This window comes from Zingiber officinale, chromosome 4B (assembly GCF_018446385.1).
Source record: "Zingiber officinale cultivar Zhangliang chromosome 4B, Zo_v1.1, whole genome shotgun sequence".
Taxonomy (NCBI): domain Eukaryota; kingdom Viridiplantae; phylum Streptophyta; class Magnoliopsida; order Zingiberales; family Zingiberaceae; genus Zingiber; species Zingiber officinale.
Window position 1 is genome coordinate 92,625,660 of NC_055993.1, and position 72,089 is coordinate 92,697,748.

The 72,089-nt window shown below is 43.0% G+C and overlaps 1 protein-coding gene and 2 non-coding genes across 4 annotated transcripts; 2 read left to right on the forward strand and 1 right to left on the reverse strand.

Annotated features, from left to right (window-relative positions):
- Positions 1-10,200: 10,200 nt before the first annotated feature.
- On the reverse strand, positions 10,201-12,997 carry LOC121975541 (E3 ubiquitin-protein ligase ATL41-like). Of its 2 annotated transcripts, none has more exons than XM_042527253.1 (2): positions 12,099-12,997; positions 10,201-10,371 (listed from the first exon to the last, which is right to left on the reverse strand). In XM_042527253.1, exon 1 carries the CDS (start codon positions 12,994-12,996, stop codon positions 12,139-12,141), a length of 858 nt encoding a protein of 285 aa, XP_042383187.1. In that variant the 5' UTR covers position 12,997; the 3' UTR covers positions 10,201-10,371; positions 12,099-12,138. The 2 variants fall into 2 exon arrangements, with proteins under 2 accessions (XP_042383187.1, XP_042383186.1); XM_042527252.1 differs by lacking the exon at positions 10,201-10,371 and adding an exon at positions 10,404-10,683.
- Positions 12,998-13,069: 72 nt separating this feature from the next.
- On the forward strand, positions 13,070-13,151 carry TRNAS-GCU. The gene has a single exon. It is a non-coding gene; the product is annotated as a tRNA-Ser (tRNA).
- An 86-nt stretch (positions 13,152-13,237) lies between these two features.
- On the forward strand, positions 13,238-13,319 carry TRNAS-GCU. The gene has a single exon. It is a non-coding gene; the product is annotated as a tRNA-Ser (tRNA).
- The last annotated feature ends 58,770 nt before the right edge of the window (positions 13,320-72,089 follow it).

The following is a 72,089-nucleotide window of genomic DNA, read 5'->3' on the forward strand; positions in this document are numbered from 1 at the left end:
ATGTTGAGCAATATATAGACTTGTTGTATGTCCTTCCAGATGAGAATGCCCCCCTAAATAGAATTTTACAATACGTGTCGATTACATCCCCTCTTGTCAACATCTCTCCATTCACACCAGATAACAGAGAATACACATCTAAACAAAAAGGTGGTTCCTCCCAAACTATATCATTTGTAAACCTACAAAGTTAACAAATCAATGATTATTTTTACAAATTTAAATATGAGAACCATAGATCAACTATGTAATTAGAGAAGCATATCATTGTCTTGACTGATCAGCTATGTATTCCACATACTTTAGTTTCTCCAACGCTTTTAACAAGTACGCCACCTCTTCGTCTTGTTTTTTTTTTCTTGGAAGTCTTAAATTACTTCTTCACATACTATGCACATAAACATAAAAGGCATTTAGATAATCTATTAAATCAAACAAATTACAATGAAATTTGTAAATATCTGCTGGATTGTGAATTTCGATAGAGGAGGGGGGTGAATATTGATCTAAAATTTCGAACGAGTACGCAACGGAAAGTACGAAAAAGAGACAAAGCTAACACAAACCAATTTTACTTGGTTCGGAGCCTTTGGCGAATCCTACTCCAAGGCCTGCACACAATGGTGCTTTCGTTGGGCAATCCACTAGCAATTCGAAGAATGTTACAATAATGAATTACAGGAATGCTAATAAGAAAATAAATACCCACAAAATGAAAAGAAATAAACTGAAGACAGCGCTTTATCGGAGTAGCCTCGCGACGTCGCAAGAGCACAAGAGAGCAGTTTGAGAGTTCTGAGTTGTGTTTTGTGCTCCGCCTTTGACCCTCCTTATATAGGAGGCTCGGGGCGCCTGGAACCTTCAGGGCGCCTCGACCATGACGTAGCCGACCCAACCAGGAGCCTCCACGTGTCGACGCCGCGATCAGGATAAAATTTGCCTCCGGGCGCCCAGACCTCCGAGCGCCTGGATCCCCTCCGGGCGCCCGGACCACCTTTCTCCAGAGAACATCTTCTCCTGCAAGACAAGGTTAGTCCGAGGTAAATATATAATGTATATCCTGCAAAACAGAGTATTAGCACAGTTTATAATTTGACAGAAAAGAGTATGACTTAGATTCCGTCTTTCCGAGATCGAAATCTAGTCACGATCTCGACTTAGAGTTCCGAAATGGTTCTAAGTCGGATCGGCGCCTAAGTTCCCTTCCTGAGAACGCGTCCTCACGATCACTCCCTTCCAGTGACTTACCTTTACTTACCTGCCAGACGTCCGATCAACCCTTCGACCCGTCTGGACTTCGTGCCAGCTATCCGGTCAGCCCGTCGACCTAGCTGGACTTCGTGCCAAATGTCCGGTCAGCCCTTCGACCCATTTGGACTTCGTGCCAACTATCCGGTCGTCCCGTCGACCTAGCTGGGCTTCGTGCCAGACATCCGGTCAGCCCGTCGACCTGTTTGGACTTCGACTGCACACTCGATCAGAGTATTAGACAACGACAAAACCTAACTTAACCTAATTTGTCATTCATCAAAACCAGAGTTAGACCGTTAGTGCTAACCGCACCAATAATCTCCCCCTTTTTGACGGAATGACAACCTGGTTAAGTTAGTGAAAAAATACAAGTAAAACAAGCATTTATAGGATTTAAGTTAGATTTTAAATTTGATATTTTTGTTGCACTAACTTAACCACCTATCCCTCCCCCTTCGGCATTCATCAAACATGAACATAGAGAGAACATGCAGAATAAAAGAATACAGTTAATGTAAACATTGCAAGAAATGATGTCAAGTTAACTTGGGGGAGTTTAAGCTTTTGAAAATTTGTTTAAAGTATTAGCATTTAGCCTTTAGAAAATAGCTGAGTTTTGAAAAGTAGCTTAAGTGTTGCAAGATAACTTAGTAATGAGTTATTACTTTTTGAGTCATTTTTAAAGATAATTTTTGTAAAATTAATTTAATTTTCAAAATGAATTTGCAAACTCAAAAAGACTTCTTTTTTTTTAAAAAAAAAACTAATTTTCACGACAGCCTAATTTTCAAATTTAAGTCTAATTTTCAAGATCACGTTTTAAATTTTCAAAATAAGTTTCAACTTTGAAGCACTTTTCAAACATAAGTTTTCAAAACCGAAATTTCAAAACTAAGTTTGAAAAAAAAATTTTAAAATAAGTTTCAACTTTGAAACACTTTTTAAACATGAGTTTTCAAAACCAAAATTTCAAAACTAAGTTTGAAAAATAATTTTAAAATAAGTTTCAACTTTGAAACACTTTGCAAACATGAGTTTTCAAAACCAAAATTTCAAAACTAAGTTTGAAAAATCTACTTTTCAAAATTGATTAAAATTTATTTTTCAATACTAAATTTGTAAAGGATTCAATTTTCAAAACCTTAGTTTATAAAATCCAATTTAAAAACTTAGTTTATAAAAGCTAGTTTGCAAAAGTAGATTTAGATTTCCAAAAATCAGATTTAAAAAAATATTAAGAAGAGACATTATTTTTAAAGCGGAGAAAATAATTTTGGTGCTAAGTATGAAAATAAGTTGAATTAATCCTCCCCCTAAACATGACATTATTAAAATAGAGCTTTTGAACATATTTGCTAAGAATATTTAATATAAGATTTTCAAAGTAATTTTTTTTAAAATAAATTGAGGTAGAATTTTCTAAAGAAATTTTAAAGAAAATTAAAAAAATAACACTTAAGGAGATAATTAAAAAAATAAACCTCCCCCTGAATTTGATACTCCTTTAATTTATTACTCTCCTTCAATTTATTAATCCTCCTTATTTTATTACTCTCCCTTAATATAATGCTAAGGTTTGGGTGTATTAAATTTAAATCCCTAACACATTTTTCTACCTAAGTGTTCTAGGGGATTTAGTAACACTTATATTATTTACATAATTATCTCTGTATCCTTGGTATAATTATTTATTTGAGGTTGATTAATCAATAATTAATTTTAGATTCAGGTGCTTAAGTTTTAGTTTAAGGTTAAATAATATAAGATTTTATTAATTCAATAACAATTAATCATTATCAATAATTTATCGATTAACTTTTACTTGATTTAATGATTTAATACTTATTAAAATAATTTAAATTTCGTATTAATTGATTGAATTGATTAATGAAAGTATTAGTTATAATTTAACTTTTTATTTCCTTCCTTTTAAGTGGGATTAACTTAGTTTAAAGTTAGCATTAATTCGAAGTTAAATTTATTAAAGTTATTAAACATAGTTAAGATTCAATTTGAATCCATCGTTAATAATGATAAATTATGATATAATTATAGTGAAAGTGGGATTAACTTAGTTTAAAGTTAGCATTAATTCGAAGTTAAATTTATTAAAGTTATTAAACATAGTTAAGGTTCAATTTGAATCAATCGTTAATAATGATAAATTATGATTTAATTATAGTGAAAGTGGGATTAACTTAGTTTAGCATTAATTCGAAGTTAAATTTATTAAAGTTATTAAACATAGTTAAGGTTCAATTTGAATCAATCGTTAATAATGATAAATTATGATTTAATTATAGTGAAATTAAGATTTTGATTAACGTTAAAATTAAGATTTATTGAGTTAAATTAAGGTTAAGAATTAATTAACTATTTAGTAAACGTTAAAGTTAATTTTTTGAAGTTCGTACTTCAATTATTCACTTATTAAGTATTTAATTAAGTTTATAATCTTAAAATGATTTTTAAAAGTTTTTTTTAAAAAAAATAATTTTTAAAAGAATTTTTAAAATGATTTTTAAAAGTTTTTAAAAGAATTTTTTAAAAGTTTTTAAAAGAATTTTTAAAATGTTTTTTTTAAGTTTTTTAAAATAATTTTTAAAATGATTATTAAAAGTTTTTAAAAGAATTTTTAAACTGATTTTTTTTAAAAAAAGTTTTTTAAAATAATTTTTAAAAGAATTTTTAAAATGATTTTTAAAAGTTTTTAAAATAATTTTTAAGAGTTTTTAGTTAAAATAATTTTTAAGTTAAAAATAATTTTTAAGATATTTATTAAGTTTAAAGTTAATTAATTTTTAAGTTTAAAGTTAAAAATAATTTTTAAGTTTAAAATAAATTTTTAAAGTTAATTTTAAAAATAAAATTTTAAGATTAAAATAAATTTTTAAATTTCGAGATTTAATTTTAATTTTAATTTAGTTTTAATTTAAGTTTTAATCTTAAATTCAAAATTTAATTTTGATCCTTAGTCATCTCACCTGATCTAAATTTTCAATCAGGGAATCCTATATTTTTGTGAGATGAATTAGATTCAATTTTAGGGTTTGGTTTTAACTTGTGTTAGATTCGGGTTTAGCTTTGGGTTCAATAGATAGACATTCTCTGGATAAACTTCTGGGCTATGGTGAGTCACTTGGACATCATTAGAGTAACCATGCCTTCGAGATTTTCCAAATACTCATATCCACTAGACTTAGTACAAAACTTTGGTCTAACTGGTTAGGATCCATAAAGGGTAGCTTCGGTCAGTTCCACTTAGCCAAATGCACTAGGTCGAAGCCATATCTTCCTAGACATGCATAAACTAAGCTTCCCTAACGTACTATCATCCAAAATTTCATCAGTACCATTTTTCAAGCTAAACTTGTGTCCCCTTTTCTAATTAATCCTAAGTACCCTGCCGGTAGATTAGTTTGAGTTACCCTTCCGGGTACGTTAGTTTTGAAGGTGTCAGCTATTCTGGAGCCTCCCCTTGAATTATTGACCTTTAATTTAATTTTTCACTTTGGTTTTATGTCTATTTCTTTTATAATTATAATTTACTTGATGATAGGTCGAGTTTTGGTGAGTTTTAAAATATTTGAATTTTGAATTTTTTGGTTTAGATTTGTATTTTGGTTTTTGATTTGGTTTATTTGAATTTATATAATATATTTTTTCTTTAGGTATATAGTATTGGTTAAGTCCTACTTGCGTGATCAAACACGCTTTCGGAACCCAGGCTTTACTCGTTGGTTTGTGTTGGGTTATTAATGATTTAAAAGTTTTATTTGAGTTTGACTTATATCCAAGTCCGGTTTTGTTATAGCATGCCTTTTGATTATTTAAAATTAGATCTAAATTTTTTGATCTTGTTATAAATTTTTCTAACATTTCTTTTAAATTATTAACTTCTGATTTTAGTGATAGATTCTCCTCCTCAAGTGTTAGATCTTGAGTTGGATTATTATTTATAATTTGTTCTTTGAGGTTTTGATTCTCCTCAAGGAGTGATTTATTTTCACTTTCTAATTTATCTAATTTACTATTTAAGCAAGAAATAATTTTAAAAAACTTTCGATTTAAAGTTAGGTATACCTCTTCGGAACCTTCAGAAATGAGTACGGACTCGTGGTTCGATTCGGGTTCAGACCCGTCTTCCGATTCGTCTTCTGACTCAGCTTCATAGGCCATTAGCGCAAGATGACTCTGGTGCTTCAGATCTTCGACCTCCGATTCGTCCGAGGAGGAGTCGTCCCACGTCGCTTTGAGGGTCTTCTTTTTGGTAAGCTTCGTTTTGTCGATCTTCAATTTCGAACACTCATTCTTGTAGTGCCCCTTCTTGTTGCATCCGTAGCATGTCACGTTCCTAGGTTCGGTTGGAGAACTAATCTTTTGTAGATCCTTCTTGCTGAAGCTTTTCTTTCTCCTGGTGAACATTTTTCTTACCAAGTTCACCAGGTACTCTTCGTTTTCAAAGTCTTAGTCAGAGTCTTCTTCAAGTTCAGGCTTGATCTTCTTTTCTTTGGAGGAACCTGCAAATAAAGCAAAACCTTTCTCGGCTCCAGCGTTAGTCTGCTCATATAACTCTAATTCGTAGAATAATTCATCTAATTTAAGTTTAGAGAGGTTCTTAGAAATTTTGTAGACATCCACGATAGATGCCCACAAATTGTTGCGTGGAAACGCGTTTAATGCATACCTGATTAGGTCTCTGTTGTCCATTTGGTGGCCTATCGCATGGAGCCCGTTGAGGATGTCTTTGATCCTCATGTGGAGCTGACTTGCTGTTTCTCCTTCCTACATTTTTATATTAAAAATTTTATTTAACAACAGATCCCTTTTTGTTACCTTAGCATCGCTAGTTCCTTCATGCAGTTCTATCAATTTATCCCATAGCTCTTTCGCGTTCTGATGCGGTCCGACCCAGTTCAGCTCTTCCCTTGTCAATCCGCATTGTAGCGTGTTGATCGCCTTGTTCTTCGTTGATGCCTTCTTCTTTATGTCTGACCTCCATTGTTCAGGATCCAGTAGATTCCCGGAGCTGTCAACTGGTGCTTTGTAGGCTTTTGTGACGCTGAGCCAGTGGTCGAAATTCGTCTTGAGATACACCTCCATCCGCTTCTTCCAGTACGGGAAATCATTCCCTTTGAACAGGGGAGGTCGCACTGTGCTGAAGCCTTCGATCTGAGACATCCTGCACACAAGAGAGTAGCGACAAAAAAAAATCCCAAGACTTGGTCTTGGATTTAGTAGTGCGGGAAGAAATAGATTTAATAAAGAAAACTAAATTGGTGTTGCACCAATTTAGATTAACTGCAACGAAAAAAAATTCCAAAAAGGTAATAATACCAGTTTGGAATTATACGAAAAACTGAAAGCCGAAAGAAGAGAAAAAAGATTTTAAAACAGATCACCCCCTTGTCTGATTGGTGGTTGCATCAAATCAGAGCGGTACCTGCTCTGATACCACTTGTTGGATCGTGAATTTCGATAGAGGGGGGGGGGAGTGAATATCGATCTAAAATTTCGAACGAGTACGCAGCGGAAAGTACAAAAAAGAGACAAAGCTAACATAAACCATTTTTACTTGGTTCGGAGCCTTTGGCGACTCCTACTCCAAGGCCCGCACACAAGGGTGCTTTCGTTGGGCAATCCACTAGCAATTCGAAGAATGTTACAATAATGAATTACAGGAATGCTAATAGGAAAATAAATACCGACAAAATGAAAAGAAATAAACTAAAGACGGCGCTTTATCGGAGTAGCCTCGCGGCGTCGCAAGAGCACAAGAGAGCAGTCTGAGAGTTCTGAGTTGTGTTTTGTGCTCCGCCTTTGACCCTCCTTATATAGGAGGTTCGGGGCGCCTAGAACCTTCAGGGCGCCTCGACCATGACGTAGCCGACCCAACCAGGAGCCTCCACGTGTCGACGCCGCGATCAAGATAAAATTTGCCTCCGGGCGCTCGGACCTGTTCTGGGCGCCCGGACCTATTCTGGGCGCCCGGACCTCCGAGCGCCCGGATCCCCTCCGGGCGCCCGGACCACCTTTCTCCAGAGAACATCTTCTCCTGCAAGACAAGGTTAGTCCGAGGTAAATATATAATGTATATCCTACAAAACAGAGTATTAGCACAGTTTATAATTTGACAGAAAAGAGTATGACTTAGATTCCGTCTTTCCGAGACCGGAATCTAGTCACGATCTTGACTTAGAGTTCCGAAATGGTTCTAAGTCGGATCAGCGCCTAAGTTCCCTTCCCGGGAACGCGTCCTCACAGTCACTCCCTTCCAGTGACTTACCTTTACTTACCTGCCAGACGTCCGGTCAGCCCTTCGACCCGTCTGGACTTCGTGCCAGCTATCCGGTCAGTCCGTCGACCTAGCTGGACTTCGTGCCAAATGTCCGGTCAGCCCTTCGACCCATTTGAACTTCGTGCCAGCTATCCGGTCGGCCCGTCGACCTAGCTGAGCTTCGTGCCAGACATCCGGTCAGCCCGTCGACCTGTCTGGACTTCGCCTGCACACTCGATCAGAGTGTTAGACAACGACAAAACCTAACTTAACCTAATTTGTCATTCATCAAAACCTATGTTAGACCGTTAGTGCTAACCGGACCAACAATATCGTCTTATAGCAATGGCTTGTTTCCTCATTTTGTCATATTTGCCAAACATATCTGCATTCTTCTCTGCCTCTTCATCAGATTTATCTTCCATCAATTCTACAATATCTCTTTCTTCTTCCATTTCATCCACAACAATTTTTCTTTCCCCTTCCCCACAACATCAGGTTCTTTTACAACTTTTTTTCCATCTCCTGGACTTGAAACTTTCTCCGCAGGCTCACTTATATGTATATTTCTACGTTGCCTCTTAGGTAAAGTTTTGAGCCACAATAGACTATCAATTGGAGTATCCCTGTAATCATAGCGACTTCTGTCACGTCCTCTCCTACTTCTTGTTGTAACACCTACAGGTTCAAATTGAGGATCGTCTACAGACTCGCTATATTGAGATTCCATACCTTTATTTTCAACTATTTTAAGTAATTCTTTCACCCTCTCATTCAATTGCATGTTCTCTATTGTTAGCTCTTTAATTCTGTTTGCTTGAATAATGCAATTACAACACTCATTAATTTGGCTTCCTCCTTCAGTGACTTCAATTTGTGATGTCTCCATTGCATGTGGACTGTCATCAAAGCCAACAAGGTTCTCAAACAATGAATTTTCATATTGGGTAGGGATTAGGTCAATCAAAACCTGTAACAATACTAAAACACATGTTAAAATAAGAATTTTTAACCAAACTATAGTCAAAGTATTCAAAATTTACCTCTTCAGAGGAGATTTGATCAAACAATTACCTCACCTTACTAATATGTGAAGGAATATTCCTCCACTTATTTATTCTTGCTCCTTTTATTTTGTATGGTTTTTGGATTGGAGCATGCTCCAAAAACCATGCCTGATTCATCATCACAAGGGTTATCTATTCATAAATGTCCGCAAAATATTAATAAATTCACATAAATTATAAACTTACTGCCAAAAAGACCAGCAAATCCCTTTAGGTAAGGGAGGTTGGTGTTAGATTATTTTGTCCCAGTTAATGAAAATATGTCCCTAATCTTAGGTAATTGTGGAGCCATAAATTCATGGATGGCTTCAACCCAGTTGAATCTAGCAAGATTCTCAAAATCATCTACTATATCTATAAGACATAAAGAGACTTTATATGTACTAGAAGAAAATAAGACACAAACAAATATATACAAAATATAGAATTTGTAAAATAATAAAACATTATCTTCTTCTTCAAAACGATTGCCATAAAATTTAAGCAACTCCTCAATTCTTGATCTAGTAACTTCTTTTTTATTTGAGAAGTATGTTAGAAAGAGATCACCGGATGCTTTAGTTGAATTCATCGGAATTGAAGCTCCTCGGTCTGCAATACCAAGCAATAATGAAACATCTCTTCTTGTGAAGCCAACCGGAACACCTGACCAAGTTAAATGATTATTAGACTTCTACCAACAAATACAAAAGTATCAGGCCCAACTTGGATCTGATACGCTGTCATATGAAGCACACGTTAGGCCTGCTATTGTATCGTATCATGTTCACGTTGGGCTTGATATGGCATCGTATCAGACCCACGTTGGGCCTGATATGGCATCGTATCAGACCCACTATGGCTCTGATGTCATATCATATCAGGCCCACGTTTAGCCAAAGATTTAATTTTGCCATACAACTACTTTGTGATTAAAATACGAAATTATATATTGTACCTGAGAATCTAAAAGTTTGACTACTTGAATTTGAAATATATTGACCAAAATCCCACGGATGTGCTGCATATCTTGTATGTCCAAAAAAATACTAAAGGGGAACTGTTTGATCAGCGCTATGTGTCGGTCATGTAAAATAACAAACCCTTGATGCGTTCCTTTCTTCGTGGATGCTTCAAAAAAACTTTTAAAGTGATCTAGGACACTGTTCCAATGCAGTTTTTTTCCAACGTCAACTGAACCCTACACTTTATAAAAATTAAAACATTATAATCATACTAGTTGAGCTTCTCAAAATCATAGAGTTTGTAAAATGATACCTTTACAGCTAATTGATGTTGAGAGGATGATGATACACCCGATCGACTTCTTTGGGTCATTATGAGACGAGATGATTGACGTAAACCCTAGAACCCTTCACTGGCGCCTCGCGATCAGTCCTGGTTTTTGCCACCGAAATGCTTGATGTCGCTTGAAAAACACTCGAGGTCACTAAACTAGGGTTTCACAAGAGAGAAGATTTCTCCACCGAATTGGATCTGCACTCGCATGTTACGAAGTAGGGAGGTAGACAATTGATCGAAGTTATCTTTTTTAAATCAAAGTTATTCAAAAAATGGTTCGGATGTCTCGGTACTTGACTACTGAACAGAGAAAATTGGCGGGAGGGTTATATTGGGTATTACATATCACTTATCTGTGCCTTTTGATATATACAAAATGATGATGCACCTTTTGGTAAATATATTATATCATGTATGTCTTCTTTTGATAAATTGCCCAAAGGACTTAGACTTCAATTGACTCGCAGGCAAACACATAATCCGTAGGGTATAAATCTGTAAAAGATGAAAAAAAATATATCAAAAACTAATTTCTGAAACTCGAATCTTCTCAATTTCTCTTTTCACTGACAACAACAGTGCACCAAATATACAATGAAGTCATTACAACCATCTAAAGTTTCAAATAAGTGAGAATGCATCAGCATTACATACAATTCACCAGTTTATCTGAAATTATTGTCGAATGACTCGCACCATGAAGATAATATACAATTGATTAGACCACTAATTAGTGACAGACATTGAAGTGTGCTAGCCAGAACCAGCAAATTGCACAGCTCATTGAAGTCGACTTCATGAGACTGGCTGCATTTTACATAAGCCGAAAAGAATTAGATAAACATTAAGTTAAAGTTTTGTATGGTGCAAATAACTAATTCTTCTGATGAATGAGAACTTTATAATAAATTATTAGGTCTCAGCAGGTGAGGAGGGCAATTGAATAGCCAGAGCAAAATTATTTAAATAATAATAATAATGATATACACTAAGGGATTTAGTTGATAAGTCATAGCCATGAAATCTTAGGCCTAGAGGGGAAGGGGAATAAGAGAGGAAATCTATAGTTCTAATAATGAATTCACGTTCATTGTTTATGGCAAATAAAACATAGATGTAATTTATTTAGTAAGACAGCTAATAAAAAAACATAAGGAACATAGGATTTACTTTTGATTCTATCAACTTGAAAACAACTTTTGGCCATCATCAAATATTAGTATCCGGGGGCACTTGGGTGTAGCTCTAATAGATTATCAAATGAAAGGAAATAAACAAAGATGGAATAGATACGTGCAAAGGTGAACAATAGACTCTACAGTTTAAAGGTTGAATCCTAACATGGTTAACCACTGCAATCAGATCAACCTAGCATGATTAACCACTGCAATCAGATTATGTTTTCTGAGACGGTCAATGCTTCTGTTCTAGACTGCTACCAAAAAATTATTTAGATAAGCCTACATTATAGAGCATACAAAATTAAGTCTAGTATACAAATTGATTATCATAGTTATTCACTATAAAATTCAAATTTCCAACATTACGTTCAGGCCTTATTAAAACAAAATATGGGTCCATAATGAAATCATTTTCAAGATGATAACAATTTCATTCACAAAATCAACTAACTTACAAGAAGCACAAAATGCAGTTATCAAATAACTGCAAATTCAAGATAAGAACTGATCAGACAACTCAAAATTCCTGGTGATCCAACAAGCCAAAGCCCTTAGAAACAGCACAACTAAACAATTTAGAATTTTGATTACCAGATAGATAATGTACGTGGTCTACAAGATCTTCAAATAAGCTTTGTAGAAGAATATCATTGAATGTAGTTCATGAATCCTAGCACATCCAAGTTTAGTACTGAGAGATAGCATGGCAAAAGGATGCTTAATGTGTTGACTTTTTTTTTGTAGGGGATACATTTCAGTGCCAAAAACGATTTTCTGGCATTACCAAAAGTCCATATTTGATTTGTTATTTGATTATATCAATAAAGGGTGCTAGTCATAGTATTTCATTTTTAATCATATGAAGAGAAAAAACAACGAACTTTGAAATTCATCTTCAAGAACGACAACATTAACCAACACTATTAGAAGAAATCAATGATTAATGGTGACCTTGTTAGTTCAAATGGGCACTGGAAAGATATTAGCAACTGTCAACAGAACTTTAATCATGGTAATGAGCATGTACAAGATCAATCATACCTCGTCTTTACACAGCGAGAATCGCCAACAGGGATTCGTGCTAAGCAAAATTCTCACTGATCTCATGTATCATGGTGGTGTCATCACTGCCATTCCTAGTTCCCATGGCTTCTCCATGCCTTTCCAATGGGCACTCTGATAAGAGCGTCTCCCCACTATCAGCCAGCTCTTCGTAAACCCGTTCCATCTCAAAAAGAGCCGCGTTCATGGCCTCTGATGTCGGAGGGCGAAAGAGACGGTACCTTCTCACTCGCCACAGGGCAGCCGTCAGCACTGTGGCTCCATCATTGGCCGCATTGGGCGCCAGCAAAAACGCTTCATCGTCTCCAACACCCTCCGCAGAGACAACCTGGCGGCGGACCGGTCCTCCGGCGCCACCATAAGATTCATCAGAGCATGGGAGTGGCGAGCGGCAGATGGGGCAGGAGTTGTGAAGGGAAAGCCAAGGTACGATGCAATCAGAGTGGTAGAGGTGGGAGCAAGGCAGGCGGCGAACGCAAGAGTGGAGGGAGAATTCATCCTTACAAACAGCGCATGAGGGGAGGGATCTATCGTCAGTGTCGCAGATGAGAACGGAGGGGAGGGCGTCGATGGAAGCGGCTGAGGCGGGATAGAGGCCGGAGCGATCTGGGTCGGGTGGAGGGAGGAGTGGGATCGATTCATCTCCGCCGCCGTCATCGGATTCGGGTAGGAGGAGGGGAAGGGACTGGGGAGAGTTGAATTCCATTTCTCGAAGGAGATCGGAGCGGGAGCAGCCGGGACAGATAAGAGGGGATTGAGAGAGGAGGAGAGTGATGCTCATGTCGCACTCATGGCACCAGTAGGTGAGGGGAAGGGAAGCGGCGGCAGCGGAAGTCATGGACTTTGTCTCTGCTCCTTTAGTCTCATCTATGACCATTCTCGCCTTCTTTCTCATACGTGTCATCTCAATAATAGCTCTAATAAAAAAACAAAACACGACTTCATATACCGTCGCTTTGGCCGAGTGGTTAAGGCGTGTGCCTGCTAAGTACATGGGGTTTCCCCGCGAGAGTTCGAATCTCTCAGGCGACGTACATTTTTTATTTTTGGAAGACCACTAAAAATTAAATCCCTACTTCATTTTATATCATTTCTAAATTTCTTATTTTTTCATAACCGTCGCTTTGGCCGAGTGGTTAAGGCGTGTGCCTGCTAAGTACATGGGGTTTCCCCGCGAGAGTTCGAATCTCTCAGGCGACGTGCAATTTATTTTTGAAAAGACCACGAACCAGCTAAAAATCAAATTCCCACTTCATTTTCTGTCATTTCTTATTTCTTTCAATCTACCATTGTATAATGGATAAATTCACCTGCAGTCCTCAATCATAAATTTATACCGTCTCTATTGATCAAAATTTTTATTTCCACTTTTTAGTCAAATATAATAGATACTAATTTACCTAATTATTCTTGATATTTCAAATATAAAAACTTCAAAAATGGGTATAATTTTTCTTAAATTCAGCACATTAAATTAGAATTCAGTATATTTTCTATCAAATTGAGAACGACTCTTTTTCCACTTCAATTAGATGAAAAATATACTAGATTTTTTTTAAATGATATTCAATTGAATAGAAAATATACTAGATTTTCTTTGAATTGTGTTGAATTTAGAAAAAATTATATTAAGTACGAAAAAAGTCATGTTCAATTTGATAGAAAATATACTGAAATCTAATTTAAAGTCTCAAATTTAAAAGGAATTATACTTGTTTTTAGAATTTTTTTATACCTAAAAAAATATGAGGGGTCAATTTTGATAGAAATATACTGGATTCTAGTTTAAAATACTGAATTTTGATAGAAATACACTGGATTCTAATTTAAAGTGCTGAATTTAAGAGAAATTATATTCATTTTTGAACTTTTGGTACTTAAAAAATCTGAAGGGCAATTAGGTAATGATATTTGCATGGGGAAGTTGAAGTAAATGAAACTTTACTTGTAGAAAGTACATGCAAAGATAAAATTGTGATTAGAGATTTTTCTCTAATTTACTCTTGTATAATCTCTTTAAAAATTCTTCAGTTTTTTTTTTATTTTATTATTATTATTATTATTATTATTATTATTAAACTCTATGTTTTTTAATATATTTTTTTACTTTTTCTTTTTTCACATTTATTTATATATATTTTTAAATGTTTTTTTTTCTTTTTTTACATTTTTTTATTTATTTTTATTAATTTTTTTTACGTTTTTAATTTTTTTCCATTTTTCTTTTTTTTTTCTAAATTTTATTACGTTTTTTTTATGTTTTTTTATTTTTTATTTTTTATGTTTTTTTATTGTTTATTTTTATATGTTTTTTCTATTGTTTTATTTTTTTTATTTTTTAACGTTTCTTTATTTTTTAACACTTTTCTTTTTTTTTATTTTTTAATGTTTTTTTACATTTTTTATTATTTTTTTTACATTTTTCTATTTTTATTTTTATTTTTTCACATTTTTCTCTTATTGGAGAATATTTTTAGTAAAAAAAATCGTTAACCTCAGAATCAAGAAAAACCTCAGTTTCCCGAGATTTTCTGATTCCGGATTGCATGCCCCTTTTGCTGACATATCAGGCATGGAACATTATTCGGGAATCATCGCTTACCTAAATCCAGCAGAGTTTTCGTTGATAACCTTGAATGAATAACCAAGGTTATCAAGTGATCCGGTGGTAAGGACGGGGGACCCTCGTTGGCGGAAGGTCAACGACACGTGGAGGTCAAAGGTCAAGAGATTCAACCCTGAGACCCGACCGACCGGACTGAGAGGGCCGACCGGTCACCCGACCGACCGGAATGAGATGGACGACCGGCCAAGAATCCTCCGAGCCAAATAAAAGACAACCCGACTAGGGGTTGGGTTTTCGAGGCTCAAGGTAAAAAGGTTCAGGGCCGAGCGGGCTACCCGTTCGGCCGGGGCACAAGGCAACGAAGACAGGCATGAGCAATCTCATCCGAGCATACGCCCGAGACAGAAGTGATATGCCCGCCGAGCGGCCGAACCGCTCGGCCCTGGAACAGACAGGAAGCACAAGAGGACAAAGGAGACAGGGGATAACATCATCCTCGAGACGTTTGCCGCCAACAGGCAGCAGAGTTGGCGGCCGAGCCGTACACAGGATCATACGGTGGAAGCTTCCACCGTCACATCCGGGATATGCTCGGACGATTGCGGAATGGCGCCAGAGGTAATTTTCTGACAGGGGCTTGTTAAGGTATGTTTGAGGAAGCGTGCACGCATAGAGAAGCGTGCTCGCGCCTCCCCGGGGTCCTATATAAGGACCCCCAGACGTCGACGAAGGTATGCGCAATTCTCACGGTAGCCACAGTTACGTTGCCTCTCTCATTTCTCGTTGCCTGACTTGAGCGTCGGAGGGCCGTCGCCGGGAAACCCCTCTCGGCTCGGCTTCTTTGCAGGTTCGCCGGAGATCTACACCACCAGCCGGAGACAGCGGAGCGTGCCACGTCCCCAGCGTCCGTCGACTCAGCGCTCGGAAAGGATCAAATTGGCGTCGTCTGTGGGAACGCACCTGAATCCGAGCCTAGAAGATGGAAGAAGCTGGATGTCAACTTCTGGTAACGCTCTCTCCTGAGGAGCTTGAAGCGCTCATCCAAGCGCGAGCAGCTAAAATCGTGGAGCAGCAGCAGAAAGCTCAGGCCAAGCGGGCAGCGCAGCAGGCGACATCAGCATCGGGGGGCCGAGCGCCACCCGAATAGCGGTCGGAGCAGCTCTCAATATGGGGGCAAAATAAGGGATCGACCGGCACCCAGATGGGGGCGTCGCCCGCCCCGATACCTTTTCATAGGGCTCTGTTCCATACGCCCTTGGAGGTCGCGCAAGCTAATCAGGACAAAGGATCTTCATCGGACGAAGCACCCATCCGGGACTAAAGAAAAGGAAAAGCGCTCCGAACGGACGCGTCACCCGAGCGGATCAATCGACAATTCTGAGATGCCATCCTGCGTGATCCACTGCCAAAGCATTATGTGCCCCCTGCGATCGGGGAATACAACGGGACAACCGACCCAGACGACCATCTGGGTAAGTTCGACAGCACTGCCACTCTGCATCAATACACAGATGGTGTGAAGTGCCGAGTGTTCCTCACCACCCTCTCGGGATCGGCGCATCGGTGGTTCCGGAGGCTGCCGGACGGATCTATCACTAGTTTCAAAAAATTCTGAACGGCGTTCTTCCATCATTTTGCGAGCAGCAGGCGCCACCAGAAGACCAGCGTAAATCTGTTCACCATCAAGCAGGGCTCGAGGGAGTCGCTCCAAGCCTACATCCAACGCTTCAACCAGGTGGCCATGGACATTCCAACGGTCACCTCAGAAACAATGATGAACGTGTTCACGCAAGGGCTCGTGGACGGTGATTTCTTCCGCTCGCTCATCCGGAAGCCGCATCGGGACTACGACCACATGCTACATAAGGACAACGAGTACATCAACGTGGAGGAAGCCCAGGCGGCTAGAAGAAAGGAAGCCCTGAATGACCAACCAGCTTCCGCCGAGCGGAAGCAGCCGGTCAGTCACCAGCCCCCCAGAGGACCGCGATCCGAAGCCGCCCGTCCTCATCAGCACACTTGGCCGTACGCCGTCCAGCAAGTAGCGGCTGATCGGCCCAAGCCCAAGGGGAAGGTATGGACCCCGATGTTTTGTTCACTCCATCAGTCAGCTACTCACAACACCCGTGACTGTCGGAGCCTCCCCCCCCATCACTCATCCTGCGCCAAGGAGCTACCGCCGTCGATCACCTTCACCAGATCGGCGACATCGACAACGGAGCCCCGTTCAAAGAATAGAAAGGAGATCCCCCGAGCGATAGCATCGTCAGCAGCCCGGGGCCCACCATCGGGCGTCGCATGAGCGACCTCGACCATCCGCTCGAGAGGAGGAGAATAGGGGCAACGCATCTCGAGGCGAGATCAACATCATCGCCGGAGGCCCGACCGGAGGAGACTCCAATAGAGCCAGAAAGGCACACGCAAGGCAGCTGAGGATACACGCGGTCGGCTGCAGCCAGGAGCTTCAGGCCTAGGGACCTCGAAGGAGTCGAAGTCCCGCACGATGATGCCCTGATCATTCGATCGGTAATAGCTAACTATACTATTCACCGCATTTTCATTGACACAGGCAGCTCGGTCAACATAATATTCAAGAAGGCATTCGACCAACTGCAAATCGATCGAGCCGAACTACTGCCAATGACAACCCCCCTCTACGGGTTCACTGGCAACGAAGTCTTGCCAGTCGGCCAGGTCCGACTGGCTATCTCGTTGGGAGAGGAGCCACTCAGAAGGACAAGGACCACCAGCTTCATCGTGGTTGATGCTCCTTCGGCATACAACGTTATCTTGGGGCGATCGGCTCTCAACTAGTTCCGGACGGTCGTCTCTACCTTATGCCATAAAATCAAGTTCTCGGTGGAAGATCAAGTAGGGGAGGTGCGGGGAGATCAGCTGGCAGCTCGAAGATGATATGTGGAGATGGTCCGAGCCGAAGCCAAGTCCGCTCGGAAAGTGTCGCGAGTCGAGGTAAATGCTATAACCGAAAAACCACCTTCTTTGGTTTACAAAGAAAAGGAAGAGGTGCAGATTGACTCTTCCCGACCGGAGGCCACCACCTTCATAGCATCCGACCTGGAGGAGAACTAGAAGGAAAAGCTGATCAAATACCTCTAGCGAAACCGCGACGTCTTCGCTTGGTCGACCCATGAGCTGCCAGGGGTCTCGCCAAGCATAGCGCAGCACGAGCTTCACGTCCGACCAGACGCTTGGCCGGTGAAGCAAAGGAAGAGGGACTTTAGCGCCGAGCAGAATGTAATTATTCGAGCGGAGGTAGAAAAGCTTCTGGAGGCCGGCCACATAAGGGAAGTGCAATTCCCGAGTTGGCTTGCCAATGTGGTGTTGGTCTCCAATCCGGGCAACAAGTGGAGAGTCTGCATCGATTTTCGGGACTTGAACAAGGCATGCCCGAAGGACTTCTACCCCTTGCCCCGGATCGATCAACTGGTAGACTCCACGGCCGGGTGCGAGCTGATATGCATGCTGGATGCATACCAAGGCTACCATCAAGTGCCGCTCGCCCGAGAAGACCAGGAGAAGGTCAGCTTCGTCACGGCGGACGGCACCTACTGCTACAATGTAATGTCGTTCGGGCTGAAGAATGCAGGAGCTACCTACCAGCGTCTGATGAACAAGGTTTTCAGGGAGCAGATCAGACGCAACTTGGAAGTGTACGTGGATGACATACTTATCAAGTCCTTCCGGGCGGTAGATCTCTATGCGGATATGGAGGAGACTTTCCATACATTAATAAAATACGGAGTCAAGCTTAACCCTCAGAAGTGCCTGTTCGGAGCAAAAGGCAGGCGCTTCCTGGGTTACATCGTGACCGAGCGGGGCATAGAGGCGAACCCCAGCAAGATAAAGGCATTGCAAGACATGCCGCCTCCCAGAAATCTTCGAGAGGTACAACGTCTTAATGGTCGGATAACGGCGCTATCAAGGTTCATCTCAAAGACCGCCGACCGGAGCCTGCCGTTCTTCAAGATTCTGCGTAAAGCTACCAAGTTTCAATGGGACGAGAAGTGCGATCGGGCATTCGAGGAACTGAAGACTTACCTGAATTCCTTACCCGTGTTGGCGAAACCAGTCGTAGGCGAGCCACTCCGCATTTATTTATCCTTGACCGAGCATGCTGTGGGCTCGGCATTAGTAAGGCCGAACGGCGAGGAACAACCTGTGTACTTCTTAAGCCATATCTTAAAGGATGCCGAGTCTCGCTACACTGGTCTCGAGAAGTTGGCTTTCGCCTTGGTCCTTGCCGCTCGGAGGTTGCACCCTTACTTTTTCACGCACACCATTATTGTGATAACGAACAACCCGTTGGGAAGGGTACTCTTCAACCCTGAAGCATCCGGACGGCTCATCAAGTGGACGACGGAGTTAAGCGAATTTGACATCCAATACCAACCCGGCCAGGCGATCAAGGCACAGTCCTTGGCAGATTTCATGATAGAGGTACAAAAGCCCGAGCCCGAAGCTACATGGAAGGTATATGTGGACGGATCGTCCACTCGGCTCGGAAGTGGAATTGGGATCCTGATACTTTCGACGCACGAAGAGCGGATGCATTTGTTCGTCCGGCTGGACTATCGGGCAACAAATAATGAGGCAGAGTATGAAGCACTCATAGCTGGATTGCAGGCCGCACGGTATGTTGGAGCCAGCCGGGTGGTGCTCCACTCGGACTCCTAGCTAGCTGCTCAACAACTCTCGGGCGCCTTTGAGATAAACAGCGCAAGACTCAGGCTGTACGCTGAGATCTTTGAAAAACTCAAGACCAGCTTCACCGAGGTGGTGGTCCAGAAGATACCCCGGACGGAGAACCAGGCGGCAGATGAGTTAGCCAAGCTCGCAAGCTCGATATCGCCGATCATCATCCAGCAACCAATCGAGCAAGTATCCTTGGTAGCGCACGTGGACCGGATGGAAGGCCTCACATTCCCGAGCGATTGGAGAACAACCATCATGGAGTTTCTGGGCTCGGGGGCCATGCCGTCCGATCGGGAGGAAGCCCAGCTACTGAGGAGGAGAGTCGGACGGTTCACGCTCATCGGAGATCAGCTTTACAAAAAGGCGTTCTCTCGACCTTTGCTGAAATGTGTCAGTTCGGAAGACGCCGAGTACATTCTCCAGGAGGTACACCAAGGATCTTGCGGAGGTCATCCGGGCGGCCGGTCTTTGGCTAGGAAGATCCTGCTGGCCGGATACTTCTGGCCAACTCTACACAAGGACGCCGCTCGGACTGTCGCAACATGCCTTTCTTGTCAGAAGTACCACAATTTCTCTCATAAGCCGACGGAGGAAATGAAAGCGTCTACAGTGTCCTGCCCGTTCGACCAATTGGGCATGGACATCGTAGGGCCTTTCCCTATGGCGACCGGACAATGGAGGTTCCTATTGGTGGCAGTCGATTACTTCTCCAAGTGGGTGGAGGCTGAGCCACTGGCCAAGATAACCGAGCAGATGGTCAAGAAATTCATCTGGCAACACATCATTTGTCGGTTCGGCATTCCGCGTCGGCTCATGTCGGACAACGGGCGACAGTTCATCAGAAAGCGGCTCGAGGAATGGTGCGAGGGATATGGCATTGAGCAACACTTCACGTCTGTGGCGTATCCCCAAAGTAACGGTCAAGCTGAAGTAGCCAACCAGGAGATCCTCCGAATTCTTCGGGCTCGACTTGACCACATGGGAGGAAGCTGGGTGGACGAGTTGTCGAGAGTCCTATGGGCCATCCGCACGACCCCTAAGGAAGGAACGGAGGTAACACCGTTCCACCTGGTGTATGGAGGCGAGGCGGTCGTCCCAGTCGAAGTCGGCGTAGAGTCCGTCTGGGTCCAGAACTACGACGAGGATAATTCTGAGCGGAGGCAGCTAGAATTGGACTTGATCGACGAGGAGCGAGCTAAAGCTTCCGTCCGGCTGATGGCCTACAGGCAGAGAATGAAGCAGAACTACAACCGCCGCGTGATTCCCCGAGCATTCCAGGTGGGTGACTTGGTCTGGAAGAAGGTGAAGCCAGTCGGGGACGTAGGCAAGCTGGAGGCCTCCTAGGCAGGACCCTTCAAAGTTGTTGAGAAGCTCCGATCGGGAGCCTACTACTTAGAGGATGAGGATGGGCGGCGACTGGAGAGACCATGGAGTGCAAACCACCTCCAGCCCTATCGGGCCGGATGAAAGGTGCGCCGATGTAATATATTTCATGAATATTCCGTTTAGCTGTAGCCTTTGGTTGCAGGAATGAAAATTATAAGAACGAAGCAAAGGCATGAGCATTGTGCGCCAAGCGGGTAACTGCATGAAGGCGTGATGGAGACCCTGTGTCGTTCGGCCGGGCATATATTATCCGAGCCACAGGCTCGATGTCGAAGACCCCGTGCCATTCGGCCGGGTGTATATTATCCGAGCCACAGGCTCGATGTCGAAGACCCCATGTCATTCGGCCGGGTGTATATTATCCGAGCCACAGGCTCGATGTCGAAGACCCCGTGTCGTTCGGCCAGGTGTATATTATCCGAGCCACGGGCTCAATGTTGAAGACTGTCGAGCAGCGACGTTAAATCTTAGAGTCGAACCGGTGACTATAAACCCTCCGGCCTGAAGACCGTCGAGCAGCAATGTTTAACCTTAGAGTCAGACCGGCGACTATAAACCCTCCGGCTTGAAGACCGTCGAGTAGCGACGTTAAATCTTAGAGTCGAACCGGCGACTATAAACCCTCCGGCCTGAAGACCGTCGAGTAGCGACGTTAAATCTTAGAGTCGAATCGGCGACTATAAACCCTCCGGCCTGAAGACCGTCGAGCAGCGACGTTAAATCTTAGAGTTGAACCGGCAACTATAAACCCTCCGGTTGGAAAACCGTCGAGCAGCGACGTTAAATCTTAGAGTCGAACCGGCGACTATAAACCCTCCGGCTTGAAGACCGTCGAGCAGCGACGTTAAATCTTAGAGTCTAACCGGCGACTATAAACCCTCTGGCCGGAAGACCGTCAAGCAGCGACGTTAAATCTTAGAGTTGAACTGGCGACTATAAACCCTCTGGCCGGAAGACAATCGAGCAGCGACGTTAAATCTTAGAGTCGAATCGGTGACTATAAACCCTCCGGCCGGAAGACCGTCGAGCGGCGACGTTAAACTCTAGAGTCGGACTAGCGACTATAAACCCACCAGATGAGGCAGCGTCGCGTTGAGGCACTTCAGCGAGACACTAGCAGAAAGTCCATGAAAGATGGAAAGTCGTTTGACCGATCGACATAGTGAAGAAAAACACTAAGCAAAAAGCTCATAGAAATCCCAGGGAGATTGGAAGGTCGTTTGACCGATCGGCGAAATTTAAAAATTCCCTGCGGGAAAAAGGGTCAAGCGACCGGTCGACACAGTTAAAAGAAACTCGAAATGAAAGGTTAACACAGCAAGAGCGGGCATTCATTTAAAGATAGCATTTAAAAGTTACAGATGTCACATGAAAATGAAAGTCTAGCCGATCGGTAAAATTACAGAAGATACTTCATTCAAGGTAGTCAAAAATATGCTTTGGGATGGTGGTGAGAACCACCGCATGCTCTGTAGCGGGGATGACCACGGAGTCGGGGAGCTGGCCCTTGGACTTCAAATAGTCCGCCGTGGTGGTGATGGCCAACTCGAAGGCGATCACCAGCCGGTCACACACCTTCTCCACAAATTCCGCTGAGCGGATGTAGTTTTGCCTCAAGGCAGCAACGCGGCCTAGCTTCGCCTCTTGGTACTCCTTGAAGGCAGCACGGGAAGCATCAAGAGCCCCCTGCAGGTCCTTCAAATCGTCCTTGAGCTTAGTCACCTACTCCGAGCGGCCTTTCTGCTCGCCTTCTAGCAGCTCGGCTAGCTCATTCACACGCTGCTCCAGAGCTTGGGATTCTACATTCTTTTTTTCCAGATCAGTGATGGCGGTGTTCTTCCGAGTGGTGGCCAGCTCAATCTTGCGGTCATAGGATTTGACCTTTTTGTTTAGTTGGTCCAACATGTAAGCCTGGTCGACCGTCTTCTTCCTCTCGGCCTCTAACAGATCCTTGGTTTTGTCGAGCTCCTTCTGCAACTCGGCATAAGAAGGGCCTCGGGAAGACGACGGGCCGCCCTGACTCTTTAGCCTCTTCAGCTCGTCCTCCACCATTGCCAAGCGGTTGGAGATAGCAATCTCTTCCACCCATCGCTGATGAACACGGAAAGGTTAAAAGGCCGATCGGGAAAACTACATAAAGGAGAAATAAACCTTACCCCTGTGGATTGCTGCATGGAGATGTCAGCTAGCTTGTCGAGCGGTATCATGGCCACACGGGCCCAGCGTCCGCCCACATCTTCGCAAGGGGCCCCTTCATAGTGATCATATGCTCGGGGGTCGTCGGCCGATCGGACTCGGCCATGAACGCCTCGGTAGGGAAGTGCAGAGTGGCCCTAACAGTGAGGCGCCGGCCTGGAGTCGTCTGAGCGGACACCAAAGGGTCAGAGGCCGGGCTGGACATGGTGGATAGAATTCTCGAGCGGAGGACTCGGCGGGGTACCGGAGGAAGGGAGCTGACCGGAACTGCCTCGATTGGCGCCGCGGGCGCATCCAGCTGAGAGGGAGTCTGGTCGAAGGAGAGCGCCTCCACCGATGGTACTTTGTCGCGTTGAGAGGCGGTGGCTATCTGCTCATACGCTTGCACCGCGGAGGTTGCCGAACGGAGAGGCTTCTCAACTCGCCGTCTTTTCCTGTCGAGCGGGAGCTCATCCTCCGGTTTGGAATCTTCCTCCCGAACGGATGGTTCCTTGCTAGGAGTTGCAGCGCCAGCCGCATCCATAGGCGAAGCCTGAGCGGCCGACTCCCCTGCTTACGCTTCACTCTCATCCTCGTGAGAGCCGACCGGAGCAATGCCCAGTTGCTCCATTTCCTTGGCCGTTGCCGCTTCAAGCGCGGCAACTTTCTTCTTCAAAATTTCGAACAGCGCGGACTCCATTACGATATTCGCTGTAAAGAAAAGAGAAGGAAATCAGTTAGAACTCAAGGCAAACGTACAAGTGAAGTTCTTACCAATGCTGCTCGGAAGGGGGGTCCGGCTCGGACTCAAGCCAAATATGTACATCACTCCTTCAGGTAGGAGCTTGTTGATGTCAAGCTCCAGACCGGCTAGCAGATTCGCTGCTTGAAGATAGTCCGGTCAGGTCTTAAATTTCTTCAGCTCGGGAGAGACGGGCGGTCCGACTTGCCATTTCGTACGGAAGGGGAGCCACCCGGGAACACGAAGGTAGAAAAAATTCTCTTTCCAATGTTTGTTGGAAGAGGGCAGCTTATCAAAAAAGACTAAGCCGGGCCGAGCTTGAAACAGATAAGTGCCCGGCTCGGATTGCTTAGGATAATAAAAATAATATAAGACCTCCGGGCGGAGGGGAATGTTGTGTATCTTAAATAAGACCACGACTCCGCACAGGAGGCGAAAAGTGTTGGGAACCAATTGGGCGAGCGGAATGCCGAAAAATTTACAAACTTCAACAATGAAGGGGTGGAGGGGAAACCGTAGACTGGCTATGAATTGGTCGTGGAAAAGACAAAAGGTGCCGCTCGGTGGTTTGTGCGGCCGAGCGGAAGGTGAAGGTAAAATCAGTTCAAAATCGGAAGGGATATCAAAAGCGTTAAACAGGCTCTCGGCATCGCGCCGATCGAACCGCGACTCCATGGTGGTATACCATGGGTCGAGAGCCGGGTCCGCAGGCTGAGAGGAACTTGTCATCGCCAGAGCAATGGAGGAAGTAGAAATTGAAAGGGAAAGCAAATGAGCAAGCAAGGAGAGGAGCAAAGCAGTAACCAAAAGACGAAACGCGGCCAAGAGCGCGAAGAACACACAGGGATCAAAGGAAGAAAGGCGGGAGAACCTTACAAAGAAGCGGAGGATCAAAGGAAGGAGGCGGGGAATCGTCGGAGCAAGGGGACTCGGAATCGCCGAAACGCTGAAGCACCGAGGAAGGTTGGGGGACACGCGAAGGCAAAAGTGCGGCGAAGGAAGAAGGTGAAGGCTTTATAAGGTCGGGCCCGATCAGCCTCGACCATCGGATGCAGGTCACAGGAATCGAGGCCCCCATCGGGCCGTTCATTTCAAACTGTTGATGTCCCATCGGACACATCGCTGAGACGTACGATGACGCCAACGGAGGCGCCACGTGGCACCATGTCATAGGGGCGCATTTAATGAGCGTCATTACGGCGCACAGCGCGCGTGCGCGATCTTAATGGAGAGGATTTGCACGAATCCCGAGGAGATCTGAAGGGCGTCAGCATTGACCGTCGACACGGCAGCAAAGCCAGCGCTCGGAAGAGGCCGAGCGGCCGTGAGGAGGAACATTCCAGAGTGGCAGGGCGGTGTCACTCAGGCCGACCGGCAGTCCAGCCAGTCGTACTTAGCGCCTCCTTCGAGTAGACTTGAGGGGGAGGCATGTGATCCAGTGGTAAGAACGGGGGACCCTCATTGGCGGAAGGTCAACGACATGTGGAGGTCAAAGGTCAAGAGATTCAACCCTGAGACCCGACCGACCGGACTGAGAGGGCCGACCGGTCACCCGACCGACAGGAATGAGATGGACGATTGACCGGGAATCCCCCGAGCCGAATAAAAGACAACCCGACTAGGGGTCGGGTTTCCGAGGCTCAAGGTAAAATGGTTTCAGGGCTGAGCGGGCTACCTGTTCGGCCGGGGCACAAGGCAACGAAGACAGGCAGGAGCAATCTCATCCGAGCATACGACCGAGGCAGAAGTGATATGCCCGCCGAGCGGCCGAACCGCTCGGCCCTGAAACAGACAGGAAGCGCAAGAGGACAAAGGAGACAGGGGATAACATCATCCTCGAGACGTCTGCCGCCGACAGGCAGCAGAGTTGGCGGCCGAGCAGTACACAGGATCATACGGTGGAAGCTTCCACCGTCACATCCGGGATATGCTCGGACGATTGCGGAATGACGCCAGAGGTACTTTTCTGACAGGGACTTGTTAAGGTATGTTTGGGGAAGCGTGCATGCATAGAGAAGCGTGCCCGCGCCTCCCCGGGGTCCTATATAAGGACCCCCAGACGTCGATGAAGGTATGCACAATTCTCACGGTAGCCACAGTTACGTTGCCTCTCTCATTTCTCGTTGCCTGACTTGAGCGTTGGAGGGCCGTCGCCGGGAAACCCCTCCCTGCTCGGCTTCTTTGCAGGTTTGCCGGAGATCTACACCACCAGCCGGAGACAGCGGAGCGTGCCACGCCCCCAGCATCCGTCGAATCAGTGCTCGGACAAGATCATCAAGGATAACCCCCAACCAAACCTACCCTATAAGACTGTAATAGAGTCTAGTTCTTCGAGTGAATCTGTTGGGTTGTAAGGTTAAAGTCCCACATTGAACAAAGGAAAGTAAACAAGGAGAAAAGCGTTAAGAATGATAGCCGAAGGTTCCCGGCGTAGCCACTCCGATACTCAAGTTAGAGAATGAAGAAGAAGAACAATAGTAATATTAGGGTTTAGGTGTATATCTGTGCATGTACCTTGGACATCGGAAGAGGCTATGTCCCAATCTTCACGTTATCGTTATTTAATTCCTTAAATAATTCAAGACTTATTTGTGTCATTGTCGTTTTACTAAAATAATCTTAGATTTACACGATTATTATCCTATTTCTGAAATAATTTGAGATCTATATGATTACTGTCTTTTTTCCTGAAATAATCTAAAATTCTATGTAAGTATCAAGAAGACAATTGTCTAAAAATATGGAGTTCCAAGGAGTCGAGGCATCCTAGAAGCTGGGATGCCAAGGAGTTGGGGTCGTCCCATAAGTTGTGGTGCCAAGGACTCAAGGTGTCCAAGTAGTCTGGGTGCCCACGAAGTCGGGGCGTCAAAGAAGTCAGGGGAGGCCAAGAAGATGGGGTGCCAAAGAAGATGAGGTTGGCTCGGTTTTTCCCTTTGCTTAAACCACCATCTCAACAGGATTACCCACCTCATTTGTTTGTTAGAATGGATACTAAAAGCCTAACTTTTTGTATAAACATTTATTTTGAAATGAGAATCACATTTGTCAAATGTCTGCATTTAGTTAAATCCAGTTGTCCATTTAATTTATATTGTAGATAACATAGTGTGTGGTGTCACACAGAAGATCATGTTATCAGTTCCTTATAAATTATAAATAGTAACTCACAACCAAGATGGATTGGGACAAACCATTAGAATGGTTGTAGTGTAATTTGGTATTAGTTTATCTTGACTATAAAATTACACTAGTACACTATGTGTGTATTGAGCAGGACCATTTGAGATTGTTTCTTTTTATACTGACTACATAAAATAACAGAACCTATGTTATTATGGATGTGCGTACTCTTAATCCCGATATAATAACAAACACATGTACTTAGTATTTATTTCTTTAATTTATCAAAGGGTGAGATTTATTCGTTAAATCAATAGACTCGATAAGTTGGGAAATAATATTATTTATATGGTGTGTTGTTGATTATAGAAGGAAACTGTGCCCTATTTATTAGGATGATGATAGCCCCTTGAGGAGCTCATAAGGATTGTCATGTAAACCCTGCAGGTGGACTTAGTTCCGACATGACAATAAAGTTGAGTGGTACTACTCTTGGAGCTAGATGTTAATTAAGTGAGTTGTCAGTAACTCATTTAATTAATGAGCATTCAATATCTTAAACACAGGAAGATAAACACATGGAGATTAACACATTCATGGTAAGAAGGAGCTCATAATGTAATATGGGATTGGTGCGGTAGTTCAATAATAACTCTTTAATGATATGAGTTATTATTGATGAACTTGAGTTGGGTGTTCGGGTTAAACACAGGAAGCTCAAGCTCATCAGGAGGCCAAAGTCAATTCCTCCTCTAGGTCCCTATTGTAGCCTCTATGTATAAAGCCTCGTATCCAACCAAGTCCACTTCTTACCTAAGTAATGGGTCGGCCACATCCTTGCTTGGTGCCCAAGCAAGGGCCGACCAAGCTTTGCTTGGAGCCCAAGAGGTGGCCAGCCAAGCCTTGCTTGGTGCCCAAGCAAGGGGTCGGCCACAAGGGAATTAAAAGGGAGTTTTATTTTTTAAAAATATTTCCTTTTATAGTCATCATTCAAGGGATTTAAAAGAGATATTTTAATTTTAAAATCTTTCCTTTTATAGTCATCCTCCAAGGATTTAAAAGTGAGATTTTAATTTTAAAACTTTCCTTTTATAGCCATCCACAAAGGGATTTAAAAGAGATATTTTAATTTTAAAATCTTTCTTTTTTTTGTAGCCATCCACAATGGTTTAAAAGAGAGATTTAAACCTCTCGTATGTTGTTGCAATTTGCATTAATAATCCAACTCATATTTTAATGAATGACAAGGGGTCTAAAGTTAGAGTGTTTTGTTGTCTAACCTTTCTACTAAGTGTGCAGGAGTTGATTGGTCTGAAAGACCTGACACTAGGCTGAAATCCAGCTAGGTCCGCGAGACCCGATAATTGGTATGAAGTTCAGATAGGTCTGCGGGGCCTGATATCTAGGAAGTCTAGTTGGATCCGCGGGACCTGACAACCGACCGAAGTCCAGTTGGGTCTGTGGACCTAACAACTGGCGGGAAGACCTGGTGGGTTAGAGACAAGTCAAGTGACTGCAAGTAGTAAGTGAAGGTAAGCAACTGGAGGAGAGATCCAGTGATGACACATTTCCCGTTGAGGGAACTATAGGCGTCAGTCCAGCTTAGGTCAATTTGGAAAACCTAAGCTGAAATCTTGACTAAATCCTGGTCTCATGGAGACATGATCTAATTAATATTCATATTTTATTATGTTGTGTTAACTCTGTTTTGCAGGGTAAAATATATTTTTCGATTTCTTGAACTAACCTTTTCTTGTAGGAGGAGAAGCTGAAGAAAAGCAGTCCGGGCGCTCGGACTAGGCTCGCCCAGAAGGGGTCGCAAGCGCCCAGGCAGTCTAGGAGCCTGGACTCGGTCCAGGTGCTCGGACCCGAAGAATTATCTACAAGCTGACATGGAGCGCGTCAATTGGCTGAGCCACGTGGTCCAAGTACACGGAGGGGTTCTAGGTGTCTGAAATAGACCTATTTAAAGGCCTTCGCCCCGGAGCTTTAGGACAACAATTGCTACGACTTTCTCTTCTACTCGGTGCTCTGAAAAGGTTCCTGCAACGTTGAAAAGCTCCTTCGACAACCGACGATCAAGATTCTTTTCTTTTGTTGTCGGTAACACCATTTTATAGTTCTTGTACTTAAAATCTATAACATTTTCGAACTATTGTGAATTGCCCAACGAAAGCACTCGGTGAGTGCAGGCCTTAGAGTAGGAGTCGTTGAAGGTTCCGAACCAAGTAAAAATAACTTGTGTTAGCATTGGTTTTCTTGCTTCTATTTTTCGCTGCGTAACTTTTAAATCAAATTTTCGACGATCGTAATTCACCCCCCCCCCCCTCCTAGCGTCTTTCCGATCCAACATCATATATGCCCAACTTCCATTAACTTGTCGATCTCCACCTCAATCACTTGGTCCTGCTTTAGTGAGAATTTTCACTTTTTGTCAAACGGGCAGAACTCTTAGCAGTGTGTTTAGCCGGTGAACCATTACAGCTGGGGAAATGTTATAACATTTTTCGATGACCAAACAAAGACATTATGATTGCGTGAGAGACATATAATTAATTATTGTTTGAGCCTCGAAGAGAGGTTGATAGATACTCGAGTGACGCCGTCTAGTCGGTCAGAATGAACTTGCACACTTTCATAATTTTCCTCTGGTCTCGATATCGACACCTCTTAGACGGCTTGGATAGTAGTATCTTGAGTTGACGGGTCTTGGGTGAGTCGACCCGGATTATATCCACCTAGCATTTCCTCTCCACCAATTGATTACCTTTTACCTCCCCGACTCAGCTTCCAACCAAAAATTTAATTTTTTGATGAAAAGTATAGACTACCGCTTGAAAGGTACTATTGTCGACCTTCTAGTATAACATTATAAGAAGAGGCAGTGTTTACGATAATAAAGGACGTTTGTCCGCATTAGTGTCTCCTCCCCTAAGGAAAGGGAGAGGTTAATTTGGCCAAAAGGTTATACTTTGTGCTCTGTGAAACCATACAAGGTGTATGTATAAAATAAAGTTCCTTCCCATCTAGCTACGTTTGATCGAAAGCTATTTTGAAAATAAATTTGACAGAACTGCCAATATCAATAAACACTATCTTTACTCGATAATTAGCAATGAAAGCCTCGCTTGATTACTAAAGCATCATCATGGAAGCCTCAATTCCTGCAAAATATTTGAGTCCAAAATTTATGGAAGGACCTTTTTATCTTCCATGACTGGTGTTGACTTCAGAGATCATGTTCACAGTGTTGAAGCAATCTAGGTGCCCTAGGTTTTGATGTTTGGGCAAAGGTTTAAGTTAGGTTTATTGTTGTATTTGATATGCATTATGAGTGTGCAGGATACAGGTACAACAAGGAAAGTCCAAGTGTGATCTTGGCAAATGAGGAAAGTCCAAGAATGAGTCTTGGCGGTGTAAGTCCAAGCATGTAGTCTTGGCAACGTAAGTCCAAGTGTGACTTGGCAATGGATGAAGTCCCGGAGGTGAGGAGCCTCTTGGCAAAGGAAGACCCGACAATATGGACAAGGCCGAAGGAAGCTCCAGAAGGCAAGACGTGAAGGATGGGGAGACATCCAAGAGATGCGAGGTTGATGGAGGAGGCTAGAAGGCTAGGTCTAGGTTGGTCGGGGCGAGGATGAGTGCTGAGTGATTGTACTCAGGGAAAAATGCTATGTGTTTTTAGGATTTACTGTAGCAGTACTGTTATGACGCTGTAGCAATCAACTGGTTACTGTAGCAGTCGACTGGTACACTGTAGCAGTCGACTGGTAGCCGAACGTTGGGTAACAGTCGGCTTCACTTAAAGGACCAGTCAACTGGTGCATACACTAGTAGACTAGTAGCGGGAAAACAGCTTAGTGTTTTCCTCTCGAGCTCTATTTAATAGAGCTTGAGGTGCTTGGGCATGATTGACGAAATAGATTTGGTTAAAGCATATTAGATTCTCCCAAGCCTTCGTGTGATTGGTGTGCTTGTATTCAAGTGTTTGTGGTGAGGTTTCTCCACCAACAAAGAGATTGAGCTAGCCGGAGGTTTTCCGGGGAATCATCCACCGACGGATCGGGATCGTCCACCTTATGGACAGCCGTGGAGTAGGAGCTTTATCTCCGAACCACGTTAAATCAACGTGTTAGGTTTGCTTTCTCTTGTTAGTATTTGTTTTTGTATTTTCGCTGTGAACTAACATTATAGGAAGCGATCGATTTGGGTGAGACGCTATTCACCCCCCCTCTAGCGGACGTCAAGGTCCCAACAATAGGTATCAGAGCGAAGTAGCTCTTCTACGGACTAACCGCCAAGAGAGCAAGAAGCTAGAGGAAGAAGAAGATGGAGTCTGGAGGATCGCTCGGATGAAATATCCAAATTCCACCTCCGTACGACAAAAAAGACTTCAATTATTGGAGGAAGCAGTTAGAAACATGGTTCCAAATGGATTGGAACCAATGGGTTGTCTTGAGTGACCCATTTGAGCCTCCAAAGGACAAAAAGGGGAAGTGCCTCCGACCTCGATATTGGACCGAGGAACAAAGGGAACAAGCAGAGGCGGATAAGAAGGTAACAAAAATTTTGTTAAATCTATTACCCTCTAACATAATTTTGAGTGTATGTGAGTACGAGAATGCAAACGACCTTTAGAAAAAGGTAATTGCTCTTCATGATAGTCCTACACAAATCCAAGAAGAGGAGGAACCCAAGGAGAAGGACTCATTGGTCCAAGAAGAGAATGACCAATTGAATGTTGACACGAGTTCAACATCTGAGGAGGAGAAGGAAGATGAGGAGGTATCATCCACATTTTCAAGGGAGGAAGAAGTGGAATCATCCACATCTTCAAGTGAAGAGGAAGAAGAGAAATCCAAGGAAGAGGAGATCTTGGAAGCTCAACCCTCCACCTCAACTACCAAGAAGAGCACAAAAGACCACATCAAATGTTTTGAGTGTGGTAAGATGGGGCACTACAAGAGTAGGTGTCCTTCGCTCAAGAAGGTAAAGGAGGTAAACCCTAAACTCACTAAAGTTAATTTAGAAACTAATGTGAGTTGTAGGAAGAGGAAGAAGGAGAAGAAGCACATTAGGTGCTTTACATGTGGTGAGTGGGGTCACTACCACACAAAGTGCCCAAGGAGAGGAGAGCTCAAGAAATTGGTGCACTTGAAGAAGTGGGAGAAGAAGTGAGCTTCCAAGGTAAAAACCAAGGTATCATTTAATGAATCCATTCCATTGACACATGATAAAAAGCATGCTAGAAATAACTCTTATCATCTTAATGCTATTTATCATGAGAATATGAGGCATGATAACCTTAAGGACAAATATATTCCTCCTCATGCTAGATTTACCACACCTAAGGTTAGGAAGGTAAATAACAACTTAGGCAATAACACTAAGGATTTTAGATATATGACTAAAAATAGAAATGCTCAAGGATTCCAAAATCTAGGGATTTATGGAGTGAAAATCAAGTCTTGAGGACAAGACTTGATAATTTAGAAAGGACCTTAGCAAGAATTGGAAAGCATGCTTAGGGGTCAAAATGAGCATAATCTAGGAAAAGCTAGACAAGAGCCATCCAATGGCGATAGGGGTTTGGGATACAAACCTAATCCAAGGAGGATGTGACTTCGTCCTTTCATAGGGTTCTATATAACTATGGGGCCAACCCTAGGTGTAGAGGTCAAGTCAAAGATACTAGGGAAGGAATCCCTAAGAGTACTTTTGACAAGACAAATGTGACTAAGACTTCTAAGAAGTCTAACAAAGTCACAAAGAAGGTCGCAAGGGAGGTCATCCCTAAAGTTGATCTAGTAAAGGTGACTAAGGCTCCAAAAAGGCCTAATAAAGTTACAAAGAAGGTTACAAGGGAAGTTATTCCTAGAAGTGACCTAGTAGAGGTGACCAAGGCTTCTAAGAAGCCTAGAAAGGTCCTTAGGAAGGTATATAGGGAAGTCATCCCTAGTGAGTACCTAGAGCATCCAAGGAGCACCAATAGGTTGTAGGTTCCTAGGAGCATATTCTCTACACCCTAGATAGGTTTAGAGAGTGTCAACTCCAATTTGAAGGGTAGTTAACCCAAACTTGTTAAAGTTGACACTTGAGAGCATTTTCAAGGTTATTGTTAACCTTTGAAAATGAAAAGGATTGTAGGGTTACTCTTTGAAAGAGTATATGTGACAAAATTTGAAGAGTTAAATTTAATCTAACTTGGCACACTTAAGAAAAGTATAAGAAAAATCAAGTTAGAATTTTGATACTTTCTTAAGGAATTAAGAGAAAACTCATGCTTTAATCAAATGTGATTAAAGTCTTGAAGAGCAAAATGTGTCAAAATTTGAGGAGTTAAATCTAATTTAAATTGACACACTAGAGAGAAGGAAAAGTAATGGCAAATTTGGAATCCGGCATTTTCTTATGGAATTAAGGGAAATGTAAACCTTAATCCAAATTGTCACTCTTGGAAAGAGTAACATGTGCCAAATCTTAAGTAATTATGTTTGAATTAAATTGGCACAATGTGGAAAAACATTAGAAATACCAAATTAGGGTTTTGGTATCTTCTTAGGGTAATTAAAGAAAAATCTAGGTCATAATGTAAGATGTTTACTCTTTGGAAGAGTAAAATATGTCAAACTTTGAGGTTTTGAACTTAATTTAAATTGACACATTTAGAAAAGGATAAGAAATGTCAAGTTGGGGTTTTGACATTTTCTTAGAAGGTTAAAGGCAAATCTAAGTCTTAATTTGATTTCATTTACTCTTGGAAAGAGTAAAATGTGTCATACTTTGAGGAATTTGTTTAATTTAAAATGACACAAATTTAGAAAGAAATTAAAAAAATGTCAAGTTGGGGTTTGACATTTTCTTGATGAAATTGGGCAATCTAGGGTTAAATTTTGAGTTAGCTAGGGTTAAGAATACTTAGATAGGTAATCTAGGTAAATTTTATTTATGCTAACTTGCCATGATTGTTTGCCCATCATATGCCATGACATCATATTTAGCATTCACATTTTATTATGAAAAATATAAAAATGCCATGTCATGTCATACATACATCATGTAGCTATAGCATGCTTTACTTTTGAAAATTACTTATTTTGATGTATGCCATTATTCATCATGCAATATGTCAATTTCCTTGTAATTAAGGACAAAAGACATTTATTATGTATGGAAGTGCCTCAACAAGAGGGATCATATCAAGTGACATCCTAGATGGATGATCATGATTTTTGCAATGCCTAGATAGAGATGCATGATCCCTTAGTTTAGGGGCAAGACCAAATATACATCTCACAAAAAATATAAGGTGACTTGTATGTGTTTTAATACACGTTAGATACAAGTGAGATATTAAGATGGTGAACAAAACTCAAGATGTTGATTTAGTGCATTTTGTTGAGTTTTAGGTTCATCAAAACACATAGTTATGTGTCTTCCAATCATTGGGAAAGCTAATATACAAGTCATGTGCATTGAGCCCAAAGAACGTGGTTGGATATTGGTTTTGAAAATGATTTCAAAATGTTTTTGAAAAACCTTGGTGAAGATTATCTTTTGATAGTAATCATCATTGAAAAGTTAGACACAAATTAGGAGAAAACATTGAAGTTTTCAAGAGTTTTCAAATTTGTGTCAATCTTTTAAAATAGGAAGTATTTTCATAGAAAATTATTTTTCCCTAATAAAGTGTTCCCTAAATAATGTCTACATGAGTTTTCATAATGAAAACAAGTATGAATTGGTTAAGAAAAATCAAAGTGAAGTTTCGGTTGAGGTTTAGTTTCATTATTGAATTTTGAACCTCAAAACTTCGAGTTTTAGTTTTCCTAATTATTTAGAAACTCCAAGTCATTGTTGGTGCAATGATAGAAGTTTGACCATGTTTTTAGGGGGAGTTACTCTTTGAAAACATAAAAATATTTTCCAAGACCAAAAGGAGGTCAAGTGTTAAGGTAGCACATGACATTGGTATGGGAGGTGTTACCAAGGACAAGGGAGAGTCATTCAAGGCCAATAAGAAGGAATATGCTAGGGTAGCATATAATTATAGCAAGGATGAGGTGTCCAAGATTAAGGAAAAGAAGAAATTAATCAAAGACAAGGTGTCTAAGATTAAGAAGGTGAGTTTAGTAGGGCAAGTGTCACCCGAGGTGCACCGAAGTGGCCTAGCCATAGTGGATGAGTCACCAAGGGAGGTGACTAAGGTTAAGATTCCTAAGGTTCTTAACCTAAGGTTAGGAAGAGCCTTTGGGACCCATGATAGATGGATTATCAAATATGCCAAGTGGTTAGGAGACGGACTTAAGTCTCTAACCTAGTGGGTTAGCACAATTGGAATGTGTTTCATGCATGAAAATATGACATTGGGGGGGCATATTGTATAAAAATTAGTTTTTGATGTATGGATGTCATATAAACCCATGCTAGGGAAGTATTGTGCTTTAGTATGGGAAGATACATCAAGAGGAAGCCAAAACTAGGACTTTAGGTCAATGTTCAATTGAACTATTTAGCTAGTTTTGAATTTTGTGTCAATCTTGGGATAGGTGATAAATATATTTTTTATATATATTTTTTTCAAGTAGACATGGATAAAATAGACCTCTCCACAAAATTTGAAATTTTTTTGAGGTCTGTGGAATTTTTGGCGCATTTCTGAAAGTAAGTAAAAAAGGTTGATTTTTGCCCAAAAAGAGTACCAGTCGACTGGTGCAGTTACCAGTCGACTGGTAACAATATTTTTGAGCACAAAATGTCTCTGTAAGCTCATTTTGATGAGGCCAGTCGACTGGTTCCGATACCAGTCGACTGGTAAAAGTGTATTTCGAACACAGAAGGTTCTGTGAGTGGAAATCAAAGGGGGCAGTTGACTGGTACCTAGTTCAGTCGACTGATATCAGCCTAAAAGTGTTTTTCAACGTTGTTCTTGACCGTGTCAACTCGTTTAAATGTATGAGATCCATGGGAGATAAATACATGAGTTTAGAGTCAATTTGGATGACATGTTTTCAACAATTAGGATATTGATGGAGCTCTTTTTGATGTATGGCAAAGAGGGAGAAGTTTAGGTTTAAGTGGAAAACCTATAAACCTTTGCAAGAAATCCTAGCTCGAGGGGGAGCTTAGGTGAAGGGGGAGCGATTGTTTAGGCAAAGGGGGAGAAGTTTACCTTTGCGGGAAATCCTAGCTCAAGGGAGAGCTTAGGTGAAGGGGGAGCCTAGGGATTTAGGTTCCATTATTTATGCATGAGTTGATTTGCATATTTATTTGCATATGTATTGCATTTATGTTTCTCTAACTTAAACAGGTTGCCAAACATCAAAAAAGGGGAGATTGTTGGAGCAATCTAGGTGCCCTAGGTTTTGATGTTTGGGCAAAGGTTTAAGTTAGGTTTATTGTTGTATTTGATATGCATTGTGAGTGTGCAGGATACAGGTACAACAAGGAAAGTCCAAGTGTGATCTTGGCAAATGAGGAAAGTCCAAGAATGAGTCTTGGTGGTGTAAGTCCAAGCATGTAGTCTTGGCAACATAAGTCAAGTGTGACTTGGCAATGGATGAAGTCCCGGAGGTGAGGAGCCTCTTGGCAAAGGAAGACCCAACAATATGGACAAGGCCGAAGGAAGCTCCAGAAGGCAAGACGTGAAGGATGGGGAGACATCCAAGAGATGCGAGGTTGATGGAGGAGGCTAGAAGGCTAGGTCTAGGTTGGTCGGGGCGAGGACGAGTGCTGAGTGATTGTACTCAGGGCAAAATTCTATGTGTTTTAGGATTTACTGTAGCAGCAATGTAATGACACTGTAGTAGGACTGTAGCAGTCAACTGGTTACTGTAGCAGTCAACTGGTACACTGTAGCAGTCGACTGGTACACTGTAGCAGTCGACTGGTAGCCGAACGTTGGGTAACGGTCGTCTTCACTTAAAGGACCAGTCAACTGGTGTATACACCAGTCGACTGGTAGCGGGAAAACAGCTTAGTGTTTTCCTCTCGAGCTCTATTTAATAGAGCTTGAGGTGCTTGGGCATGGTTGACGAAATAGACTTGGTTAAAGCCTATTAGAGTCTCCCAAGCCTTCGTGTGATTGGTGTGCTTATATTCAAGTGTTTGTGGCGAGGTTTCTCCACCGACAAGGAGCTTGAGCTAGTTGGAGGTTTTCCGGGGAATCATCTACCGACGGATCGGGATCGTCCACCTTACGGACAGCCGTGGAGTAGGAGCTTTATTTCCGAACCACGTTAAATCAACGTGTTAGGCTTGCTTTTTCTTGTTAGTATTTGTTTTTGTATTTCCGCTGTGAACTAACATTATAGGAAGCGATCGATTTGGGTGAGACGCTATTCACCCCCCCCCTCTAGCGGACGTCAAGGTCCCAACACACAGTCCCTCAAGCATTGATCTTATTCTTGCCTATGTTTTTTCCCTTTGTCTTCTGGCTCTGGACATGACCGGGAGGAACCTCGAGCTTCCTTTGAGGGAGAACGAGACCGTCACCTTATGGGTTGATCGATATCAGCATCATGTTGGTGATGATGTTTGTAAGGTTCAAGAAATTTTCTTTTGTTGGGCCAACTCTGATTGGCGTTTTGCTGATCAACTACTCATTTCAATTTCCTTGTATATTGTTGGCAATCCCAAATGGAGTAAGTACTTGATTGATGGTAGAGATAATATTGAGTTACTTTGGGGGGCCTTTGATCATTCTCGACAGCAAGAGTCGAGGATACTTCCATTACTTGTATCACCTTTTTCCCCCCTCTGATTCATCAACTCTAGATTTTGCAAGGGCGGAGGAGGGGCTCTATGATTTGGATTAGTGGGGACGGGAGCAAGAGTCGGAGTTTCCTTTCTCTTTGCGGACTGTGTTTCCTCTACTTGAATATTCTTAAGTGTCCGGACTTGTAATTCTTCGAAGTTGGTTTAGGGTTTTTTACCTAAGACCTAAAAAAATCTTCATTGATCAAGTCTTGTGAGAAAACACTGACTTGTACTTCTAAGGTAACAAGGGAACATTCATGACTATTCGGTTAAACTGTTTCGAATATTCTTTTGGGAGTTCTTTGAGTTTCTGCCTAAGGGCGAATAAATCATGCGGTGTTTTTTGGTATCTTTGGCTAGTTGTGAAGTGCTCCATGAAGATAGCTTTTAACTCTTCAAAAGTTCGAATAAAAGAGGCAGTGAGTCAACTAAATCATCTCTATGCTGAGTCCGAAAGTGTAGTTAAGAAAACTTGACACTTGACATCATCCATATGATATAACAAAGAAATATTTTTAAACTTGCAGATATGATCTTCGGGATATGTAGTATTGTTATATATCTCAATCTACAACACCCGAAAGTGCTAGCTTGACAATTTATCTTGGAGGATGCCCCTTGAGAATGGAGAGTCTCGAGGCTCTCGTTCTACTAGATTCAGGGGTTTTTTCCTGTAGAGAATCTCAATGAGGGGTTTCACTAGAAGATTCTATAGAAAGTTCTCCCACGATAGACTTACCGATCGGTATGAGGGAAGTAGTCTATGGTGTTCCTTTGGGGCCAGGGCACCTTCTGGTGTGTCAATGTTACTTCAACCGATCGAGATGGTGGCTTAGTTGAGGGATTGATCATTAATGGAGGATGCGAGGATTACTCTTTTAATGTCGCTTGTACCGTCGTTGCTATTACTTTGTCAAAATTCTTTGTTATCATGACGATAATGTTAGGTCTTCTAGCATCATTCATCTTAATATCCCAGTTTAGGCCTTTAACTAAGTATTCCCATAGATGACGTTAATTTAATTCTACTCGTGAATGTCGATGAATGAATCATCAATGAGTTAATTTTAATATCAATTTGATCGTCAATCGTTAGATGATAATAAGGATGATAATATGATTTAAGAGCATGGAAAAAAAATTTCCGCACAAATTAAAGAATAAAAAAATATTAAATTTTAAATATATTTCTGTGCATATATTTTGGTCAAAAATAGCTATCTAAATCTACTTTTTCTTTATGTCCATATCATCTCATTATCATTATTTAATTTTATAAATAATTTAAGAAGTCGGGGCATAAAAAACAAAGAAAATCAGAGTTATCCCAAGAAATCGGGATGCCAAAGAAAATGAGGTCAGCTCAATTTATCCATGTAATACGCTCTGATTATCCTCCGAATCACCTATTATTTGTTTTTTTACCGCATCTCCGTATCGTCTTCCCAATATTCTTCGTTGGCTTTCTTTCCAAGAAGTAGGACGAAAGATTCACTCAGTAAACCCATCAAATTCTGTTCTTTCTTATTTCAAACAAATTCGCTTTGCTCCAAGAACATGTCAGGGTACAATCTTACATGATCCAGTTTATCCGAAACACTGCTCACGTACACAGCACGCATTCCAGCCCACAACCGGAGTAGTACGTCGGCCGTCCCGATCGCGTCCTCAGCGGGACACGCTCAGCCAGGGCCCCAGCAGCTGAGGTACATCGCCTTCCGGAACGAGTCCTCCGCCTGCTTCCTCCGGTCCTCGGCGCCCGCAGCGCCCAGGGCTCGCCCGATCCCCAACCCGGCGACGGCCGCGGCCGCCACGGAGGCCGAGCGGAGGGCGTTGGACTTCAGGCCACCGTCCGCGCGGCCCTGAGCCACTTTAGTCAAGATTCTGTTAACGTGGTTCATAATTACCCTGCTGTCCTGTACAACCGCGACGATTTTGCCACGATCACCGGCGACGTCGCCGATTTGAACTCGGAGAGATCCCTCACCCACCTGAAAGGTTGTTTGCTTTATAGGCAGAAAGGATAAGCGGTTTGTAGGAAACCATGGGCGGCTCGTTGCTGGTTTCTTGTTTTGTGCAGGACAGCGGTGTGCCTGTTTTGGTCGAAGACACCGCATACCTTGCTCGGCTAATACAATCCATCCACGACAGCAACTACGGTGCAGAGGAACGATCACTGATCCAGTGGAGGATTGCGACGGTCACCGATCTGCTGCAAGCAGGTCACCATGGTCTCAATCAAGGAGGGACGTGTCGGTCTTATCCACTCGATGTCGTTTCAGTAACTTCCATGGCATTGCACCCGGGATAATTAGTTAGATATGTGAGGACCTGTTGGGTAGTTTAAATGGGCGATAATTTTAAAAATATTGTTTTTTAATGTTATTTTGATAGTGGATGAAAAAATTTATCGACCGAATTTCTTATGCCAAAAAAAAAAAGTTGAATGGTATTTTTTTTCGAGCAAAATTCAAGAAAGCCTTAAATTATCTAAATCATAAAAAAAAATTATTGTCTACATGTGACCATATGTAACACTTAATATACTATTATTATAGTATTATAACATATACTTAAATTTTATAATTATTTTAAAATGATTTTAGTAATTTAAAATAATTTTAATAAAATTTAAATAATTTTAATAAAATTTAAATAATTTTAATTAAGTTTATAAAGTGTATTTCATTATAACGAGTTTAAAATTTTAAAATTTAGTTAGTAATATAAAAAATTATTTATTTTAATCAAAATTATTATATATACAGTATAATCAGTATGATTATATCAAAATAGTTTTTATCAACTTGATTGTTTAAATTTCATTAAAAACGTTTTAAGTCTATTAAAATTGTCTTAAAATAATTATAGCAGCTATCTATGTAGTTGTTATAACCATATAGTTAAACCTAATTCTAAACCTTAAATTCTAAATTCTAAAATCTTAAATCAAAATTGTAAATTTTGAGCACTATTATATAAAAATATTCTATATTTTGTTAAAATTATTTAAATTAATCAAAAATATTTTAAAAATAATTGTAAAAGCGATAAATTAGAGAAAAATTTTCAATCATAACTTTAACTTTGCATACAATCCCTGATACGATGCATAGTGATAGGATCTGGTTAAGGTGACGTGATGGTCAGAAGTTAAGGAGACGTGACAGTCATAAGTCAAGGAGACGTGGCGATCAGAAGTCAAAAAGACGCGGCAGTCAGAAGTCAAGAGAACGTGGTAATCGGTATATGGAGTGAGACCACCCGGGCCCATCCGAGATATGAAGCCATAGAGGGGTCTCCCGGTCGGGAAACCAGAGCTGCAACAAGAAGCGCGGTCAGGACCCAACCTGACCTGGTTTTACTGATCAGGAGTTGTCAAGCTGGCCCACGTGAGCAAACTTATCACCCTCGATGGGGTCGGAATCATAAAGGTCGGGAGAAGGGGCCCGACCAGTCGGTTCATCATCACTCAACAGACCAACTAGGGTTATTTCAATTGCACCCGGGTAGGATAGAAGGCACTATGCGACAACAGGTCAGGGAATCGTAACTACCTGTAAAAGAATATCTGCTGTATGTCAGGGAATATTCCAATTGTTGGGAGCATCTGGCAATAGAACCTTCCTCCAATCTATAGGAGAATGTCATGTGTCCTCCACCACTCGACAAGTCCTGACATCCGACATCCTCTGACAGGGGTCAGTCTCCAAAAGGTACGGATTGTCATGTAAAAAGGAGTGTTCTCTCCCTTGCGTAAGTACGCTCACTCGCACACTTGTCTACTTTTCTTCTTCCTTGGTACACTGTTCTTTTGGGGGAAAAAGTACCTAACTTGAGCGTCAGATGACTTGCTCCGATGACTTTTTCCCTGATTCTTAATCTCTAACGCTTCGTGTGCTTGTCTGAGTGTGTACAGGGGTTTGGTACTGCCGACGCAGGCCCTGTATTTCGTCAGGACCGCATGGAGGTCTACTCTCTGAAGTTTGTGCAGCCACAACATCACAGTCGCCTCCCCATCAACGCTAACGACACTTCATCCGACCTTCGTCTGACTCAGACTCCGGACAGGATCAATTTGGCGCTGTCTGTGTGAATCTCTTTACCTGTTCTAGAGCGAAAAGATGGAGGACATCGGTAGAATTAACGTAACCATGATGGTCAGAGAATACAAGCTGTATAAAGAAGCCAAGAGGCGGGCAGCCTCCGAGAAGCAGACCACCGCTTCTCGACCGTACAAGATGTCGGCAATTTCTAAGGAGCCGACCCATGCTTCTGACAGGGGGTCCAAGAGAAAATAGCCCGAGGAGTTTCCCTCGGCTTTCTACATAGAGTCATGCCTCAATTATCGTCATAAAGGCCCAAGCGGCTATAATAAGAAAGAGCAGCCGCAAGCTTATGAGGCGGAGAGCTCCCCGCCCAGGGATTCTAAGAAGGGTAGAGCTATAGTTCTCAAGGAGGAGGTCAAGATGGATTTCGAGGAGCAAGTGCCCTTCTCTACGAGGGTGCTCGGGGAAAAGTTACCCAAGGGATACAAGCCTCCCGCTATCGGAGAATACGACGGGAGTTAGGACTCGGAAGATCATCTCCGTAAGTTTAGGAATGCTGCCTTGTTGCATCAGTATAGTGATGCCATCAAGTGCCGAGTGTTCCTTAATACTCTATTCGGCTCAGCACAAAAATGGTTTGACGGATTGCCTAACGAGTCCATCACTTGCTTCTATGATTTCAAAACAGTCTTCCTGCGCCACTTTGCCAGTAGCGGGAAGTATTAAAAGACAGATCATTGTCTCTTCGCACTCAAGCAAGGATCAGCCGAGCCTTTGTGAAGCTATATCAAGCGCTTCAACCAGGTGGCCCAGGATGTTCCATCAGCCACTTCAGAAATATTGATGAGTGCCTTTTCTCATGTACTAGTGGAGGGGGAATTCTTCCGAGACCTCATTCGAGACCCCGTAAAGAACTTCGACGAGATGCTTGGGAAGGCTGCCAGCTATATCAACGTGGGGAAGGCTCAGGCTGTTCGACGAAAAGCAGACAAGGTGTCTGCTCCCACCAACAAACTAGAAAAGAAGTCACCACAGCTGCTAGCCCAGCCTCTTCCACGTGCTTAGTATGCCCGACCACCTTTCGATCCTGGTTTGGATACCCGACCGGTTCCGCGTGTAGCCGCTATTCAAACCCCAAGGCTTGGGCGTTGGGGACCACGCTACTGCACCTACCATTGCTCCCACACCCATGCCACCAGTGATTGCTTTCAGTTCACCCGAGATTCTAGACGTGCCGCTAAGCTAGGCCTACCTCCGCCCGAAATCACGCCCAGGACTCAGCAAAGGCTACTGGCCAGCCAGCAGGATGTAGTCGGGGCCAGTCAACCTGGCCAGCCTCAGCCTGATCTTGCCAAACAAAGGAATCAATAGGCCAGTCATAACCAGGAGCCTGGGGAAGTCAGAGAGGCTGAAAATCGGGGCAACTCAGCCGTCCGAAAAATCAGCATGATTTTTGGAGGGCCCACTGATGGAGATTCCACCAGGGCACGAAAGTCTCATGAGCGGCGTCTAGAGGTACATGCTGTAGGATGTAGTCAGAAGCAAGCAGCAGGACCCATAATCAGTTTCAGACCGCAAGATTTGGAGGGGCTAGATCTTCCTTTTAATGATGCCCTCATAATTAAGGTCGTCATAGCCAATAGTCGCGTGGCCAGAATTTTCGTAGATACTGAGAGCTCTATCAATGTGCTATTCAAAAGTGTGTTTGAAAGTATGCAAATCGATACCAGCGAGCTTCAACCTGTGGCCACCTCATTGTACGGCTTCACCGGCAATGAAGTACGCCTCATGGGCCAAATCAAGTTGGCGATATCTCTAGGTACTGAACCTCTAGTGCGGACAAGGAGGAGCATCTTCATCGTCGTGGATTCACCAGCCTCCTACAATGTCATCTTGGGGAGGCCGACATTACATGAGTTCCGGGCAGCTGTCTCCACTTTCCATCAAAAGATCAAATTTCTAGTAAGGGACCAGGTCGGGGAAGTAAGAGGGGAGCAGTTGGTCTCTCGCAAATGTTACATAGACATGGTGAAGGTAGAGGCTCACAGAGCCCAAAGAACCCAAGATGGAATGATCCACGTCATCCAGGAGGAGTCTTTGCCTATAGCGGAGGAGCCCCTTGTTGGTTGCTACTCGGAATATCGTATGGTTCCCCTGTACAAAAAATTTGTACAAGTCCCGAACCTTTCCTAACAACCTATTGTCTTCTTTAGAAATTAAATTTGGAATCGTAAACGGAACTTAATATTATTGATTCCAAATTCAACTTATCTGTTCTTAGAGGTTTAGACTTGGATTGCAAACGATACTTAACATTATTAATCCAAATCCACCCATGTTACAAAGTTGATTAAATATTTATTTCAAGGATTGACTTCCAGGTTAAATATAGCGAGACACTTCTTGGGCATGGGATCATCTACCACTTCCTAGACAAAGCCTTTCAACGAAATTCAATATTTAATCTTCTTATAGTAACCCTAGGTTTAACCACTAAGAACAATCGAATCACAAGATCAAAAAAAAAATAAAAGAAACACAAAATCGAATCATAAATTTGAAATCTAGAATCGTTAGCCTCTTGTGTTTGGTATTTCAAGATCCATACAAAAGAATGAACTAGTTATGATGAGAAAACTAATAACTAGTTATACCTTTTGTAGCTTATATACCTCACGATCTTCTACTGTATTCCTCTTCTTATCTTGGACGTTGTGTAGGCGAAGATCTACCAAGATGAGAATCCACCCAAGCCTTCTTCTTCCTTTCAATTTTCGGCCACCAACTTTCTCCAAGAGATGATGAAGTTCGGCCACCAACTTTCCTCCAAGGGATGCTAGACAAGAGAACCTCCTTCTCTTCTTCTTCTCCTTCAAGCAACCGACCATCAACGGATCTCCACACCAATATGCCGCTGGCCACCAAGAGGGAAAACAAAGGAGAAGAGAGAAAGAGTAAGGGTCGGCCATCACCAAGGAAGAGAGGAGAGGAATAGAAGATGTATTGTTCTTAGGTGAGACACCTCTACCCTCTCTTTTATATTTCTTGGTCTTGGCAAATAAGGAAAATTTTAAACATAATTAAAATTTCCTTATTTTCCTTGCCAATGTCTAAGAAGGGAAATTTAATAAAACCTTCCTTATAATTCTTTCAATGGTCGGCCACATTAAATCCTCCAAACAAGGAAAGTTTTAAACACAAAAATAAAACTTCCTAATTTGTTTCCAGAAATTTTAAAATAAAAATTTCTCTTTTAAAATTTCCTTTATGGTTGGTTATAAAAGGAAACTTTTATAAATTAAAATCTTTCTATTAAAACATGTGGGTGATTATGAAAAAGGAAAGTTTTCTCTAAAATTAAAATCTTTCATTTAACTACAAATAAGGAAAGATATCAAACCTTTCTCTTAATCCTTTGTAGAAACTATAAAAGGAAAGATTTAATTTTAAAACTCTCTTTTAAATCATGACTTCCACATAAGGAAAGATTTTAAAATTAAAATCTCTTTTATTTTAATTATGGATGATTAAGGAAAGTTTTCTCCAAAAATTAAAATCTTCCTTTTAACTACAAATAAGGAAAGATATCAAACATTTCTCTTAATCCTTTGTAGAAACTATAAAAGGAAATATTTAATTTTTAAAACTCTCTTTTAAAATCATGGCTTTCATATAAGGAAAGATTTTAAACAAGCTCCCTTTTATTTTTATTGTGGCCGGCCACCCTTGCTTGGGCTCTAAGCTAGGGCCGGCCACAACTTGAACCCATCTAAACTTGGTTTGGTCGACCCTAACTTGGGCTCCAAGCTTGGCTTGGCCGACACCTTAAGGTGGGTAAGAAGTTGGGTTTAGGTGGATATAAGACTTTATAAATAAGAGGCTACGACAGGAACCGAGAGGAGGAATTGGTTTTGGTCTCCCGATGAACTTGAGCTTCCCATGTTCGCCCCGAACATACAACTCGAGTTCATCAATAATAACTCATACCACTAAAGAGTTATTATTGAACTACCGCACCAATCCCATATTACTATATGGGTTCCTTCTTATCATGAGTGTGTTAATCTCCCTGTGTTTAAGATATCGAATGTCCACTAATTAAATGAATTACTGACAACTCACTTAATTAATATCTAGCTCCAAGAGTAGTACCACTCAAATTTATTGTCATATCGGACCAAGTCCACCTGCAGGGTTTACATGACAATCCTTATGAGCTCCTTAAGGAGACATCATCAACCTAGATTACTAGGATATAGTTTCATTTTATAATCAACAACACACCATATAAATAATATCATTTCTCAACGTATCGGGTCTATTGATTTAACGAGCTAAATTACACCATTTGATAAATTAAAGAAATAAATATGAAGTATATGTGCTTGTTATTATATCATGATTAAGAATACACACTTCCATAATAACAGAGGTATTGTTCTTTTATATAGTCAGTATAAAAAGAAACTACCTCAAATGGTCATACTCAATACACTCATAGTATACTAGTGTAATTTATTATTCAAGATAATTTAATACCTATTTACACTACAACCACTTCAATGGTTTGTCCCATTCCATCTTGGTTGTGAGCAACTGTTTATAATTTATAAGGAACTGATAACATGAACTTCTGTATGTCTCCTCACACTATGTTATCTACAATATAAATTAAATGAACAACTACACTTAGCATAAATGTAGACATTTGACCAATGTGATTCTTATTTCTAAATAAATGTTTATACAAAAAACTAGGCTTTTAGTATACACTCTAACACCCCTCCTCTTGGAAGAAGTTCAACTATATCCTGAGCGTCGTGAAAGTCTCACCCACATATCCAGCGATTTGCCCATGGAGGTCAAGGCGGACTTGGTCCAGTGTTTGATTCGCAATAAAGACGTTTTCGCTTGGTCTCCTAAGGAGCTACCCGGAGTTAAGCCCGAGGTGGCTGAGCATAAATTACACCTTCTGCTTGACGCTCGACCAGTTAAGCAGAAGAAGAGGAATTTCTCGGCCGAGCAGGATAAGATCATCCGAGCTGAGGTGGAGCAGCTCAGGAAATCAGGTCACGTTAGAGAGGTACAGTTCCCGTCATGTCTCTCTAATGTGGTCTTAGTTTCTAAGCCCAATAATAAGTGGAGGGTCTGCATCGACTTTCGCGATCTCAATCGCGCTAGCCCCAAGGATTGTTATCCATTACCCAGGATCGATCAAATGGTGGACTCAACTTCGGGGTGTAAAAGGATTTACATGATGGATGCCTACCAAGGTTATCATCAAATCCCTCTGGCCCGGGAGGATCAAGAGAAGGTCAGTTTTATCACGACCGATGACACCTTCTGTTATACTGTCATGCCCTTCGGACTAAGAAATGCAGGAGCAACCTATCAAAGGATGATGGATAAGATATTCAGAGAGAAGATAGGTCGTAATGTGGAGGTTTATATGGACGACATACTTATCAAGTCCACCTTAGTAGTTAATCTGATTGCTGATGTTGAAGAGACCTGCAGCACACTACGACAATATGGGCTGAAGCTAAATCCGTTGAAGTGCCTATTTAGGGCTCAGGGAGGAAAGTTTTTGGGATATCTCGTTACTGAGAGAGGAATTGAAGCCAACCCTGAGAAGGTGCGTGCACTCCAATACATGAAGGCCCCTAAAAATATGAAAGAAGCTCAGAAACTAGTAAGTCCGATAACAACGCTGTCCAGATTCATATCCCGGTCGGTGGATTGAGCCTTACCCTTCTTCAAAGTTCTCAAGCGAGTTGCTAAATTTCAGTGGGATGAATAATGCAATTAAGCCTTTGAAGAGCTAAAGAAGCACCTGGAGACCCTACTCTCTTTGTTTAAACCTACGGTGGGGGAGCCACTTTGGGTGTATTTGTCAGCCACCCTTGAGGCCGTGGGGGCAGTGTTGGTCAAGGAGCAGGACGATCGACCGGTGTACTTCTTCAGTCATTTATTGAAAGGGGCTGAGTTTCGGTACACAGCCCTAGAAAAGTTAGTCTACGAATTGGTGCTCTTGGCACGTTGCTTGAGACCTTATTTCTTAGTACATCCTATTATGATCCTGACCAATAGCACCATGGACAAAGCTCTCACTAACGTAGAAGTGGCAGGCCGGCTCATCAAATGGGTGACTGAACTAGGAGAGTATAACATACAGTATCAACCCCGAGCAACGATTAAGGCTTAGGCCCTGGCTGACTTTTTGACGGAAGTTCATCAAACAGAGTCTGAAGAAACATGGAAAGTTTATGTGGACGGGCCATCCACCCAATAGGGGAGTGGGGTGGGAATCCTTTTGATATCTCCCCAGGAAGACATCTTACAGTTAGTCACCCGATTAAATTTCAGAGCCACCAATAATAAGGCAGAATACGAGGTTCTATTGGCCTGTTTGCAGGTAGCTTGGCATATAGGGGCAGCTCGGGTCATTGTATATTCAGACTCCAGATGGTAGCTCAGCAGGTGGCAGGCAACTTTGAGGTCACTAGTAGCAAGTTACAAGTATATCGAGAGACCTACGAGAAAATGAAGGAAGACTTCAAGGAGGTCATAGTCACTAAGATTCCCCGGGCAGAAAATCAAAAGGCCAATAAATTGGCCAAAATGGCCAGCTCTTTGACTACTTGGGTACTGGACAAGTCGATCGCTCAGACCTTCTTGATACCTCAAATAGACCTGCAGAATAATATTGAAGAAGCAATTGACTGGAGGGCTATGATGATCAATTATCTTCAGCGAGGTATCCTGCTTAGTGATCCAGAAGAAGCCAGGTTGGTCAAGAAACGAGCTCATATGTACACCCTGATCGGGGATCAATTGTATAAGTGAGTATTCTCCAGACCACTTCTTAAGTGCGTGGGAGCAGAAGAGACAAAATATGTTTTACAAGAAGTACATCAGGGATGTTGTGACAGTCATGTCGGGGGAAGAATGCTGACTCAGAAAGTATTGCTGGCCAGGTATTTTTGGCCCACTCTACAGAAGGGTGCACAGCGACTGGTAAATACTTGCTTGTCTTGTCAAAAATATCAGAACCTGACCCATCGCCCGACGGACATACTAAAAACCGCCATGGTCTCTTGTCCATTCGATCAGTGGGGTATGGATATTGTAGGACATTTTCCCATGGCATCGGGACAAAAATGATTTCTACTTGTGGCTGTGGATTATTTTTCCAAATGGGTTGAAGCAGAAGCCCTGGCCAGGATCACAGAGGGAGTTGTTATCCAATTCCTATGGAAGAACATCCGTTGTCGATTTGGGATTCCTCACAAATTGGTTTCTGACAATAGAAGGCAATTTCAAGGACGAAAAATTCAAGCTTGGTGTCAAGGGTTCGACATAACTCAAGCCTTCACATCTGTGACTTATCCTGAGAGTAATGGGCAGACTGAGGTCACTAATAGGGAAATTGTCAGAGGATTGAAGGTCAAACTGGATTACATTGGAGGTGATTGGATGTAAGAATTACCTAGTATCCTCTGGGCATATCGAATAACCCCTCGAGAAAGCACAGGGCTCACCCCATTTCATCTAGTTTACGGCAGTGAGGCAATCGTGCCCATCGAGGTTGGGGTGCCCTCGGTCAGAAGAATGTTGTATGATGAGGAAAACACAGAACGGCGACTATCAGAGTTGGATCTTATTAGTGAAGTTCACGAGCGAACGACCATACGACTAACAACGTACCGACAAAGGATGCGCCAAAATTATGATAAAAGGGTGGTGCCATGATTCTTTGGAGAAGGGGATCTAGTCTGGAAGCGGACGAAGCCCGTAGGAGAGGTGACTAAATTGTCACCTCAATGGGAAGGCTCATACAAAGTGGTCAAGAAGTTGGCCTCAAGGGCCTATTATTTGCAAGATGCTCAGGGTAGATCACTAAGTCGCCCATGGAGCGCCAACCATCTCCAGCCCTATCGGGTCTAGGGTAGGATTTGTAAAACATAAGGGTGAGGAGGGAATATGACTGGTCGGGCAGGATAAACTAACTCAGAATGTATAGATGTGCATCTCCATTAAGAGGTTTAATAGCTCAGGATCTCTTGTGTTGTGACCAAGTAAAAGGTATAATATTCAAATATCATAGCACACTACAGTAGTCATATAGTTTTCATGTAACATCATTTAAAGGTATCAAACACATTATCGGGCATCTCTCTAAGGATGCGTCGGTGATCCAAGAAATTCTCGGGAGGAATGGAAGATAGATATCCTCCCTCATGGAGTTGCCTGAATGATCCTATCGCCCCATAAGTCACTGAAGTAGCAAAGCGATCCCCCACCTACGTACCAAACTTCGGAGAACGTAAGTATTCCCTTAGGTGCACTCTTAGCCGATCAGCCTCCTCTACCTTATAAGTTTCCAGGGCAGTCAAGGCTCTCGAGAGATTCGACTGGGCTTCTTGATACTTCATATCGGACGTCTGTAAAAGAGATTCAAGCTTGGTCTTTTCATCCCGAGGGTGATCAGCCTCCTGTTGGGTCTCCTGGAGAAGCTGTTGCTGAGTGGCGCTTGTTCTCTTCAGGGTGGCCACTTCTCCCCTTAGCAAGAACCCAGCTGAGGTTGGATCGGACAGTTGAAGTTTTATGTCTGCCACCTCATCTTTCAAGGTTTTATTCTGTTGGTGAAGGAGGGAAAGTGTATAACCCAGAACCATGGAATCAGCAAAGGCCTAAAGGGGAAGAGGAATAGGTATAATTGAAAGGTCAGAATAAAGAAAAAAGGGGGAGCGATAAAGGGTCGGAGAAACTTACCGCGACAGATCCCTCGGATAACTGATCTAGCTGGGCAGGTATAGGAAGAACTTGCATTTGACGAAGACGCTCCTCCCATTGAGTGGATAGTTGGCCCTTCAGCTTGAGGCGGCTAGTGGGAGCATCTGACTGATCACGCATGTTCCATTTTAAAACCTTGGTGAAGATCACAGACCGCTGTTGGGACGACTTCGAATGAGATGGGGCTGCCCCGGTCTCACCAAAAGGAGGGAAGTTTGATGGACCAGCATCAGTTTCGCTGATGGGCGGATGTGCAGAGGTGGAAGGTTGGGATGTAGGAGGGTCAGATTGAGTTGTAGTGGTGTCATCTGGTCCCGTCTGGGGAGGCATCCTCGAAGATGGAGGATGAAAAGGGGTGTTTGAGGCAGGAGCTGCTGGAGCATGAGAAGGTCTACAACAACTTCTTCTTTAATGATCGGAGTCTTCCCTCGCCCAAGTCCAGCTTGGGTCGCAGAGGCCATTAGGGAATTCCTTGGAGAAGGTCCGCCTGAAGCAGGTGTAGGGGCCAGTCAGGATGCTGATTTAACCATAGAAGGTCTAGAAACCAGGCCGGGTCTTCCAGGTCGATATCTAGGGTTGCATGAGAGTGGTTGCTCATTTGAACCTATTTCATCTGGCGGGGTTCTAGGTCGGCGAGCGTGGGGCGCAGTAGGAGTAGGTCGGGACGACTCCACAACAAAATGAACCTGGGGAGCTGCTCGGGAGGATGATCGGGGAGCGGCTGAAACAGTGGCCTCCGAGGGAAGTGTAGTTAGATGCGATGCATTCCTCCGATACAATATTATTCGCCCCCGATGTTGTATCTCCATATCACTCAGGGGTGTTGGAACCCCAAGGTTATTTTGGTGTGATCAACAAGTTAAGTTAGGTCCTGTGTATTTAACCTTGTGTCTAAGTGTGCAGGAGCTTAGGAACACAGGTACTCGAGTGGAAGACGCAGCTAGCGAGAAGGACGGCACGCTGTGCGTCCGAGGGACGAGGCGCTGCGGAAGAGTACACCGGCGGACGAGAAGGAAGCGCGCGGTGGTTCCGAGGGACGAAAGCCGGAGCGAAAGATTGCTCGGGGAGCAAGAGACGCAGCTAGCGAGAAGGTCGATGACCGAGGGACGAAGACTGCGGATGAGTACGCTGGCGGACGAGAAGGAAACACGCGGCAATTCCGAGGGACGAGAAGCCGGAGGGAAGCACGCTCGAGAAGACCGGAAGTTGGGTTCGGGTGAGCCCTTTTCCGAAAGGCAGAGATCACCCAAACGAGCGGATCCGGAGCGGAAGAACCGGACCAAAGCGGGACTGAACCAGAGAAGCGGTCCCGGATGAAAAAGTCAACTGTTGACTTCTCGGTCCGGCGCCCGGACTAGACCGGAGCGCTCGGAGCCGGAGCAATAATTTTGACCAGATCGAGAATTATCTCGATCCGAACGCGTGGGGATAAAGTTTATCCCGCGCCGGAACCTTTCAGCGCTTCACCAAGGCTATAAATATAGCCTTGGTCCGTAAGCTCTTCAGTTCAGAAATTGTAAACAACACTTGTGTGCTTCCACCGCTTAGATTAGCTTCTTTCTGTGCTTACACTTCTGTAAACGAGGCTTCTCCCTTTGAAGGAGCTCTTAGTGCGATCTTCATCCTTGGATTAACAACCTCCCTTGTAACCAAGTCAAATTCGGTGCCTCGTTTTATGCTTTATTTTCTGCTTAATCTATTTTTATGTGTTAGTTGTTCGAGAAAGGGTTGTGTTTGATTTTTCAGGGTTATTCAACCCCTTCTAGCCAGCCGCATCGGTCTTACAAGTGGTATCGGAGCCGAGGCGCTCTAACCACCAATTGAAGCAACAAGATGGTCGGATCCAACATCCACGCACCAAAATTGAAGGAAGTCGCTAGTGGAAAAGCGAATGGAGGTATTTCTTGAAACAGATTATGATTTATTACTAACAATGGAATTTGGCTATGAAGCACCGGAGGGCAAAGCAAGAAATCAATGGTCAAAGAAGGAGCAGGCTGACCGCAAACAAGAAAGCAGAATTTCATCTGCTAAGTGTACTTCCAACACAAGAAGTCAATCGAGTCGGTACCTACAACTCGGCAAAGGAGCTTTGGGAGAAATTCCTTGAGTTACACGAAGGAACATCCGAAGCCAAACTTGCAAGACGGGATTTACTTCGTAACTAGCTTACAAACCTCCGATTTGAAGAAGGTGAAACAATTGCACATCTACACTCGAGGATTCAGGAACTCATCACCAGACTTACGAATCTCGGAGAAGAGGTAAGTAACCGAGATTCGCTAAGGTATGCCCTAAATTCCTTTCCTAGAAACTCAAAATGGGCATCACTAGTAGATGCCTTTTACATTTCAAAAGATCTAGAAAAAATTTCATTAGACGAATTCTTTTCAACTTTTGAAGTGCATGAGTCAAGATGTGCAGGTCCGAAGGAGCCCAAGAATAATGTCGCCCTTAAAGCTTCGAGAGACGAACCTAAGTCAGAATCTTCTCTCGACGACGAGGAAATGGTAATGATGGTAAGACGATTTAAAAATATTTGTAAATCTAGGAAATCTAACCATCCGCAGGGAAGAAAGAAAAGAACCATCCGCTGCTACCATTGCGATGAAGAAGGGCACGTCAAGGACAATTGCCCTAAACTGAAGAACAACGGGAAGGACAAGGGTAAGAAGCCTATCCAAAAGCGCAAGGCCCTAAAAGCGACGTGGGACGATACGTCGTCGGAATCGGAAGTCGAGGAGTTCTCTGGGCTCGCGTTAATGGCGAGTCATCAAGACGACGACTGCAAGTCAAGCTCTTCCGAAATGAGCATCGATGAAGGGGGAGCCACGTCCGAAGAGAGCAGCAGTTCAGGGGGAGAAACCGACAACGAGATCGACAAGGTAAGTGAGGTACGATCTCTTCCTCCTAATAAAATTTTTAAATTCATTAAAATTTTAACAAAAGATTGCTGCAAATTAGAAAATGAAAATAAAGACTTAAAAGCAATATTAGCTACATCTTGTCCGTTAGAAATGCTAGATAAATCAAATTTAGAAAATGAAAAATTAAAATTAGAAATTCAAAATTTAAAAATTCAAGTAGAAAATTTGAAAAACTCTGCTTGCTCATCTAAAACCAATTTTAGAAGGTTCAATAATTTGAATTGGTATTATAGATATCACCAGTGACAAATTAAAAATATCTCTAGAAAATATGTCCCTAAACACTTTTTAGTTAATCCAGTAGGTTGGAACCTATATTGGGTTCCTAAATCATGCTTAAATTAATTTTAAAAGTAAAATTAGCGCTTTAAGTGAGAAAATTAAATAAAGAATTTCTTTATGAGGCTTTGTCTAAGGAAGTGGTTGTTGCTCCAATAACCAAGAAGGCCTAGTGCCTCGCCACGACCTGGAAGCCAAAATATTGAAATAAATGTTTAATTAACTTACTAATGAAGCATTAATACAAGAATTAATTAGTGCTTGAAAAAGGTTATTCAAAACATTTTATTTCAAATTACCTACTTAGAATTTTTTTTGGATTTTATTTATATACTTAGAAATATTCTCAAAAATTATTTTTTCCTAAGTTAAGAACTTTTTTCTTGAAACTAGAAATCTCAGCTTTAATTACTTAGAAAATTTTTTCTAAATTTCTTAAAAACTTAGATTTTTTAGAAATACTTTTCTAAGTCTTTAACCCTTAGATTATTTTTCTTGGAACCCCATTTTTTTGTGATCAAAGGGGAGAAGGGAAAGTATAAGTCTAGGGGAGGTAGATAGATTTAATTTTTTTCTATCTTTTGCACTTAATTACAATTTTAGTTAATTTATTTTTATGTCTATTTTAATCCTAGCTTAACTTGGGTTGATCACACCAAAAGGGGAGATTGTTGGAACCCCAAGGTTGTTTTGGTGTGATCAACAAGTTAAGTTAGGTCCTGTATTTAACCTTGTGTCTAAGTGTGCGTGAGCTTGAGAACACAGTACTCGAGTGGAAGACGCAATAGCGAGAAGGACAAGACGTCGTCCGAGGGACGAGGGCAAGAGTACACCCATGACGAGAAGGAAGCGCGGTGGTTCCGAGGGACGAAAGCCGAGCGAAGATTGCTCGGGAGCAAGAGACGCAGCGAGAAGGTCGACGACCGAGGGACGAAGATGCGGATGAGTACGCCGGCGACGAGAAGGAAACACGCAGCAATTCCGAGGGACGAGAAGGAGGAAGCACCCGAGAAGACCGGAAGTTGGGTTCTGGTGAGCCCTTTTCCAGGCGAGATCACCCAAACGAGCGGATCCGGAGCGGAAGAACCGGACAAAGGCGGGACTGAACCAGAGGCCTTGGACCAAGTCCGGGGCGCCCAGACCCATCCGGGGCGCCCGGAACAGTAATTTTGACCAGATCGAGAATTATCTCGATCTGAACGTTGGGGGATAAAATTTATCCCCCCCAGGGCGCCCGGAACCTTTCCAGGCGCCCTGACCAAGGCTATAAATATAGTCTTGGTCCAGAAGCTCTTCATTAGTTCAGAAATTGTAAACAACACTTGTGTGCTTCCACTGTTTAGATTAGCTTCTGTTTTTCTGTGCTTACACTGCTGTAAACGAGGCTTCTCCGCCTGAAGGAGCTCTTAGTGCGATCTTCATCCTTGGATTAACAACCTCCCCGGTTGTAACCAAGTCAAATTCGGTGCCTCGTTTTTATGCTTTATTTTCTGTTTAATCTATTTTTTATGTGTTAGTTTAATCGTACGAGAAAGGGTTGTGTTTGATTTTTCAGGGCTATTCAACCCCCCCTTCTAGCCGGCCGCATCGGTCTTACAAGGGGGAGGGGTCTGACAGGGGACGCTTGCACTAGGCTCTCGGCTGCAAAGAGAATAGCAAAGTTATAGTGAGAAGCTAAGGATTGGTAGGAGTAAGATGAACCATACCTAGGGAGCGTGGTAATTCTGAGGGAGTGTGGCTCAGCCTGAATAGGAATAGGATGCCCTTTGTAAATAGCCTACATAGGTCCAAACACCAGCATTCTAGTTGTGCGAAGGCATCTATGAAATCAGGATTCGTTTGGAAGTCTCCCAAAATTAGCACCGAGGGTAAAGCTGTGCATCATTGGGTCGACCATTCCATGGCTCGAGAAAAGCTCAGGAAGAAATACTTATCCTTCCAGTCGGAGCAGGAAGAAAGGAGGGGAGCGAAAAAATTTGTGTGGAGGCGAGTCTGAAGATGAAAAAGTCCTTCGTTGTGGCGGCAGGGAATGAAGAAGTAGTGGAACAGACGAGGAGCCCAGGGTATATCGCATACCTCACAGAGGAGTACAAATCTCACCAAAAGTCTCATGGAGTTCGGGGTAAGTTGGCATAGGGGAATGCAGAAATACCGACTCACTTGTGAAAAGAGAGGGTGTATAGGAAAGCGAAGGCCAACCACTATCTGCTCCTTGAAAAAAGTTACATATCCTATAGGTGGTGAGGAAGTCAGGTGGATTTCGGAGGTTATGATGATATGCATGTAATGGGGAACTTCGTAGGTAAAGCGAAGGTCGTCTAGATCCACACCAATGAAGGTGGATACTCCGGGAGCATAAGTAGGTGTGGGAGAGTCCATGAGAGGAAGGGGGAGCAAACCGCAAGAAGTAGAGCATAATAGGCTACGGAAGCCAAGAGAAGACTTACTCTCGAAAGCAAAAAAAAGTTCAGAAAAGAAGGTGAAGGAGAATATTTATAGGCGTGGAGAGGTGCCCTAGAGGCCTCGACCTTTGCGCCCATCAAATGATTTATGATGAAAGCTGATGACATCATCCCTAAGTTTGATAATAACTAAGGCCGTTGGATTAATCTTGAAAAGCGAGCTCAAAGAACGTGTCAGAAAGAGGGCGGCGAAGAATACGAGAAGACTACCCATTTATGACAATCTTGGGAAGGAGGATCGTCGCACTGCCCTGTGGGAGATTGTAAGCTTTGAGATCTAGAACCCGAAAGTTGAACCTGTCGGGCAGAAACTGAGTAGGAAAGAGTATCAGTCAGGAAAAGGAGCCAATTGGGGAATAAGGCGGTCACCTTGGTGGGAAAATTTATGAATAGGTGTTTGGTCATGCAAGGAAGCCCGTCATTCTAAAAGCGTTAATGATTACTAGCATGAAACAAAGTCTAAGCATATATCAAAGCAGTCAAGGATCTGATTCTATACAGGGGTTTCGTAGTCATATGAAGAAAATTACACTTTAATCGGTGAAGGAGGGAAAGGCCTCCTCGATAGCTTTTGGATGAGGCGGGTGCGATCTAAAAAATCGTCGGGCAGGGATGATCTGAGAAGGCCCTTCTCGTGAAGTTGATGCACGACACCCACCCCACCGTAGCAAATCATCTGGTCAATGAGGTTACCTATCTTCTTTCCAAATTCGGGGGAGGCAAGGTAGGCAGCCTTATAAGCTTCCATGCATACATTTTCGCTTGCCCGGTATTCTGTCAGCTCCCCTTTAACTTTATCAGTATCCACACAGACCAGGGACAGGTCTTGTCAAGTGATAGCGACCTCATCAGTGATTTTTGCTAGATCTGCTTGTAGGGACTTAATTATAGCTTTGGCGACCTCCCATTGTTTCTGAAGGGCAACTTCCTGATCGGCACTGGCAGTAAGATTAGCTTGGGTGGTCTCCAGATCTTTCTTCAGAGTATCATAGGGCGCCTAGAGGTCTTTCAACTACTGCGAGAGGGTGGCTACTTCCGCTTCCTTCGCATCTAGATCGGCCACAATCTGAATGCGTCGTTGCCCTTCGGAGTTGAGTTTGGATTCAGTTGTCTTCAGAGTGGCCTCCAAGGTTTTTATCTTCTCTGTGCCCGCCTGAGCCATGTCTCGAGCAACTTGGGCCCTTTCTTCGACTGTTTGAAGAAGGGGAGGCAATGAAGTATCGGAGGAGATCAGGTCATGAATAGGGCCAGGGGTCTTAGGCAGTTCCATCTCCTGAATACGAGTCCTTAAAGACTCATTCTCTTGTTGGAGATCCGCCATATATTGAGATAGATTCAGGCCACTGGCACAGACCTAAGAAAAGTAGAAGGATTAGTAATACCTCCCGGGCAGGCAAAGATACAGAGAGGAATTGGAGAAGACTTATGGAGAGCAGCTGTTGTGAGAATGAGTCTGCGCACACTAAGGAGGAGCCTTCCAAGATTTGTTCTGCCATAGATCGCCAGATTTCGGCCAAGAAGTTGCACTTGGATGCAAAGAGGAGAGGTGCTGACCGATGGAGGAGGGCCCTGCAACTACAATGAGGGGAGCTGGTGGATAGAAGTGAAGGCATATCTACTCCGGGGGCAATCCTTGGCTTGTGAGGAAGAAGCTGGAATGGCCTGCGGAGCCTGAGCACGTGAGGAAGAGGACGGAGTAGCCTGCGGCATTGGGGAGTGCAAAGAAGAGGTCGGAGTAGCTTGCGTAGCAGAAGGCAGTACAGAAGGGGAAGAAGGATCCCCATGCTGGCCTCTCGCCTGGGCACTAGTTGGCTCTCCTGTTTGAGCGCTAGTCCGGGGAAAAGGTACAGGGCCTCGGCGGAGAAGCTTGGACTGAGGGGTGACTCGCTTCCTCTTGCGTTGCAAACGCAAATGCTTTCCGGGGGGGGAGAGGAAGCCCTTTCATCTTCGGTTGCCTCGGGTTATGGGGTCTCCCTTTCTTGGGACAGTTGGGGAGAAGGCTGGGCCGCGACCCCATCTTGAATGGTTGAGGGTGTGCCAGACTTTCTTAGGAGTTCTCCCAGCTCCTTCAGAGCAGCATTGGGTATCTTGGAAGAGCCAACCAAGAAGGCGTGAAACATAGCGGCTTCTGCAAAACCACAAGGAGATACCTCAGTTAGCGAAAATGTGGAATAAAAGACAGGAGATCTTACTGAAAGGAGCGTCTATCGACGTAGGGATAGGGCTGAGCCCAAAAGCATGTAGGAGGTCCTCTCGCAGTATCACCGAGAGTTGGAGCCGAACTCCTTCTAGCTTCTCGGAAGAGGGGAGGCAGTCAAGCTGATGCTGATGCTCCCGCAATTCAGAGGGGGAAGAAAGATTGTATAGCCATCGCGCAGGCCAGCTAACAGGCTCAGGCAGTTGTATGTAGAAAAAGCGGGACTTCCAGCCCTTGTTGGAAGAGGGCATATCCACAAAAAACTTATAGCCCATCCTAGATTGGACCATAAAAATACTTGGTTCGGAGCGCTTAAGGGCATAGAAGTGATGGAAGAGTTGTGGGGTTTGAGGACTTTTATGTAGGCGGCACAAAATCACCATTCCGCACATAACACAGAAGGCATTAGAAGCAAATTGGGATAGGGAGATACCAAAATAGTGACTTAAAGATGAGAAGAACGGATGAATAGGAAAACGGAGGCCACCCAGGAGTTGATCCTTAAAGAAGGTCACAAACCCTGTAGGAGGGGAAGAAGGGTGGTCATGGGGACCTGGCGAGAGGAGCTTGTAAGTGTTAGGGAGCTTCAAGCTAACATAGATCGACTCGAGATCACTTCTATCCAAGCCAAAAAGGAAGTATGAGTACCAAGGCATCTCTTTATCGCTAGTCATTGCAGAGATAGAGAAGAGGAAGACAAGCGAAAGAGGTAAAGTACTTACAGCTGAAAGACACGAAGAAGAAGAAAAGTAGTCGAAAGTGAAGGAATGACGAAGAATCGGAGGAAGAAGGAGCAACGAGGAGAGACGATGGATTGCCTTTAGGGTTTATAAATCAAAACCCTTAGGACACATCGAAGACTGAGCCAGATAAATGAAATGGCACAACACACGTCAGTTGTCAAATCAAGGAACAAAAGTGATTTGGGGAAGCGTGCGGAAAAAGCATGTGTCATACATTATGAGGAGTTAAGGTCGCGGGACACGTGTCAACCCCCTAGGAAGAGGCATTTATGATAGAAGTGACGGGAAAATCATGAGGAAGGATATGCAAGGAGGTGGGCCTTGCTTCATGAAGGTCATGCCTTGGGAATCGAAAAGTTCATGCAGGAGTTTTGGGAAGTGGAGGAGATGGCAGTGGGAAAGCTGATTGAAATTCGGAGCCTCTGCATTTCTCGAAACCAGAGTCAGGTTTAAAATTTAATCAAAAACCTTATGAAATGCACTTTTATGATTACAGGAATATTAAGCTAAATCCATTATCCCATATCCTATTAAGTCACAAGTGCTACCAACCAAGTCAAATTCCTAGGTACATCTCCAAATTAGAATTCCTGGGCAGGTCTTCAGATCAGAATTCCTGGGTAGGTCTCCAGATCAGAATTCTTGGACAGATCTCCAGATCAGAATTCCTGGGCAGGTCTCCAGATCAGAATTCTTGGGAAGATCTCCGGATCAGAATTCCTAGGTATATCTCCAGACCAGAATTCTTGGGCAGATCTCCATATCAGAATTCCTGGGCAGGTCTCCAGATCAGAATTCCTGGGTAGATCTCCAGATCAGAATTCCTAGGTACATCTCCATATCAGAATTCCTAGGTACATCTCCAGACCATAATTCCTAGGCAGGTCTCCATATCAGAATTCCTGGATAGGTCTCTAGATCAGAATCCCTGGACAGACCTCTAGGTTAGAATTTCTAAGCAGATTTCCAGATCAGAATCCCTGGCCAGATCTTTGGATCGAATGCTTGGGTAAGTCTTCAAATTAAGTTCCCGATCAGAAAGCCAAACGACCTCTTGGTTGGGATTCCAGACTCTCACCCCAATGCGAGTTATAAGTGAGCTTGCTCTCACGCCTCCAGATTCTCACCCCAGTGCAAGTTATAAGTGAGTTTTCTCTCACACCTCCAGACTCTCGCCCCAGTATGAGTTATAAGTAAACTTGCTCTCACACCTCCAAACTCTCGTCCCAGTACGAGTTATAAGTGAGCATGCTCTCATGACTGACGACCTCTCAGTCGGGAATCCAGACTCTCTTCCCAGTGCGAGTTATAAGTGAGCTTGCTCTCACGCCTCCAGACTCTTGCCCCGGGGCGAGTTATAAGTGAGCATGCTCTCACGACCAACGACCTCTCGATCGGGATTTCAAACTCTCGCCCCAGTGCGAGTTATAAGTGAGCTTGCTCTCACGCCTCCAAATTTTCGTCCTAGTGCGAGTTATAAGTGAGCTTGCTCTCACGCCTCCAGACTCTCGCCCTAGTGTGAGTTATAAGTGAGCATGCTTTCACGACCAACGACCTCTCAGTCGGGAATCCAGACTCTCGCCCCAGTGCGAGTTATAAGTGAGCTTGCTCTCACGCCTCCAGACTCTCACCTCGATGCGAGTTATAAGTGAGCATGCTCTCACGACCAACGACCTCTCGGTCGGGATTCCAGACTCTCGCCCCAGTGCGAGTTATAAGTGAGCATGCTCTCACGACCAACGACCTCTCGGTCAGGAATCCAGACTCTCTCCCCAGTGCAAGTAATAAGTGAGCTTGTTGTCACGCCTCCAGACTCTCATCCCGGTACGAGTTATAAGTGAGCATGCTCTCACAACCAACGACCTCTCAGTCGGGATTCCAGGCTCTCGCTCTAGTGTGAGTTATAAGTGAGCTTACTCTCATGACCAATGACCTCTCAGTCGGGAATCCAAACTCTCGTCCCAGTACGAGTTATAAGTGAGCATGCTCTCATGATCAACGACCTCTCGGTCGGGAATCCAGACTCTCACCCCAGTGCGAGTTATAAGTGAGCTTGCTCTCACGCCTCCAAACTCTCGCTCCGGTGCGAGTTATAAGTGAGCATGCTCTCACGACCAACGACCTCTCGATCTGGATTCCAGACTCTCGCCCTAGTATGAGTTATAAGTGAGCATGCTCTCACGACCAACGACCTCTCGGTCGGGAATCCAGACTCTTGCTCCCGTGCGAGTTATAAGTGAGCATGTTCTCACGACCAACGACTTCTCAATCAGGTTTTCTGACTCTTGTCTCAGCGCAGACTACCAATAGGCATATTTTCATATTCAGCAATTCGGGAGATCATGCAAAAGAGAAGTGACAAAGAAGAGAAGGTAACACAAGAGAAAAACATGAACAAAGACCCACAACATAGGCTAATCGACATTTATTTGATAAAGTTCAGAAGGCACTCTTCAAAATACATATTGTCACACTAGGAGTGCCAGTAGTGCCAACTTCCCTTTTAATTAGCAGGATCAAGGTGGCACTGATAGTTGGATCAATTTGCCCGACCTGCCTGCTCCAACTGGGCTCGTACCTAGATTAGTTCTGTCTTGATACACTGAATGGTGTGATGTTGCTGGACGATAATTTCATCTTTTACCCGACCTTCTTCTTGAAGAAGGGTCAGAGAGTCCTCATGTTTTATCTTCAAATAGGCGATAAAGTGAGACTGGTTCTCCAATATGCATGAGCTTTATGCTTCAAGGCCGCCTCAGCTCGAGTCCGGAACTTAGCAGTTAGCCAAAGTTATTCCATCTCTCGACGAAGGGAAGATTGAAGGTCCCTGCTCTGTGTTATCTCCAGCAAGGCCTCATCCTTCTATGCAAGTAACTAAGTCAGATTGGTGAGTTGTTGGCATACAGATGATATTTCATCAGGCTCCACTACGGATTCCATGGCATGAAGGAGTACAAGGAAAGCATAAGGGTATAAGAAGGGTTAGCTCTTCTTAAAGAAACAAAAGTGAAGGGTCATCCTCGGGACACGAAACAGCATAAAGGAAATGGTATCACATTCAAGGACACGATGTGTATTCCAAGATCTGGGGATTCATGTATCGGCACAGACTCAGGAAAATGGTGCAGCATTTGGAGAGCATGGTAGATTCCCAAGGGCCCGGGGAAAGGGAGAAGTAGTTAACGTCGTGGTAGCAAGGTTGGGTGAAGCTGGATTCTGGTCCAGTCAGTAATACCCGGGCCTCCTTCGACTAGACTTGGGGGGGCTTGTGATACGGTGCATAGTGGTAGGGTCTGGTCAAGGTGACATGGTGGTCAGAAGTCAAGGGGACATGGTGGTCAGAAGTCAATGAGACATGACAGTCAGAAGTCAAGAGGGCGTGACAATCGGTATATGGAGTGAGACCACCCGGGGCCATCCAGGGTATGAAGCCAGAGAGCGATCTCCCGGTCGGGAAACCAGGGTTGTGGCAAGAAGTGCGGTCAGGACCCAACCCGACTTGATTTTACCGATCAAGGGTTGTCAAGCTGACCCACGTGAGCAAACTTATCACCCTCGGTGGGGTCGGAATCATAAAGGTCGGCAGAAGGGGCCCGACAGTCGGTTCATCATCACTCAACAGACCAACCAGGGCTATTTCAATCGCACCCGGGCAGGATAGAAGGCACTACGTGATAATAGGTCAGGGAATCGTAACTACTTGTCAGAGAATATATGTTGTATATCAGGGAATATTCCAACGGTTGGGAACATCTATCAGTAGAACTTTCCTCCAGTCTATAGGAGAAAGCCATGTGTCCTCCACCACTCGACAAGTCATGACACCCGACATCCTCTGACAGGGGTCAGTCTCCAGAAGGTACGGATTGTCATATAAAAAGGGGCGTTATCTCCCTTGTGCAGGTACGCTCACTCTCACACTTGTCTCCTTTTCTTCTTCCTTCGTACACTGTTCTTTTGGGGGAAAAAGTACCTGACTTGAGCATCGGATGACCTGCTCCGGGGACTTTTTCCCTGGTTCTTAGTCTCTAACGCTTCGTGTGTTTCTCTGAGTGTGTACAGGGGTTTGGTACTGCCGATGCAGGCCCTGTATTTCGTCAGGACCGCATGGGGGTCTACTCTCTGAAGTTTGTGTAGCCGCAACATCACAGTTGCCTCCCCGTCAATGCTAACGGCACTTCATCCGACTTTATCTGACTCAGACTCCAGACAGGATCAATCCCCATGTGCAAAAAATTTTATTTCGACTCCCTGCATGTAAAGTTTTATTTGCTTCAACTCTCTAATGCAAATATTGTTACATAATTGTCCCTCATATTTTTTAGGTACAAAAGTTTAAAAATGAGTATAATTTCTCTTAAATTCAGCACTTTAAACTAGAATCGAGTATATTTTCTATCAAAATTGTCCCTCATATTTTTTAGGTACACAAAATTTTAAAATGGGTATAATTTCTATTAGATTCATCACTTTAAAATAGAATCGAGTATATTTTTTATCAAATTGAGCACAACTTTCTAATTGTCCCTCAGATGTTTTAGGTAGAAAAAGTCCAAAAATGAGTATAATTCCTCTTAAATTTAGTACTTTAAACTAGAATATAGTATATTTTCTATCAAAATTATCCCTCATATTTTTTAAGTACAAAAAGTTTAAAAATAGGTATAATTCTTATTAAATTTAATATTTTAAAATAGAATCGAGTATATTTTTTATCAAATTGAGTATGACTTTTTTCGTACTTAATGTAATTCCTCCTAAATTCAGCTCAATTTAAAAAAAAAATCTAGTATATTTTTATTCAATTGAGCACTATTTAAAGAAAATCTAATATATTTTCCATCCAACTAAGGTGGAAAAAGAATCGTGCTCAATTTGATAGAAAATATATTAAAATTTAGTTTAATGTGCTGAATTTAAGATGAATCATACTCATTTTTAGATTTTTTTATACCTAAAAAATATTATGGGTCATTAGATAAATTAGTATCTATTATATTTAATTAGAGAGTGGAAATAAAAATTTTATTAATAAAGACTACAGGTAAAATTTTATTAATTAGAGAGTAGAAATAAAAATTTTATTAATAAAGACTACAGGTAAAATTTTATTAATTAGAGAGTAGAAATAAAAATTTTATTAATGAAGACTGTATATAAAATTTTATTTATGATTAGAGATTACATACAAATTTTCTCTTATAAAAACTACTAAATACCTTGTATGATACTATAAGTATTATATTATATACATGATATTACAGATACATAATATCTTCTACATATTATAATTATAAAATACTAGAATAAGGAGGATTCGCAGAATAAAATATTTGATGATGCACCTTTTGATTTATTTTATTTTATTTTAAAAAAGTATTCTATAATTATAAAATACTAGTGTTCTCGGAATAAAATATTTGATGATGCAACCTTTTGATTTTTTTTTTAAAATTTATTTTAAAAAAATATTTTTTGATGACTTGTATAATTTAGAGCGCCCTTCAATTTTAAAATTTTATTTTAAACCGAAATATTCATATTTGAGTCACTTAATTTGAAAAGTAAGTTTTGTTTTCTACTCATTTAATAAATTAGATGAGCATAAATAATTTATCTATATTTAGAGGTCATTTTTTTAAATATTTATTTTTATTAGAATTTAAATTTTGATCGACTTATTTATTCTTTTAAATATAATTTTATCACTGCGTTTTTGCTTAAGCTGCTGCCCATGGCTGAGGCGTAGGGCTTTGCCCTTTAACCTTTAATGCAAGCCTTCCTTCCCAACTTCAACCCAGCAAAATCTCATTCGACGGTATTATTGTTTAGTTATATGTATATAGTGTTGGATAAATAATTTATTGTCAAATATTTATGGGTATTCATTAAATTTAAATTATACTGAACTAAATTTATTTATCTGTGAAGAAAATCTGAAAATCTGAGTAGATAATTTCAGACTATCAACGGAGGCTGATATCTACTAAGTGTTGAAGATAGTCTGTACAGTAGTGACAGAGCGGGCTAAGAGATGGGACGGGAAGGTTAGCCGAGTAGGAAGATAGTCCAGGCAAATCAGCCAGGCGGGTAGAGCGGCTGATCGAGTCGAGTGACCGAGCGACTGAGTGGTCGGCCGAGCAGAGGAGCGAAGCGGTCGAACAATTTGAGCGGCCAAAAGAACAGTACGGTCGAGCGAGCGTGGAGCTGAGCGGTCGAGTGAACAATGTGATCGAGTCGTATATAGAGCATAGAGTCCGATCGGGCAGAGTAGTCATCCGATCAGAGAGGTCAATCGAGCAGTGTGATCGGGCGAGCAGAAAGTCGACCGGGCGGACAGAGAGACCGACCAGGTAGGCAGAGAAGCCGATTGGGGTGAGTGGAGAGGCCAACTGGGCGGACGGAGAGATCAACCGGGCAAGTGGAGAGGCCGACTGGGCGGATAGAGAGGCCGACCGGGCGTACAGAGAGGCAGGCTGGGTGAGTGGCCTAGCGGACGTAGAGGTCGAGCGAGCGTGTTACTAGCCGGGTAGTGAGGTTGAGTGAAGCAGCCAAGTAGCTGGTTGGGCGGAGAAGCTCAGCGGGTGAGCCGAATGATCGAGTGAGCAGTGAAATTGAGCGATCGAAGAATCCGATCAGACGAATGAACTGAGGCCTGCGAGAGTCGTAGTTTCTTTGAAACAGATTCGCCCCACATCCGGCTGTGCTTCGAGGTTTTCTCTGGTCATCTATTTCCCAATATACAACTGTTAACCATGGCTCACACTAAGTACTGGTGGTCACGGCGAACTGAGTGGTACCCGACTGCTATCACGGGCACTCCGCTGAGCAGGAGTTTGCACGATAGAGGAAGAGGGAATGTAGGTGGAGAGCTTCTGTTGCTTTTTCTTTGTATGTCTCTTTACCTATGATCGCAGTCTCCTTATATAAGAGCTCAGATCAATAATAACGACAATGTTAATGATCGATTAATTATCATTACTCGTCGAGTTGTGAAACGCCAGCGTTTCACTCAACTGTTTTGATTTTGCATTAATCTTACTCTATTACACAAGCAGCAAAAAGGTTTACGTGGCAAAATATTGGTTATTCCACTTGGACAAATTTTGCCCTAACCGATCTGATATTCGGCATGCACAGGTCGTGCTCGCACATGGGTCAACATGGTTCAGTGAAATTCGAACCCTATATTTGTACCCCCCCCCCCCCTACGCACCCATCTATGAGAGAGAGCCCCTCCCCATGCATTTGTTAACACCATCAATGCATGTGAATCAATATAAACCAACCAACATGTCATGAAACTCTCAATGTGGGACTAAAGTTCCATTCACAATGGAGTATGTTTCCTCTTCCACCTCTTCTCCATTCACATCACTTATATTCAACAATCCCCCACATGAATGGAGATAGGATATGTGATAGCATTCGGTAGTTGAGTCCAGTATAGGACAGGTAGGTTTTACCCTTTGAACCTTTCCTTGTGAAGATCTGTTTGCTTACTGGCTGATAGTAGACATGATGTCATTGAACTATTATGTCGTCTGTGTAAGCATTAACATATTTCACCCAAGACTCTTCCTGATACAACTAAGTTCTCATGAGTGTGTTCGTTCTTGGCAATCAACATGCCTGGTTTTGTGAGAAGCTCTAAGAATTGTGCCTTCAATTCTCTTCGAAAGAGCCTCACTTCTTTCTCAAATAAGTGATCCCTCGAGAGTAGCTATCTACTCTTCTTGATCATTAAAAGTCCATCGGCTTACCTTGGTTCAGTCACTGTTTTATTGGGTTATCTCCACAGTGTGTCTAGTTAGTGTAAATTAGTTGCCCCTTTAAACATAGTTTTTGGGATCTCCAATCAGCATAGGTTGGGTGTCCTCTGTACTGATCGTTGACAATGACATCAAGCTCATTCCTCGTGATGAGCTTACAACTAACTCTCTGTTTAACCCTTTGGTTAGTGGATCCGCTAGGTTATCCTTTGACTTTACATAGTCAACGATGATAACTCCCGTTGAGAGTAGTTGTTTAATGGTATTATTGTTGGGATCTTAGATGGCTAGAGGGGGGTGAATAGCCTCTTAAAAACTTAAACACAAATTTCTACAAAGAAACTTGTTAGCACAGCGGAATTAGGAAACTAAAACAAAGAAGATACAAGCACACTAACACACGAATTTACGAGGTTCGGGGATAACTTGCCCCTACTCCTTGGCGTGTCCGTAAGGTGGACGACCCCTTGATCTTCGGTAGATCGCACCTCGGATAAATTCCGGCTAAAGATCCTACTTCTCGGTGGAGTAACCTCTCCACAAAGTCTCAAGAAATATATATGTTAAAGCACAAGACTTACAGAGCTCGGTGGCAAAGAAGAATGAACTAAAGCTTACAACCACGCGAGGATCAGTGGAAACAGAGAACTCACAGATAGCAGTTTCTCACCCGAAGCTCAAGAACTTAGCACACCACAACGATCAACAGAACGTTTTTCACTTTCTTGCTTTCTTGTTGTTCTTTCCTCTCGCTTTTTACTGCTTCTTAAGCCCCTGTTCTCCGCTGTCACGGATCGTGGTCAAACTGCACAGAATCATCGCTGTAGCCAATCCCTCTTCCTCCTTACTTGGTTCTCTGAACTCACACCAATGAAATCACAGTCTTCACTGGTGTCTTCTGAGCTCGAACCAATCACCAGGAGTCAAGCAGATCACACCAGTAGCCGTTGATGCTTCAAATGCACCATGCGCCGCGAATCACAGCAGAAAGGCCATTTGTCGTATTCCTCTTATGGACTTAATTTAAAATTAGGCTTGGAATGATACCTGTGATCCTGCAAACTCAAAAGCTAACAGCACAGAGGGTTATATCACATGAATCAGGCAAATCAAATGCAGTGGAGGAATCGCAGAAACAACAACAAATCTGATTGTGTGTGGATCGGTCACCAGACCGATCCATGGACCGATCAGGACATATCCTGATCGGTCCGTAGCTTGTCTGATCGGTCGTGGAGACCGATCAGACTGCAGGTGGATCGGTCTCCACGACCGATCCCTGCCTTCTTCTCTTCGCAATAACATCTTCTGATCGGTCTCCAAGACCGATCAGATTGCACTCAGTGTGCTACTGAGTGTTTCCTGATCGGTCTACAGACCGATCAGATTACACTCAGTGTGCTACTGAGTGTTTCCTGATCGGTCACCAGACCGATCCATGGAAACTCAGTTTCACAGTTTCACTGGATCGGTCTGCCGACCGATCCACTGTCTTATGTATCACTGGATCGGTCTGTCGACCGATCCAATGTACCATGGAATGTCCACTTAGGTCCCTCTCTGACCTAATTCGGAGAACAAACTACCGAGCTCTCTCCGACTTCGTCCGGTCCAGAGAACGAGCTACCGAGCCCTCTCTGACCTAGTCCGGAGAACGAGCTACCAAGCCCTCTCCGACTTCACAGTCCGGAGAGCGAGCTGAGCCCTCTCGGCCTGGTCAGGAGGCAGCTACAGAGCCCTCCCGACTCGTGGGTCCGGAGAACGAGCCACCGGGCCCTCTCCGACCTGGTCCGGAGAACGAGCTACAGGCCCTCTCCGACTTCGTCGGTCCGGAGAACGAGCTGAGGCCCTCTCGACCTAGTCAGAAGAGCAGTGCAGCCCTCTCAGGCCTAGTCCGGAGGCAGGCTACCGAACCCTCTCCGACTCCGCGTGCCAAGTTTCCAACTTGGGCTTTTCCCTTCCACTTGATCAACCTTGATCAGTAATCAAACCGAGTTTAATTAACATCTGATACAAACTTAAATCCGTGTCAACATCAAAACAACAGCCAGGTCAGACTATCAACAATCTCCCCCTTTTTGTTGTTTGACAACACGATTTAAGTTTAGATCAGAAATATTCTTATTTTCATAATTTTAGGGGAATCAAGATCCTCCCCCTAAGATGGATACACCACTAAGTCAATAACGGGAATCAAGATCCTTCCTGTTATCTTCTCCCTTAAAATCAAGCCTTCATACATCTCTAAACTTAGGTATCCTCTCCCCCTTTGTCAAACACCGAAAAGGTGCAAATGAGGTGACAAAACTCAAAAGACTCCCCCTTAACCCATACTGTCTTTTTCTTAATGCACCTAGAATTCCCTCTAAGTGTATTATGAGACAGTAATAAAGAAATAAGAGGCAGTCAAGACAAAGCATATGAACAGCATATCAATAGCCAATAGGAAATGACACATAAAGAAAAACAGGAAAATGAGCAGCATAAATAGATGAAATAAGAAAATATCCAGGTCATACAAAAATATCCAACAGAATAGCATAAAAACACAGACAGACAAAGTGACAAACAGAATGTATCAATCAATGTCCTCAACATGAGGAACATCATCATCATCTGCGGGAGGCACGTAACCCTGAGGCGGCATGCTGGAGCTCGAAGGTGGATGGCCTGAGAAACGCTGCGGAGGTGGGTAGTTGGCCATCCAGCCCAGAAGCAGCTGCTGCGTCACCAACTGTTGACTGCGTAAGTCATCGTAGCGCTGGTCGATCCGAACACGCAGTCCATGAGCTCAGCAGACAGCAGCTCATCGTGCTGATCGAAGCAGCTCTCTAGCTCAGCGATCTGCCAGCGCAGATCAGGATCGGCCTCATCAGCAGCAGGAGGAGGAGCAGCAACCTGTCGAGGAAGTGCCCGTGGTAACTCTCCCAGACCTCTCCCATCCTTCCATCGAACAGTCCCATTCTGTCCCAAGATACCGGACTTGGAAAATGCCCGTTTCCCAAGTCTGCAATCCTGTTTGACCATCTTCACTATCCTACCCTTAGAGACATCAATCTGAAGGGTCTCGAGCCAATCTGTAATTATATGCCCATAAGGCATATAAACAGTGGAGCTGCTAGGCTGAATATATGAGATGATCGAAGAATAGATGCTCGACATGATATCAAAATCGAGACGCCGACACAAACCATAGAGCATCAGGCAGTGGTATGGTCGGATCTCTGCTAGAGGTTTGGATGTGATTGGAAGAAGACAGTTTGTGACTATCTTAAAAAGAATATAGTCATGAGGAGATAGTCTCAGAGCCGCAAAAGTAGGAAACTCGACATCCAACTCATCCAGTTCATCCGGTCTAGGGTGTCCAAAGAAATACTCATAGATAGTGTCAGGTGATACATCAAGTGGAGGAGGTAATTGTTCTGGTAAATCAGGATAAATGGGAAAAGGATCTCCTGAACACATTCGGCAACCTAGATACCCAAAAAATTCTACGATGGAGAAATCGATAGTTCGCTTAGCGACTCTAGTTTTATAAGTACCATCACTGGTCTGATGAAGATTGTTGCAGAATTCAGATACTAAGTCATAGTTGATGTCCCTTTCTAGGTAGACTAACGAGTCAAGTTTATAATATGCCAGGGTTTCGGATACAGAGGGACAAAACTCATCCATGTACTTTCGATCCATAGATCGACATGAGAGTAGCTTGAATGTCCTATGTTGAAATGCTTGTTCAAACTGTCGATTCGGGAATCTCGAAGAAGAGGAAGGTTGAGGTCGGGAGGGTGCCTGGGACTTGGATTTCTCAGCAGATGACTTAGAAGTACCCTCACCGGCTGATTTCTTCCTAAATAGGCCAAAAATGGGACATGGTCGGGGCAAATGGGAGTCCACGGGAGCCACAGAGTCGAGAACCGAGACAACACACAGAGATACACTGTGAAAAGAAACGAAAATGCCAAAAATGAACAGATTTCGGGGAGAAAGGAAGTTACCTGGGCGCCATTTGAGGCTTTCGGAGAAGATGGAGAGAAGAGTCGGGACTGAGGAGTGGTTCGGCTAGGGTTTTCGGCGTGAAATGAGAGGATGAAGGATTGGGGGAAGTTAAAGAGGGTGATCAGATCATAAGATCGGACGGTTGTCCGATCAGGAGAAATCCTGACCGATCAGGGAACGTCCTGATCGGTCAGGGAACGTCCTGATCGGTCAGGGAGTGGCCTGATCGGTCGTGGAGACCGATCAGGGAGCCGATCAGCGTGCCAGAGCCTCCTGATCGGTCGTGGAGACCGATCAGGGAACCTCCTGATCGGTCCCCGGACCGATCAGAGGTCGATCAGTAGCTAGTGATACGTGCCAGAATTCCTGATCGGTCTGCAGACCGATCAGATATCGAACAAAGAGGTGGAACTCTCCTGATCGGTCGTAGAGACCGATCAGATATCATCCTGATCGGTCCCTGGACCGATCAGTGTCTGATAATCAGTGATTTCAGTCTCTGAAATTCGTATCGAAAGCTCTGAAACTTGGTTCAACAACTTCCAAGTTCAGAACCTAGGATCTGAAGAGCCCACAGATTATATTCAGTGATACCAATGAATATTTCCTAAAGATGAGCTCTAATGATTTGGAATTATTTAGGGCTCGAAAGTTTCAGACACTTCATAACAAATGTGTTGAATCTCAAAGTTTCAAAACCAGAGAAGTTTGTTTTGTTTGTTTGCTGAAACTATGATCTATAGTGAACCAAGGTAATAAATCTGACTCAGGCTATCGGTTCAAAATATATCCTTGCTATGAGTAGTTACAAGTTTGTCAAAATATGTCAAAATTTCTTCACCAACTTGTCATATTTTCAATCAAAATCAGGAAGGTATCAATCAAGGGTATCAATCAACACATCAACAAGGTTAGATGATTTCTAGACACAGGTCCAACCAAGATTCCTTGGTTGGAATATATGAGTAAGATCTAGGAGCCAAATACACATGAATTATGTAATGGCCTTCCCCATACTCAATTTATGTCTCTTCAACCTAATTATTCAAGGGATGCATGATACATTTTGAATAATTTGGTTGATCCTAGCATCTCACCCCATATTTAGCAAACAAAAACAATTTGTTAAACCTTATAGTTTGTGTGAGATGTCCCCAAGTTGCTCAAATTAATTTCCCAATTTCTCTTGTAGTTTTAGTTGTCCTTATTGATCATGATGAAATCCTAATGCCCTATTGAGCCAAACACATCCCCAATTCTCTCCTTAAATGACTAAATTCATTTTC

What these genes read in the sequence shown, in the direction of transcription:
- LOC121975541 (XM_042527253.1), bottom strand. Translation starts at nt 12,996, where the DNA reads ATGGTCATAGATGAGACTAAAGGAGCAGAGACAAAGTCCATGACTTCC.